This window comes from Phragmites australis, chromosome 8 (assembly GCF_958298935.1).
Source record: "Phragmites australis chromosome 8, lpPhrAust1.1, whole genome shotgun sequence".
Lineage (NCBI taxonomy): Eukaryota > Viridiplantae > Streptophyta > Magnoliopsida > Poales > Poaceae > Phragmites > Phragmites australis.
The window spans coordinates 32,950,606-33,020,576 of NC_084928.1; the positions used below are offsets into that span (position 1 = coordinate 32,950,606).

At 44.1% G+C, this 69,971-nt stretch overlaps 6 protein-coding genes and 2 pseudogenes across 7 annotated transcripts in view; 4 read left to right on the top strand and 4 right to left on the bottom strand.

Annotated features, from left to right (window-relative positions):
- The first annotated feature begins 14,136 nt into the window (after positions 1-14,136).
- Positions 14,137-17,272, top strand: LOC133927135 (transmembrane 9 superfamily member 8-like). The gene is made up of 7 exons (XM_062373443.1): positions 14,137-14,400; positions 14,518-14,682; positions 14,884-14,993; positions 15,083-15,191; positions 15,279-15,391; positions 15,513-15,666; positions 15,832-17,272. The coding sequence occupies exons 1-7, from the start codon at positions 14,284-14,286 to the stop codon at positions 16,987-16,989; spliced, it is 1,926 nt and encodes a 641-aa protein (XP_062229427.1). The 5' UTR covers positions 14,137-14,283; the 3' UTR covers positions 16,990-17,272.
- A 4,887-nt stretch (positions 17,273-22,159) lies between these two features.
- On the bottom strand, positions 22,160-23,321 carry LOC133927136 (chaperone protein dnaJ 8, chloroplastic-like). Its single transcript, XM_062373444.1, has 3 exons — positions 22,931-23,321; positions 22,656-22,730; positions 22,160-22,543 (listed from the first exon to the last, which is right to left on the bottom strand). The coding sequence occupies exons 1-3, from the start codon at positions 23,156-23,158 to the stop codon at positions 22,409-22,411; spliced, it is 438 nt and encodes a 145-aa protein (XP_062229428.1). The 5' UTR covers positions 23,159-23,321; the 3' UTR covers positions 22,160-22,408.
- A 1,830-nt stretch (positions 23,322-25,151) lies between these two features.
- On the bottom strand, positions 25,152-32,444 carry LOC133927759 (uncharacterized; annotated as a pseudogene).
- A 1,650-nt stretch (positions 32,445-34,094) lies between these two features.
- LOC133927138 (uncharacterized) lies at positions 34,095-34,729 on the top strand. The gene is made up of 2 exons (XM_062373447.1): positions 34,095-34,329; positions 34,441-34,729. The coding sequence occupies exons 1-2, from the start codon at positions 34,210-34,212 to the stop codon at positions 34,570-34,572; spliced, it is 252 nt and encodes an 83-aa protein (XP_062229431.1). The 5' UTR covers positions 34,095-34,209; the 3' UTR covers positions 34,573-34,729.
- Positions 34,730-35,978: 1,249 nt separating this feature from the next.
- LOC133927139 (uncharacterized) lies at positions 35,979-38,716 on the bottom strand (annotated as a pseudogene).
- A 143-nt stretch (positions 38,717-38,859) lies between these two features.
- LOC133927137 (probable protein phosphatase 2C 58) lies at positions 38,860-43,416 on the bottom strand. 2 transcript variants are annotated; one of them, XM_062373445.1, is made up of 12 exons: positions 43,149-43,415; positions 42,305-42,435; positions 41,376-41,439; positions 41,165-41,273; positions 40,903-41,056; positions 40,313-40,438; positions 40,099-40,222; positions 39,940-40,016; positions 39,770-39,822; positions 39,546-39,600; positions 39,274-39,458; positions 38,860-39,183 (listed from the first exon to the last, which is right to left on the bottom strand). In XM_062373445.1, the coding sequence occupies exons 2-12, from the start codon at positions 42,419-42,421 to the stop codon at positions 39,159-39,161; spliced, it is 1,089 nt and encodes a 362-aa protein (XP_062229429.1). In that variant the 5' UTR covers positions 42,422-42,435; positions 43,149-43,415; the 3' UTR covers positions 38,860-39,158. The 2 variants fall into 2 exon arrangements, with proteins under 2 accessions (XP_062229429.1, XP_062229430.1); XM_062373446.1 differs by lacking the exon at positions 38,860-39,183 and having other exon boundaries at positions 39,314-39,458; positions 39,546-39,625; positions 43,149-43,416.
- A 4,433-nt stretch (positions 43,417-47,849) lies between these two features.
- On the top strand, positions 47,850-48,675 carry LOC133925972 (hydrophobic protein LTI6A-like). Its single transcript, XM_062371707.1, has 2 exons — positions 47,850-48,171; positions 48,282-48,675. Exons 1-2 carry the CDS (start codon positions 48,079-48,081, stop codon positions 48,417-48,419), a joined length of 231 nt encoding a protein of 76 aa, XP_062227691.1. The 5' UTR covers positions 47,850-48,078; the 3' UTR covers positions 48,420-48,675.
- A 12,067-nt stretch (positions 48,676-60,742) lies between these two features.
- LOC133927141 (DNA-directed RNA polymerase 3, chloroplastic-like) overlaps positions 60,743-69,971 on the top strand; it is a 13,041-nt gene continuing 3,812 nt past the window's right edge. The window contains exons 1-12 of the mRNA XM_062373448.1: positions 60,743-61,619; positions 64,031-64,237; positions 64,321-64,454; positions 64,602-64,668; positions 64,901-64,959; positions 65,116-65,233; positions 65,538-65,651; positions 65,784-65,915; positions 66,018-66,434; positions 66,838-66,888; positions 67,604-67,674; positions 69,943-69,971. The exon at positions 69,943-69,971 is cut by the window's right edge and continues 56 nt beyond it. Coding sequence (XP_062229432.1) covers positions 60,906-61,619; positions 64,031-64,237; positions 64,321-64,454; positions 64,602-64,668; positions 64,901-64,959; positions 65,116-65,233; positions 65,538-65,651; positions 65,784-65,915; positions 66,018-66,434; positions 66,838-66,888; positions 67,604-67,674; positions 69,943-69,971 — 2,113 coding nt within the window. The 5' untranslated portion in view covers positions 60,743-60,905. The remainder of the gene's footprint in view (positions 61,620-64,030; positions 64,238-64,320; positions 64,455-64,601; positions 64,669-64,900; positions 64,960-65,115; positions 65,234-65,537; positions 65,652-65,783; positions 65,916-66,017; positions 66,435-66,837; positions 66,889-67,603; positions 67,675-69,942) is intronic.

Here is a 69,971-nt window from a genome sequence, read left to right on the forward strand (position 1 = left end):
CTCTACCATCAAGGTAAGTCCATTTTAGACAGTGTATGTTTCTATTGATTTACTATATTTGCCTACTTCTAAAAGACTTAATTTGGATGCTAAGAAGCATCCTGAATTTATTTTTAAGTTGCATGAAACAACTAAAGAGAATTTAGAGCGCATGACTAAAAAGTATATGATTACTGGAAGTAAAGGTAGTAAAGAAGTAAAATTTGAACTAGGTTATTTAGTTTATTTGCATTTGAGAAATGATAGATTTCCAGAATCAAGAAAATCAAAGTTGATACTTAGTGCTGATGACCCATTTAAAATAATTGAAAAAAATAAATAACAATGTATATAAATTAGACCCACTTGCCAATTTTAGGGTTAGTCCCACGTTTAACATTTCAGGTTTGAGGCTATACTTGGGATAAAAAGATGAGCTCGAGTCGAGGACGACTCCAATTCAAGAGGAGGAGGATGATGAGGACATGGTTCCTTCGGATACAAGAAACATAGCCAATAATCCTTAAATCATACAAGGGTCAATTACAAGAGCACGTGCACGACAATTAAACCACTAGGTGAACTCGTTACTCGATGTTCATGCCTTTTTGAACGAATTACTACTAAATTCTTATGATGCTTTATTGCTTAGGAATATGGGAGAGGCATCACAAGCTCACCCGGACATTATCACTCGAGTGCCAAATCTACTCAAACTTCAAGTCGAGCTCAAGTCGGACTCCAAATTCGGTTCGAAGTCTCAGGACAACACATCAGTAAAACGGGTATAACTCTCACATGCGGAGTCCAATTAAAGCATTCTTTGACTTGCGAGAAAGCTTATGACGAGCCCTTTCTAATAGATCTAGACTCAACCAAATATTTCTTATAATTTAGTAAAAGTTGAAGGAATAAGGTGCTACATCATCGTTTTGGACCTTCTCGGGTCATGTAATTGTGTCGGGGTCGGAGTCCAAATTGTGTATGCATCTTTCCATGGTTGTACAACCCTAGGTTGACTTTCTCATGTCCTCCTATAAATATACAATAGTCATTGTAGTTTAGGCTCGGGTTTTGCTTAGATTATTCTATTTTAGAAAATTTCACCGTATATCAGCTTATAGAACCCCAAACTCGAGCACTTCGTTGGTAATCAACAATATTCAGATTGCATCTACCTGTTCTTGCTTATGTTTTCAATTCACTTACAGGAAAAAGCCTCGTTGGCGAGGTCAATCACGTCTTAGCACAGTTGATAACCATGGAGTAGTGGTGTAGTGGTTGTGAGGGTTATTGATCTGTTCTATTCAGAGCCTTTGGATCTCCAACATCGAAACTCCACCAAATTGACTTATCATATTACCTTCGGAAGATCAGGCCAACCAACATCAATCCTCATCTCCTAGACTGGCCAGCGAGCAGCCTTCGTTGCATGCTTGAGTTCAAGATAATCAACAACATCATCGAGTACGAAGTCGTCCTCTTGGGGCTCCGCAAGGCTCGAACCTTAGGAGCTGCCAAACTCGTCGTAAAAAATGATTCCTAGGTTGTTAGCGGTCATATTGATAAGAGCTTCCAGGCCTGACATCCGGACCTGTTAAACTACCTCAAAGCCATCCGCAGAGCCGAATGGTCCTTCCAAGGCATCTCAGTACAAAGCATACCACACACGGACAACCACGAGGCAGATGCCTTGGCCAAGGCTGCCACTGGAAGTGGAGTCCTCCCCTTGGGGGCCTTCTTCGAGGTCCTCCACAAGTCAGCAACCCGTACCTCCGATGACATTACCACTGCCATCCTACCTATTGGACTCTGAGACTGGAGGGCCTCCCTCCTTTCTTTCCTGATGGGAATAGAGGAGCCTGACGATCCCGTCGAGCTCTGCTGTATTCAACAGCTCGCTAGGGGCTACCTCTTGATCGACGGATCCCTTTACAAGGCTAGAGTCTGCACCCCCTCCTCTGTTGTGTAACCAAGGAGTAGGGGGCCGATCTCCTAGGGGAGATTCACGAGGGGCTCTGTGCTAGCCACGTCGCACCTCGTGCCCTTGTAGGCAATGCACTCCTCCAGGGGCTATACTGGCCCACAATCAACCATCGAGAAGAACCAAAAGACTTAAAAAATTAAATTCGGCTCTAAAAACTCTCCTAACTCAAGAAATATGACAAATCAAAGTATCTGAGGAATCAAGAACTCGAGAAACATCACGCTTGAAGCGCACTTACACGTTCTCATCCAGCAACTGAGATACAGAAAGTAAATTGCATCCCAGATGCTCTATCAAAGCCACATCCTTGAGAGTAAAACTCTCACTCACTCTTACCATATCTTTGACCTTCTCTCTACCTTTCATGTCATCCCTGAATGTGATGTACTCATATCGCTTCGTCGGTGTGAGCGTGGAGAAACATGATGCATCTCTGGTCATATGGCGTGAATAACCGCACTCGATGAGCCACTTATTCTTCAGGCCTCCGCCTGCCACCTACATATGATAAGAATAATAGGTGGATGACTTAATACTGAGGTTAGACAAAAACCTCTTGGGATCCAGTACTGGGTCATCAGCCCTGAATCAGTAAAATCAAGTGCATGAAAATTAACACTAGTGCGCTAAGGGCGAGTGCTACAATAGGACAAACGTGTTCTGCCAAAGCGTTGCAGCTCAAAGCCTCTTACATGTGAACCAAAATCATATAAATCATGGTAAAATCCATGTCGGGCACCGCCTCTAGAGAAGAACTGAAGAGCGTCTAAAACTCATGGGTGAGAATGAGAAAAAGGCTCATGTACACCAACAGAGGGGTAGTACATGTTCAGAGTGCTCCACTCCCACTAACACCGCCCATCCCTCCTACGGTGAAGGCAAAACACAACAAGGTGACTCTCTCTTTGGCAGTAGGTGCAGTGGTAGCATGTCTTGAGAACTCGATTGTCGGTCACTCTAGGTTCACTCAAGGGGCCCTCATCTTAGGCTATGGAGCTCCCTTGGGTTGTGGTATAGATTTCTTCTTTGTGAGTTGTAGAATAGGTTTCTTGATGGGTTGTGATGTGGTATTGATTTGGGCCTTTTCGGCTTCTAGGGTAATAGGTGAGGTGAAAATAGTCTTACTATCTCATTGTAAGCCACTCTTTCAAAACTCAACCACAAAGCTAAACTCACCTTATCTGCGCACATTTTGGTCTTGGCCAAAATCATATTTATTTTGCCTTTGCCTTCTGAGCATTTCTCCACTAGAGAAAGGAGATACTCATTCTCAGCCATAAGCTTTTGAACTTGCTCTCTGACCTAGCTGAGTTTGTCCTTAAAGACGATACAGGTAGAACAGTTTGACTGTATATCCTAGGAACACTCAATACTCTCCAATCTAGATTCTAGCTTCTTGATGCGCTTGTATGTAACCTCAACATCCTTTTCAAGAAAAGGGCAATTCCTGCATGCACCCAAGAGAGTAGACCCAGACTCCTTCTCAAGGAGTTTCTTTTCAGTAGTCTCAAACCAACTGGCGACTTGAGCATGCAGAGTCTGAAGCTCAGTAAGCTCACTCATTACGACAAGGCAACTATCACACTTCTCATCCTTCGCCCTAGACCTAAGCAATTCAAGCTCAGAAGAAGAACATTCTAGCCTAGACTTGAGCTCCTTTACTTCTTGAACCGCTCTATTAAGCAATCTATCCTGACTAACAAGAGCGTCATTCAAGGTATCAAATTGAATAGAAAGCTGGTCATAGGAAGGTGATACCTCAAAAGAATCGAGCTCGGGGTCGCTGTCAACGTCGGATATGAAGCAAAGACCAGTGAAGTTCTTGTTCTTCCTCTTATTCTTCACAGGCGGCTCCTCCTTCTCTGAGCTTTCCTCCTCGCTTGAGGAGGTGTCGATGTCGTTGAGTGCCATCACAAAAGATCGATATGTCATCCTGGCTACCTTCTTGGCCATCTTGCTATGGTTCTTGAAGAAGAGCTTCTTATTCTCCTTGTGCTTGTCATGGTCATGGCCGCGATTCTCCTTCTTCTTGAGCCTTGGATAGTCTGCCTTGAAATGAGTAGTGTCGCCACACTCAAAACAAGCACGAGAACCATCTCTCCTTCAATCTCTTCTGTTGTTGTAGAAACGGGTGAACTTCTTCACGATCAAAGCCAAATCTTCATCATCTAATGTGTCCACTTACTCATCTATGATAGCAACCAAAGAAGACAAAGAAAATTTACTAGGTGATGGGTTAGCACAAGAAAAACCAACTCCAGCCTAACTACCACCACTAGGTCCTAAGACAATGGATTTCATAGGCCTATTCTAGCCGCATTGATTATCTTGGTGGATTTGAGCTTGCTAAAGAGTTCATCACAAGTCAATATGTCATAACTGAATGACTCTTCAATGTTCGAGATCTTCACTTCCCATATGCTACGGTCAAGAGTATAAAGAAGCTTGATCACCCTCTCATGATCATAGTAGGGAAAAACATAGGTGGATCTAAGGTTGCTAACAATTCCATCAAACCTAGCAAACATAGCATCTAAAGATTCTCCGGGTCCTTGCACAAACATTTGATATTCTTTATTGTATGTGCTCTTACGCCATGCCTTAATTTGGTTAGTGCCCTCATGAAAGACAATAAGAGTGGTCCAAATCTTTCGGACAGTGCGGATGTGCTGAACTCTGCCGAACTCATTTCAACTCAAGCTAGTGAACAATATATTTCTAGCCATGTTGTTGGCCTCATATTAATTTGGACCTGAGAGGTACGAGCAGCAGGCATCTTATAGTTGGAGCCTATAACCTCCCATATTAAACTTCCTTGGTTTATAAGATAAGCCTCTATGTGCACCTTCCAATAAGAAAAGTCACGACCTTCAAAGAACGGGATCTTCCTATATCTCTCCATTGTCGTTTATGGATCACAAAGCTGGTTAAAGTCAACAAATAATCAAACCAGCTTTGATACCAATTGTAGGACCGAAAATAGAGACTAGAGGGGGTGATTAGATGCCTCACAAATTTCTTTGAAGGCCTTTCCCTATTTTGGTCACCTAACGCATCTCAAAACCAAGAGCGAAAGCAAAAACCAAAGAGAGACAAGTAGCTATGAAAATTTTCAAGGAAAGACATGGCTCGCATGAATGTATATGAATCCTAGGATTCATTGAAACTCATCCCACGGGTTATCACCACAAAATACAGCAACTAGAAGGAAGAAACATTTGAACCAATGAAAAGATCATCGGAAGAAGAAATTCTCCAAGTTAATAATCTAGAGACAAGGGAATTCAAGACCGTTTTTTAATGTGAATTTTATGCCTATAGTAACAAGAAGAACAAATTCCAAAGGTGGGAAAATCTCAGCTCAACAACCAAAAGTAAAATCACAACCTAAAAGGAAAAACTCGTAACAAGCAAGGGAGCCAATAAAACGAAACTAGAAGGAGATGAACATAATCATCGAAAGAAACATAAACTTCATTTCTTGCAAAGGTCATCGCTCTCTTCGACAGATTACAAGATATTTTTCTCATAAAAAACTCTTACCTATGACAAAGGCTAAGGTCTGCTCTCTCCTTTCCTCTAAAAACCCTAGCATACAAACTCAAATAACTGGTTCACCTCTCTCCTACAACCCAACCCCTCTACTTATAGGCCTAGAGAGGTTGCTTAGCACTTAAGCTTCCTTGTCCCTAAAATACCCCTCTCTTCTAATAGCCTTCTACCTACCATCGGGGTATTTTGATCTATTTTTTTCTCCATCTATTGAATGGCTGTGGTGCCTTAACGACTTAGTTTTTCCTCGACAAGGGCTTCATGACAATGCCACGTGCACTCCATCCCTCCACAGTTTTGAGGCCAAACCGCGAAACCATATTGCACACTTCTCAAAGCATGACTCACAGCCCCCGTGCTTCCACCTTAAGAAATCAATCGCATGTCGACGCATGTACTCCATCTTGCGATCTTAACCGCCATCAAGTCTCTCCCGCTCTCGAACCCTCGGGCCGCCTTGTCACTTGCATCGGCATCCCCTTCGCTTGACTTTATTAACATGTTGTCTCCATCCATCTTCTCATGCTTTGCTCGCTCTCCATGTGTACATCTTAAGATTACCCTTGACTCCGTCTAGCCTCCTCAATCAACTGACACCAAGCACCCTTCTTGGCCCCTATCATCCTGCCGTCGCCCGCTAAAATGCATCCATCATCTTCTTAACACAAGACAAGTAAACACATGTCTCCAAATCCATCCCTAGTAAGAAGAAATCAAAATCTCAAAGCACACCCACAAAAAATCATGAACACCGAATGATCTGACTTTGACACCTCTGAGCGTTGGACCATCCGGTGTGTGCAATGTCCTCAACCTAGTTGTAAGCAACCTCTCTGGACAAATTAGTCCAGCGTGCACATTATCTCATCGCCGAACCATCCGACATGTGTATCTTCCACCAGACAACCATTTTGCATCCTCTTTGGAAAATTTAGTCCGACGTTCACTTCATAGCATTTCTAGACCATCCAGCGCATACATCTTGATTGGACTAGCTTTGCAGCCTCTCTAGAAGAAATAGTTCGACGTGTATTGCTGACCACAGTCAGACCATCCAGCGTGTACTTCAACTTTTGCTTCTGAGTTGAAATGCTCCAATGTTAAGTCCTCCTGAGCACCGGATAATCCGGCATGTACAAATTTCCCAGCGCCGGACCATCCGACATATGCAATTTTCCTAGACTCGGAGACAAAAATGCCAACTATATTTTTTTTGCAACTTTTGTTAGTCATGATCATCATTGCAGTACATGTATGCGCTTATGCAATACCACAAATCAACAAACCAAAATAATCAACCTTGTCAATTACTCATCACATATAAACCAAGGTATATTTCAACTTGGTTTCTCAAGGAAGCCTCCGAGTGTGAAGCAAGACCTCCCGCAGAAGGGCCCGAGTGAGGAGTGCCTCAAGCACTTGACGTCACGCGATTTTCTAAAAAACGTAAGGTCACGAGTCAGCCATGCTTCACCCATACCCCTGGCGGAAGCCGTCCAAGTCTGCGCGGATCTCTGCTAGTGGCGCCTCAGGTCGAATCTCCTTGGTCACAAAGTCCGGGGGCGGCTGCTCCATGACTTCAAAATGGCCGCACCCCACACGATACAATAACGCCGAGGCCACATAGACGCTAGATTTCGCAAAGGCCTCGGCTGCGTTGGCCGTCACCCCTGCTGCGAACCAAAGCCAATAGAGTGTCTGGGACAGTATCTCTGAGCCAGAGGGCAAGGGTGGGCCCTTTTCCCCGTGACCAGCTAGGGCCTTCTCAACGGCTGGGCTGCCTCCATCGCACGCTCGGCCAGCCTCTAGCGCTATGTACACAAGACTTCCTCAGCTGCCAAGGGTGTCCCACGCTCTTACTCGGCTACGGCTACCACAATTTGGAGATCCCGAGCTTCGCCTTCTACAGCGACACGACTGATGATGACCTGGGTGATAGACTCCTACGTTGTCTAACGGGCTTCGACGTCCTTCTGAGCCGCAACCTTCGCCACACGGCGGGCTTCGGCAGCCTCTGTGAGCTTCCAGCGCAGCGTCTCCTCCTATAGACGCCCCTCTACAGCCTCCACACTCTTCTCGGCCGCCTCCAGGGCTCGTCGAAGCCCAATTGTTTCCTCACGAGCCATCTATTGGGCCGCCGTGAAAGCCCGACACTGTGAATGGCCCAGCGCCCTCGCTAAAAATAGTTGCTACAAAACAAGACAAAGGAGAGATGAGGTTAGCTGCCCCAAGGTCGAAACCAAGAAGACTTCATCCAACAATAAACCTGCCAAGCCGCCGCCTCTAGACGCGTCGTCACCTCATTTGGGAGCCTCAGAGCCATAGATAGCTCGGTCTCCCAACTCCTAAGGAGAGATGATGTAGAAGCAATTGCACTCAATGCCTCCAGGTCTAGGGCCTCGAAGCTCAGACCCTGCTCTAAGAGGGTTGAGGCAGCCGCCCCTAGGGTCTGGCTCCCCCAGCTCCAGCTACAAGGGTCAGGTCACGACCAACAAGGGTACTCCGAGGCGATAAAGTCGCCACCTCTTGAGTGGCATCCTCTGGTGCCTCCGGAGGAGTTAGACGGTTGTCCAAGGGAGCCAGCACATTCGGGTTAGAGGCCAAAAACGGGTCCGCTCCAACTACTCCTGCAAACAGAAAACACTCCTAAGTCAGGATCCTTAGGAGCAAGCATGGTGGGGTAGAGAACAAAAAGACGCCTCATCCCTACCAGTAGGCGCAATGAAAGGGTCATGATGTCCTCGTCATTAGAAGGGTCAACAATCTCCCACACTGCATAGTCGTCAAGGGAGGCCTCCTAAAACCCTCCACTTTGGCCATGGCAAGCCGGGTCTGGAAGGGTCGAGCCCTTCCCACGATCATTTCCCCCGGGCTGGGCCTCATCTCCGGTTGCACCACCGGTGGTCCCAACACTCTCAGCTAGTCTCCGGCGCTTTATTCCATCTGACTCTATCTCAGAAGATTAGGCCACCGAGCTGGCACACGAGGTTATGGGGGCATCTGAGGTTCGTGTTTCGAGTGGGATCGTGGGAATCAAGGAGATTGCGGTGCTAGGGGCCTCGCGCCCTCATTTCCCTATGGCCCAAGGCTCCGCTGGGTCCGGCCATGTCGAAACCGCCAATCTAAGGCGGGAATAGATGCGGTTGTGCCGCTCCGAGCTCCCAACCAGCTCTAGACACTAGTCTCGCTCCATGATGGAAGGCTGGCCCAGGAATTTCTCCACCATCTCGACCGCTTGGTCCAACGTAAGGCAACTCTCTGAAAGAAAAGGACGTTTCACCTCTGCGGATTCAAAGCTAGACAACGGAGAGGACTCACCCGAACTAATGATGGGCCCGAAGTACTCATTCGGCTCACCCTCCTTACCTGGCTCGAAGGAGTGGTCCCAGCCTACCTGAAGAGGCTGAACGTGAGATCAAGCATGCTCATCCTTCGGGCCACCCTCCGGAGGAGCGCCACCCTCGAGACAAGATGTGCCTCGGAGGCGTGCACCACCGGAGTCTTGACGTAACAGATATCCTAGTTGGTGGAGCGAATGGGGGACTCAAAGCCTACATCGTAGTAAAACCACCCCTTCAGCCACCCAGTATACCACCTGTCATTGATGGCCTTCGTCAGGAACACGTCCTATTATTCCTGTTGGAGCTAGAAGTTCACGCTACCAAAGCGAGGACCTTCGTCTCCCCATCCTCCATCTGGATCTTTGGCTAGCATCTTGCTTCATTGATAGCGACGAAGAGCTCCGCTCGTCCCTCATAACCCTTCGCCCACATGACCCATTCAAAGATGGCCAAGCAGGTGATCGCATTGGTGAAAAGCTAGGGGAGCTCCACCTAAAAGTGGCGAAGCACCCCCTCGAGGAGCGACACAACTGGAAAACCACAGTTTCATGGCCCTGCAGTGTCAGGATCTCATCTTCCCCTGGGATGCGAGCAATAGATCTGGAGGGGATTTTCCCCTCCTCGACCATTTGGCCGAGCTCGGCCTCGGTGACTATTGATGGTGCTGAGGTAGGCGGGCGCAAGCACAAGAATAAGGGCGACAAAGAGCTAGTATACCGGTTAAGGATGTCATTCGGCCAAGACCCCTGCTTTATTGACCTGACGAGTGATGTGGGCTCCCCCGATCTTCCTAAGGTAATACGATAAGCCAATTTGGTGGAGTTTCGATGTTGATGATCCAAACACTCCAACCAGAACAGATCGAGAACCCTCGCAACAACTACACCACTACTATGTGGTTATCAATCGTGTCAAGACGCGGTTGATCTCGCCAAGAAAGCTTTTCCTACAAGCAAATAAAAAACACAAGCAACAACAAGTAGATGTAATCTGAATATTACTGATTATTAATGAAGTGCTCAAGTTTGGGGTTCTACGAACCGATAAACAGCGAAACTATTTAAAACAGAATAATCTAAGTAAAACTCAAGTCTAAACTATGATGGGTACTGTGTATATATAGGGAGGGGCGTGAGGAAGTAGACCTAGGATTATGCAGCCATGGAGAGAGACGTACATAACCTGGACTCTGACCCCGACACAATTACATGACCTGAGAAGGTCCAAATGATGATGCAGCACCTTATTCATTTGACTTTAACTAAACTATAAGGAATATTTGTTCGAGACCAGATCCATTGGAAATGGCTCATCATAAGTTTTCCAGGAAGTCCAACAATGCCTCAAATGGACTTATATGCGATATTTATGTCCATTTTACTGACATGATGTCCTAGACTCGAGTAGACTTTTGGAGTTCAACTATGACTCGACATTGACTCTGAGTAGACTTGGAACTCAAGTGATGACGTCCAACTAAGGTTGTGGTGTGTCTAGATAAGATTATGATGCTTCTCCCAAGTTTCTAAGCAACAAAATAATATAAAAACTTAGTAGTATGCTATTCTTTACGAAGAAAATATGAACAATGAAGAACAAATTCAGCTTGTGTGTATCCGAGGGAGCCATGCCCTTATCAGCGAGGCTTGATGCCCCCTTTGGGGCGTGTGCGCACACCCCTGTCCCATCCATTCCCCCACAGACATGGGGAATTTGAACCGCTCTCCACGACCCTCCAATGCTAGGGACCTACGTGTCCCACTATTGCCTAGCAAGGTATAACTGTACCACTAAACACATGCTGTATTAAATGTTGTCCTGTGCAGATGATGTTAAAATATTGGGAGATCTGTCTATGGGATACCGTATTTGTGTACCTTTGTCCTAGGGACACCGCCAAAGTCGATTTTGGCTGTCGGACATGGTGGAAATGTGGCATGGTCTCTAGGACACCGTGTCAAATAAAATATTCATTTTTAGCTAATGAAGAGAGAGAATAGTTTGAAAATAACACAAATGCACTTGATCTCTCTTGTCAGCATCTCACCTCTCTCTGCCCTCATTTCGTTGATGTCGTAGCACTACTATTCTTAGAGCCGCTTGGGCCAACAGAGTATCTTCTGTGCTTCTGAATAGTCCCGGAGGCGAGGTGGCCAACGAGGTACCGAACGGCGTTGTTCTGCGTGAAAAGGTCCTAGCACATGGAACTCCAGTCTGCGAGGGTTGCGATGGCCTCGGTGATTGTGGCCTGACCGAGGCCTGCACGCGCATGGGTGGCTCCTTGAGGCTGGCGGCGAAGGCAGAGCACACCCCGGCCTAGATGAGCTTGTCCATGCTCTCAGCGTCGCATCCCGGCAAAACTAGAGCGCGCGCTGCGGCCTCCTACCCATTGTTTGTGCCCTCCTTGAGCAGCTTGAGCAGCGGCGACACACCGTCCTCCTTAATGATGAACTTGGTGAAGTGTTGGCTGTACTGGGCCAACAGGCGAGGTTTGCCTCCGAGTCTACCCGTGCCATGGGGGAGCCCGTGTGCAGCTGCGCGATGTGGTCCTAGATGAAGAAGAGGATGGGCTCCTTCTACGCGATGTTGGGGAGTCCCAGGAGCGCGCTGTCCTCGTGGTATCCATCCTCGCCTTCTCCATCGTGGTGGTGCTACGAGGAGATGCGGAGTAGCCAGGCGACGTCCTCGAGAGCGGTGTCTAGAGCGACGATGGTGCGTGGGAACCCGGTGGCGAGGCTGAGGATGAAGAGGCTCTGGAGCCGCGAGTGACCACACGAGAACCGTGTCACGTGGGCCGACGCCTTGGATAGGGCCTGCATCGCCCAGGCCATGATGCGTGCGGCCTGGCGGTCGTAGAGGTCTGGCGCCCGCGCCGCCTACCTTAGTAGGGCGGTGAGCTCGTCGGTGCGGACCTTGAGGTCGGCGCACTCGGCGCGGAAGCTCCATGCGGTGGTGCACTGCTTAGCGACCAAGTCGACCATCTGGGAAGAGGCTGACAGGTGGGATCTGCTTGGTAATGAAACAACGAGGAGAGAGGCAACAAGTTCTTTTCACTCAACCTGTGATTATTTTATTCGATGTGGTGTCCCGGAGATTAAGTCACATTTTCACCATGTCCGATAGCCAAAATCAATTTTGGTAGTGTCCTTGAGACAAAGCCACATAAATATGGTCTCATATACAAATTTTTCTAAAATATTTGGTCCAGCCGCTCAGCCGATCCTTCAAAAAGACTCAACGCAACTGGAGGACCGAAGGGCTACCCGGCAGCAGAGCCAAGGACCGCCAGAGGCCCTGCTCTGAAAGAACCGCGGGACTGACCGCTCCGCTGACCATCCACATGAGGGGCTGCTGTTGAGGGGTCGCCATCAGGGACCCCTGACACGCCTAGGCTCCGCCTACCTAGATCCAAAGGTCACTTAGTTTTGGAGCCCCTCTGGAGACCGGCTTTGAACTCTCTATGAAGCCCCAAGCCTTCGGAGGGTTAGGAACCCTCGGAGGGCACTAACTCCCAGAGATTTTGGTGAGACGGTTGAACCTCCAAAATTATCAGTAGGAAGGGGGTCTATCGGCCACCATCCGCTTACCACGAAGTGATCGGTATGTCATGTCGGTCTAATCGACGGTCAGTTTGACAGTGTAGGGCATGCGCCGCAATCGGCGACCGGCCGTGCATGCCAGCCACCTGTCGCCACTGTAGTATCACAGTTAGATGATGTCATCATAGTAAGTAAAGAACTACATGTGCCTGAGCAATGTTTTACCAGGTTAGGCATAGGTCTCGATTATATAGCAACAACTTGTATCTTAGCCTCTCTCATAGGGTATGCATATAAGACACTATAAATACAGACCGTGGATACACGGTGAAAGAGATTCTTAGCCTAGAAAATCACTCGTGGTATTTCGTTTCTCTCCGCTTTTTCTCCAAACTTAAATCATTTCTATGGATTAGCTCTTACTATATTTTATTCGTAAAAGACATATATTCCTTCACCAACACCAGCCTAACCTGTTTCTGGCTTTGGGCAAACCTAGAAATGACGTATGTAATTCTCACCCTTAATTTCAATGAAATAAAACGGGCCGGGTATGCAGTTTGTGCTGACTCCTTGCATCGATCATTGTCGAAACCCACATCGTGACAATGACGGTCCACTACCAATTCTAAGATGACTCGGCAACCCTGCCAAACTGCCATAGATTTCCCTGATACGAGAGGTGATACACAGCTAGCATGCAACAACCAACAAGCCGGCAGTCAGTCAAAAGACCATCATCCAGAACCAAGAGTCCGAAACATAAAGACATCTCTAATAAATAGAGATAGTACTGACCCTCAGATAAAAGAATATATTTTAAAAAATTTATACAGCTCTTACGGTTTATAATTTCTTATACTCATAAAAAATATTAAGATATAACTTTATTCGTACTATAAATACTAATTTTGATATTAAAAATTAATAATGTCTCTAACTATTGAAGATGCATTAAAGAGTAACTTGACGATGGTTGCGAGTATCTCAGGGACACCAAAACTCAGTTCGAAAGAGACAAAAATGTAGTGCGCCATGCATAGACAACTGCACTCTTCCGTGTTGGCACGTGCACACCTGTTCTTGGAGGGACGCAGAAACATCGACACGTTCGCATCTCCACTGACGCTCTAATACCGCACCGTCTCTGTTCAGTCCTGACACATCATCAGCACAAAATCTGATCAATATATCATGCACAGCTAATTGAGAACATATGGTGATCTCACAGTACCAACTGTTTTATGTTTTGTACCAAATTAGGCAGTTGCATACGCAGGCAAAATATCAAAGTTTCGTTGCTGTGTTTGGTTGTTTCCACGGCAAAGTGACACTCTGAACTCTCACTAGCACGCAACTAGCACGGTGTACGCAACGTAACCAGCCTGGCCTGTGTACCGTGCACCCTAAACTACCGTAATTACTGCTAACACGAGCCTGCATATGTAAAATACAACTTCACGTGTCCTGCACACATACGATCTATCTTAATCATCTATTTCATTAATTTAATATTCGTCTATTTATTTATTATCTTATTTATTATATAATCTTTTTCATCCATTTCTACGGTATCGATAAACCACGTGTCCACAGATAAATGGAAATTTCTTAACCTTGCATCCGCATGGAGATTGGTGCGTCCCGGTGGGCCCCGCATCTACCTGATCCTCGGCAATCCGCGATTCGGTGGGCCACACGGCGGCTACTATACGAGAGGCGAGACACGCACCGCCGAACCACGCAGGCTGCAGTGTTCCGGGCCCACCTGCCAGCCTCCCTCCTCGCAAGCCTCCGGACACCCGTCAAATCCAAGCAAAGGCCATCACCCCGGCCGGCGACGACTTCCTCCTCCCTCCCTGCGCGCTCCGATCCCCCGCCACCCATGGCAACGACCCACCCGGTCAGGGTTCTCCTTCTCCTTATCGTCGTCGTCCTCGCCGGCGCCGGCGCCGCCCGTGGGTTCTACCTCCCCGGCGTCGCCCCCGCCGACTTCCGCAAGGTCCCCGCCTTTGCCTTTCTCTCTCTGTTTCGCGTTTCTATCTTGGTCGGGTCGGTTGCTTGATCTTGGCGAATCCTCACGCACTTGGGCTGTGTGGATTGCGGTGGTTGACTGCAGAAGGACCTGCTCTCCGTGAAGGTGAACCAGCTGAGCTCCATCAAGACGCAGCTGCCCTACTCCTACTACTCCCTCCCCTTCTGCAGACCGGACACCATAGCCGACAGCGCCGAGAACCTCGGCGAGGTCCTCCTCGGCGACCGCATCGAGAACTCGCTCTACGTGGTAAGCGCCGTATGCCCGTATAGTATTAATACTTGTCTATTCTATTGTAACACTGTTCTCTGTTCACCTCCTGTTTATGTTAGTACTTAGTACAACAGCGCCTAGCTCTTGTCCTGAGATAGTCCGAGTAAAAGATCACTGGTGTATGTACTGTAATCAACTAGGTTCTATTGTGAAATTTCAATTGTCATTGCAATGCAGTTTGAGATGATGGAGCCTAAGCTGTGCCAGATCGTGTGCAAGATTGTTATAAGCCAAGATGAAGCGAAGGATTTGAAGGAAAAAATTGACGATGAGTACCGCATAAACATGTGAGATGCTGCTTGCACAGGCATAGATCAATGATCCAGACATTTCAGATGATTGGAATGGGAGAGTGAACCTTGCTTTTGGCTTGCAGGATTCTTGACAACCTTCCTTTGGTTGTCCCACTCACGCGATTGGATCAAGAGGCGCCCACGGTCTATCAACACGGCATGCATGTCGGCGTCAAGGGCCAGTATTCCGGGGTGGGTTGATGACCTGCTTACTAGCTAGATAGACCGATGTATTCACCTTATGTCAAATGTGTTCTTATTTGAAAGTCCTTGATGCAGAGCAAGGATGAGAAGCATTTCATCCACAACCACTTCACATTTCTGGTGAAGTTTCACAAGGATGTAAACACAGATCTTGCTAGGATTGTGGCCTTCGAAGTTAAGCCATACAGGTTTAATATTCACAAATTCATCCCTCAAGTTGGAGTTACTTTAAGGATTTCTTTTGTGATGCTTGCAGTCATTTTAGATTTATTTTATTCTCATAACATATGCTTATTATATCTGCTGCAGTGTTAAGCATGAATATGATGGTGATTGGAAGGGGAATGGAACACACCTTAAAACCTGTGATCCACACTCAAGACGTCTAGTTGTAGACTCTAATTCACCTCAAGAAGTCGAGGCCAACAAAGAGATCATTTTCACTTATGATGTTAACTTTGAGGTAATTTCAGTTTGTAACTATTCTGCATCTCAAATTGTTTGACTACAACCACAACAGTGGCAGAGTTCAAGCACCCTCTGTAAACTTTCAGATAGATGGTCTGATTTTCGTTCACAAAGCATAAAATTTTCTGAGCTCATTTTGTTCATATGCTATGCCATGCAGGAAAGTAATATCAAGTGGGCATCACGCTGGGACACCTACCTTCTGATGACAGACGACCAAATCCACTGGTTTTCCATTGTCAATTCTCTGATGATAGTCCTTTTCCTCTCTGGGATGGTTGCCATGATCATGCTCCGGACGCTGTACCGTGACATCTCCAAGTACAACCAGCTAGAGAACCAGGAGGATGCCCAGGAGGAGACAGGGTGGAAGCTTGTTCATGGAGATGTATTCAGGCCTCCGGTCAATGCCGACCTGTTGTGTGTGTATGTCGGCACAGGCGTCCAGTTCTTTGGGATGCTGCTCGTCACCTTGCTGTTCGCCATCCTTGGACTCCTCTCACCATCGAACCGGGGAGGGCTCATGACAGCCATGCTCCTCCTCTGGGTCTTCATGGGCCTGTTTGCAGGGTACTCCTCCTCGCGCCTTTACAAAATGTTCAAGGGCTCGGAATGGAAGAACGTCGCCATCAAGACGGCCTTGATGTTTCCTGGCATAGTGTTTGTGATATTCTTTGTCCTGAACACGCTCATCTGGGGTGAGAAATCCTCCGGTGCTGTGCCATTCACCACCATGTTTGCACTGGTGCTCCTCTGGTTTGGAATATCTGTGCCGCTGGTCTTCGTTGGCAGCTACCTTGGGTTCAAGAAGCCCACCGTGGAGGACCCGGTGAGGACGAACAAGATACCACGGCTGATACCGGAGCAGCCATGGTACTTGAACCCAGTCGTCTCGGTACTGATTGGAGGCCTCCTGCCCTTCGGTGCGGTGTTCATCGAGCTCTTCTTCATCCTGACATCAATCTGGCTGCAACAGTTCTACTACATTTTCGGGTTCCTGTTCCTTGTCTTCATCATCCTGATCCTGACCTGTGCCGAGATCACCATTGTGCTGTGCTACTTCCAGCTCTGTGGCGAGGACTACCAGTGGTGGTGGAGGTCCTACCTGACGTCTGGCTCGTCAGCGCTGTACCTCTTCCTATACGCCACATTCTATTTCTTCACCAAGCTGGAAATCACGAAGGCAGTCTCTGGCGTGCTCTACTTCGGCTACATGTTCATCGCCTCGTACGCCTTCTTTGTGCTCACCGGCACCATCGGCTTCTACGCCTGCTTCTGGTTCACCAGGCTCATTTACTCTTCCGTCAAGATCGACTAGAAATCTAGAGACTAGAGATGCATCACTGCTTTGTCGGTTTGGGAGAACAGAGATCAAAAGAGAATAGTAGGAAAGGAAGCATCAGAACTTAGCATGGAGATTTACACCGGGTGAAATGTAGGCTGCTTATTCATGTGTTTTAGGGTATTTGCAGTTTGATTCAGTTACACTAAATGAGTGTACTTTGATGTCAGTAATTCGGAGCAGCTGTGTATCCATACAAAACTGGTTTTAGATGGTATTCCTTCCGGTCATAAATACTTGTCGCTTTTGAATTTTTACAGTTTTTAGTACAATTTTGACTATTATTTTTTATTAGAATATAGTTATAATATCTAATAAAAATATAAAATTATAAAATTATTTTTTAAGATAAATTTATACATATGATTTTTATATTTTTAAACTAATTATTCTATAAACTATTAACTCTTATCAAAACGATGAGTATTTATGACCGGAGGAGTTTTAATGGATTTATCAAAACGATAAGTATTTATGACCGGAGGGAGTTTAATATAATTAAACGATTTAACATTTTAACCATATCTTTTGTGTCTGAAGTGCTGAATAACCTCATCATCCCTTTTTAGCCTCTTGTTCCAAATCTGCTATCGTTTTGTTTTGAGACTGAGTTGTAGCTGCTTGAACTGGAAATATTTCAACATATATGCTATTAGGTTAGTACAAGAACTCAACTCTATCGTGCTATAGTTGAGGATGTACTTATACTACCCTAATAAGTCAATTCTAGGCAAGACCTTGAATCACATGGATTGTTGATTTCCTGCTTTGTATCCATGTCGATTGGAGATTATTTCAACCTGAAAGGCTAAGAAAAATTTTGCTGAAATGCAGTCGTCATCTTGCATCTTTTTTGCTTTGCCTCACGGACGGATGTTGAAGAAGGGGGGGGGGGGGGGGCTGTCCCCGTCCGTAAGCAGGGCAATGGAGGTGGAACAGAGAAGGGCGGGCCAGGTGTCCTCTGTTCCACCATGGACAAGTAGAGAGTGCAGCACGCAAGCAGGTCCTCTGCTCACCTCCCATGGCTTCTCGTCATCGTCGACTTCTTGTCCATGGTGCCGTCGCGGACTCGCGGTGAGGGTGGTTCCAGTTGAAGGCGGCTGCTTGGCCGGCTGTTGCGCCGTGCCAGAGGAACCGACGCTCGTGGGGCCGACGGTGCAGCGTCTTCGTGGTGGGTGAGTGTTGTTGACGAATGGTTTCTTGGATTATACGGCGATGGGGTTGGCGGCGGTCGCCGGTGGCAGCGCGGCCTCGACGGCCGACGGCCATGTCTATTTTGCAAGAAGCCCCTGGATTTGGATCACGATCCGATATTTTTTTAAACACCTCTAATCTGGATCCTGATTATTATTTATCGTGATCCGGTACTTTAAAAAAGCCCTCTTATTTGATCACGACCAGTAATGGTGATCCGATATTTTGTAAAAAGAGTCTTATTTGGACATTAATGGTGATCTGCTATGTACATGTCATTTTGGCATGCCAGAGGAGCTACACATGTACATGTATATGCTGCATACATAATGAAAATATAAAAGTATAAAAGACAAAAAAGAGAGAAAGAGAAGAAGAAAAACAGCGTGGGCTTTTTTTCTATCTTGGCCCAAGTGTTTAGCCCCCTCTCCTTTCTCTGCGGCGGCCCAGGAGGGTGCTTCTTTGTTGGGCCGACCCAGCTGGCCTCTCCTCACTTCTTCTCTTTGCATGGGCCAGCCTATCTCCCACCGCACCAACCCAGGAGGGGCTTATCTTCTAGATCCAGACACTCCTGCTCCCAACCGAGCCGCTTGGACCTGACAGGAGCACTTTTCCCATGCTATAGTTGAGAGAGGCGATTCTCCAGGAGATTGACATTTCGAAGCCAAATTGGGCCCCTTCCCTTCCTGCTCCGGCTCGCTGGCGGCGTGGAATAGAGTGAGGGTTCCCTTCTAGTTTCATAGCAGTAAGTTTAGGTAGGTTTAATAGAGTAGCTTCTTAGTTTTAGTAGGTTTCGGCGCTTGGTTGTGTCTATGGCATTATAGCGTCTGCGGTGTTCTTAGGCTCGGCAAGATATGTTATAATAGTGTTATGATGCTGTAATAGTATTATAGAGGATGAATTTTTAAAATATCTGTTAAAGATGATCTTACCACATCAAATCTATAAATGTTGTCAACATCGCGATCTAGAAGCTAAATTGTAGATTCTTATTGTGTGATCGAGACACAACAATCAGAGATGAGATGATGATGAGAAAGTTTAATTCTAAATCGACCCTCATTTGTGGCGACATTGAGTTATTGTCAATTTATGATTGTAAACAAATCTTGCATCTGTTCATGCCAAAAAAAAATACAAAGGGAAAGACACATTGACCACACATCAAAATAAGGAGACAAAATCAAATAGTGGAAAGACGAAATCGAAGGATTTTCAGGGGAACTCACGGAATGCACATTGTTGCACAGGATGCAAGAGGAGGCACTGGTATGGGCGTATGGGGATGCCCATTCCTTAACAACACTAAGAGAAAGCCGGGAAGTTCATCTTAATTTCAATTTTCGCGTCTCCTAAATTTTAGTTTCGGCCTTGGGCCCGCCCTGAGGTATCTCTGGTGCCATTTTATCCTTCTTCTAATATAATCGCACATACGGTGGCTTTCGAAAAAAAGAGAGGCGATGAATAGATCATCACAGTTTTCTGATAACCTGGTTGACCACATTTTTTGCATGTACTTCACCGTTTGCTGTCAGCTTTTAAGATTATTGACAGCAAAACCTTGGCAATTTGCAGTGATCAGCTGAATTGCTATCCATATCAACCATCGACAAAGGAAAAAGGGGTTAGGAAAGGAGGTCTTTCACATGTCCATACACCCATCCTAATTGAAGGTGGAAATATGATAGGTTAGGTAGGACAAAATGTTCCGTGTTGCATCTTGAAAGGCTAGTCCGTAACAAAAACAAATTTTCGACAGATGCATGTTTTTTATGTTCAGAAAAAGATTATTTTCTCTTAACACTACAGACAAATGCTGCCTGAGTAAACTAAAACTATACGGCGGACACATTACTGATGTCATGCAAATAAAGAGTCATGACAAATCCTAATAAAAAAAATTAGGCTCCATAAGAGAATGAGTACAACTCAGGTGGTGTTTGGTTTGACATTTTGTAGCGTATTCCAATTACAGTGTTAACCCAAACCGTCAGTTGATGTTTGGTTCAGTTACTTTGTAACTAGAAACCATAGAATCGGATGACAGTCCAATAGAAAGCTGATTATGGCCGATTTTGGGTGGGATTCGATATCTTTACTTCGCAGAGCGCCCGTTCTCTCAAACATGATCACAGTTTCCTTCTCTTCTTCCCACCACACGACGGAGCGACAGCGGCGTGGATCGACGAGCACGCGGAGGAGGCGGCGGCTGGCTTGGCGTGGGACAGCAAGCACGTCCAGGGAGGAGCAGGTGGATATGGCCGATGAGGATTAGGTGAATCTGGTCAATTGGCAAGGAGGTGGTGGATCTGACCAGCAAGCGTCGCCAACTGACGAGGTGCTTCTGACCTGCGAGCGCTCCCATCTTCCTCTAGATATTGGCGCACTCGTCCGTTAAAGCCATTTTCCCCAGGGTCTTTGTCCAAGCCGGTGGCCAGGGGTGGCTAAGGCCTTCCAATCCGGCGGTGTCCTCCTCTGTGGCTCCATCGTCGTCTCATCCTCCTCCTTAATCGAATCACAAGTACCCCAACTAAACAGTGCAATTGTATTCGATAGCCTCTGCGTTTACGTTAAATGTTCCATGAACCAAACAAACTAAGTAATCGTCCATTCCACCGTCAAATCCCCTGTGATACAATTCTTTTTGTGTTTATTTTTTTTAAATACACAGAAGAGTTGCGCATCTTTATATTAAGAAAAAATTAAGAGTATAAGTTACACAACGACCTTGAAAAGTCAGGAACTTAGGATAGTTTCGGGTGATATTACAAATCATAAACGACTAAAGGTCCTGAACCGACATCATCTAGATTACCGACCCAAAACTACTCAAATGAGCCAAGAGCAAGGAGAGCTTTTGTGTTTACGTTAATAATACATGAACCAAACACTATCTTAGTTCAAACAAGCTACCACATAACAAAGAAAGTGGCAGAAATGAACATCGACATGGACTTGCAAGGCAAGATTTAATAATTTGTGGACACATAGTGAGGCATGGACCACTAACCTAATGGTGCATGAGGACAAATGAGTATGGCAAGATTAACAAAATGCATGACGGATAACATTTCTTTTCTTAACACTAAAAAGGTTCTGAACACTAAAAGGCAGACCTAAACTTCACTTTCAAAAGGCAATTATGTTACCCAGATCCATCATTTCTCATTTCAGTAAGCGCAAAACGGTGTGTTGATTATGAAAACAATAACATTCACACGAATAATTGTTGTGCTGACAGAAATTGCCTGGGAGATCAAAGGAAGAACTCATAGTTAGTATACAAAACTGAACTAGTTCCAACTATGGTGGGTGTAAATGAACAAAAATGAGCTTTTGAAGGCAAAGTGGGAAAAAAATGAGGCTTATGGGGGGATTCAGCTGGATGCATGGGGTCAACAGAACAAATGTTTTCCTTTTGAGACTGAAATCTTATGTAAGCGATAACAGCGGTGCTATGAGAATAAGTGAACTACAATTGCCTAATTCTGTGATTATTACACTGAAACAAACAAACAGAAGACACGAATAATAGATGCCCAATGAGTTTTGACTGTACATGGAAGTTTCAGGAAAATTGGCCGTGTTCTATATCTGACTATCTTAAGTCTATCAGCTGAATCAAAATCATCATGCGATTTAATTAATCATACCGCAGCAGCATCTGACTTTATACAATGCTGCTTCATCTCAGTTCTTCACATTCAGAAGCTCTGAAGGACAAAGGGAAACTGCTAATGTCCTGTACCATTAACAGAACAGAAACTGTAGAAGTTCATAAAAATCACTTGGGCCATGTTTCGAAGAGTAGTACGATTCCTCTAAGAATTTTCAGGATTTAGTTCAAATTTGTACTAAATTCTAGGGATTTGGATCCTGAAACTCATTTCCAAACAAGTCCTCAGTAATCAGCCATGCATGAACAATCAATAAGAGACATATACTCGCGATGTGGTAATAAAACTTTTGTATATACAGAAGAATGTGTCTTTTAAGCACAAACGTCAGTACACTTTAGTCTGTCTGTACCCCTTTTCCCCACAGTAAAACAGGGGAGAAGTATACAGCGCTGCAGTATGCACATGCAAATTAACAAATTACAGTGCCGCCTTCTATCATGGCAGCAAGAATTAATCGACGCTAACTTGAATGGGGGATCAATGAGTTGTATATATCCTTGTCGATCGATCGGGTGGCTTCTTCACATGTCGAACCAATCGTCGTCGTCGTCATTGAGGTAGTACCTGTACTTGTCCAGATCTTCGTCGGTGAGGCCGTACTTCAGCCGCCAATACTCGAGCCTCTCCTCGGCCTCCCTCATGTTGCTCATCAGCATCTGCATCCAGTGTGCTCAATCAGCAACACGAAAGCAAAGAAAGGGAAAAAAAAAAAAAAAAAAAAAAGCACAGCTCAATTGTTAGCAGAAAATGCTAGGTAATTTAACTAACCTGATACGCAACGTTGATCCTCTGGAAATGCACGCCGCTGTCGCCGTCGCCCTCCTTGCAAACGTCTGGATGATACTGCACGCGTGGGGAAAAGGAAGTCAGGAAGAGGAACCAAAACATCAGGGGGTGAGAGGAAACAAAAAAAAAAAGGGAAGAATTTGCTCGGAAGCAAGCATATTTACTGGAGATTGATTACTGCTGCAGTAAATAACGGTGCTAATGGTGTGTTAGCAGTAAATAACAGTGCTAATGATGTGCTAGCAGTAAGGACGCACCGTGAGCGCGAGGCGTCGGAAGGCCTTCTTGACCTCGGCCCTGGTGGCCCCCGGCCGGAGCCTCAGCGTTCGGTAGTGCTCCTCGGCCACGCCCCCGGCCGCCTCGCCCACGCAGCTGCACCTTATCGTCGCCGCGCCGCGCCGCCGCGGCCCCCCAGTCCTCCTCCCCCACACCTCCACCGACGACGACGGCGGCGAGGGCACACGAACGCCTCCCCCAACGGCCATGCCGACGCCAAGAAAACGAGCGGCGACACCAACAACGGAACGAGTTTGCTTCCGGACTTGGCCGTCTGGTGGGGGCAGCGCGGGGGGCGCCGGGTTATATAACCGCGGAGGAGGAGGAGGCGGTTGGGCTCGGCGAGGGCGAGCTCTCCCCACGTTTGGATCGCGGAAATTGGCCGGTCGCGCACGACGACGAACCGTTGGCTTGTTTCTCACGTCGGCCTTCCGCGCACGGTTGGGCTGGGTCCCCGCAAGCGTGGCCGCTACCGGCTGGGATCGACAGCGCGGCTGCACGCCTGTTCCTATCCGTTTCCCGCGGCGGGCGTAGAGTTTTTTTTAAATAATATTATTTTATTAAAAATTGCAAAAATATAATTCAAAATGAGAAAATTATAAATATAAGTGCCAGTCGGTATTTCAATTGCCGACTAGTCTCTTATCAATAATCGGATATCCTATTGGCATTCGGTGTGCCGACAATAGATATATCGGTATACCAATTGCTGATAAATCTTGTATTCATAGATGATATTTAGATAATTTTATTTATTTTACATATAATGGGATATTGATTATCTTTATATAAGAAGTATATATATCGACGATATCTATAACTTTACAATTGAGTATTTTTTTTTATTTGAATTTATTTAGATATCCAAAAAGTAGCTAAAAATTTCAGACCTATTTTGAATTATATTTTTATAATTTTTAATAAAATAATATTATTTAAAAAAATCGCGGAGGTACGCGCACTCCTACAGTTATTTTGGGAGAAAATCGGAAGCTTCCCGCGCCGCGTGTGTCACGCGTGGTGCGCCTGCGGAGGGAGCTGTGCAAGTAGCCAACCAAATGGGACGGCCAGCCAGATACGGCCAGCGCGTGGGTCGTGGTCAGTGGAAGTTTCACGGGACGGATCGAACAGTGCGAATGTATCGTGACGCACGCAACCTCCTACGGTCGTACGTTTCCGCGGTCGCCTCGGTAGTAGAAATTTGCGATGCTTGGATTGGGCGCCTGTTTGGTTTCGGACTGGTCTGACTTGTTTGGCGCAGCTAGCAACTCTAGCTGTCTGATTTCAGAGGCCTGAGGTTGGATGTTGCTGTCTGGATCCGGTAGTTTTGTTCAGGGTTCTAACTAAACAGCCCCTGAATGAAGACATTTTGAAGGAAGGACCGGAGAAACCCGCTGCTTTGCTTCGGAAGCAGGTAAGCATTGCATCTCAATTTTCTAAAATTTATTTTCCCCCCTTTCTGATGAGCTTCGTTTTCTTTTGAGAAATTTAGGTTTATATCATCGTGTCGATTGTAGTTTCGGCTTTTATCACCGTTTTTATAATTATTCGGCTCATGTCACTAATTTCAAAACTTATTAGACTGATACCATTGGTTGGACCAAACCGATATAAACCGAACTTTCAATACAAACACGACAACTAATAGTATGAACGGAAGATTTTTTTCCGAACCTGTAATATAAACCTAATAATTTAAAAAACAGTGGCAAAAACCAAAACGACAATTAGACCAGTGGCATAAACCTAGATTTTCCTTTTCTTTTCTACCTGTTCACGTCCCATTCTAACATGGTGTTTTATCCTGTAAAATTATTTTAATTGTTCTGTGTGAAACTCCTAGGCAACAGTACCAGTCGGACGTTTCGTATATCCAACGACCTGGCAATGTTGTGCCGGTTAAACCACGGTAAGCCGCAGACTCTACGGGCAGGAGCTCAGGAACAACCACGTGATCGAATGCTCCTCCTGGCCAGCGTCGATTCGGAACCCATCCTTTTCTGAATTGTTGTCGATTGATGCTGTCCGTAGAATTTGTATGTGAAGATTTTTCTTTGCGATTGCGCTGCTAGTTTGACACTAGCCCTGAAAAATCACAATTGTGCAAGACACTGTACACAAAGAATGAATACAGGTAGATTTTTCTGAGGACGCATTTGACATTCCCCTTTCAAAAATTACATACACAAACCTGCCGCTGGATGAACTTGTGCTAACAATAGCGAAACGAAATTACCGAACGAAAATGCATGGGAGTACGGTCAAGTTACATTCAAGTCGACCAGATTCGGCTGGCTCGACGCTTGTTATACTCACGTTTCTCTTATTTTTTTATATGAATGTCTAATTGGTAGTTTGGAACGTGCAAAATGCACAACGACGTCATGCTCCTATGTTTAGCCTTCCAGCTTCATCCTTTCTGCACGCTGAGCTTGGCTGCATCAAGACAACCCAATCTCACCGCGCAGTCGACGCTGCTATCCAGAATCTCCTCCATCCCGTACTTGTACCTGAAACCCAGCTCCCCCAACTTGTTCCCGTCAGGTTGCACTCTCGCCACCGGCTCCGTCCTGACGCCGATCCAATCGATCACAACAGCAACGAAAATCATCTTGTCAGATCTCGCATGTGTATCTTGTTCATTTCTTGAAGCAATCTTAATTCGCGTTGTTGTCATGCACGTAATGGTGTCTGTTCTTTACTCTTTGAGGATGTCGAGGTGAGGGAACTTCTTGGCGTAGTGGTCGACGACGTCGTGGGTGGTCGGGTACGCGGCGGCGCAGAGGAACCGGCCGGCGATGGACGGGCGCTCCATGCAGAAGACGAGCGCGTCGCAGACGTCGTCCACGTGCACCAGCGGCACCGAGCCCAGCAGGCGCTGCAGCAGGCGCGGAAACCCGAAGTAGAGCTCGTTCCGGGACACCGGCGACACGGCGTTCTCCAGCGTCTCCGGGGCGCGGCCGAGGACCGTGTCGCCCGCGACGAGGCCCAGTGGCAAGGTGACCACCTCGTACGCCGGGCTCTCGCCGTCATTATAGCTCAGCAGCTCCCTCTCCGACCGCAGCTTCGACATTATGTACTTCTGAGAATGATCGTCAAGTTGGTCGTTAATGAAATCCATCGAACTTGCTGTAGTGAAGAGTTGCAGAAATCGGCTAGAAAATTTTTGGATCTTGATCTGGTATGTACTACACCTTCCGTCTCAAAATAGATAACATTTTAGAGTTAAATACAAGTATTAAGATTAAAGATAAAATAATAATCTGACCCATTATTAATATCATTCATTGTATAGGAAATAAAGCTTGCATTGAAAAAGAAGTTATTTAATAGAGAGGTAAGATTAGAAAACTTGAATTAAAGTTATCTTAAAATCGTAGAACGTCGTATAGTTTGAATATTGTAGAAATGCTAAATCGTCATCTATTATAGATTGAATATTATAAAAGATACTAAAACGTCATCTATTATAAATTAAACATTGTAGAAGATACTCAAATATCATCTATTATATATTGAACATTGTAGAAAATACTAAAACACTATCTATTATAGAGACGGATTTAGTACTTACATCGAAGTGTGCGCTACGGAGAGGGTAGTCAACGTCGAGCGAAGTCCAACAAGATTCGTTGATGAAATCCTTGTACCCGGCGCCGGAGTCCTCCTTCAGCGGCGAAGCGGTTGATATGGAGGCGGTGTGGATCACGCGCTTGACCGTCTTGGATTCCGTGCACTGCCGGAGGATCACTCGCACCGCGTCCACTGCAGCGTCGGCCGTGTTCTTGTACTGCCAATGATAAGGGAACAAGACAGATACAGTCAATTATCGACAAAATAACCGTGGAAATGTATTTGTGCTTACAGTTCTTCGGTTTCCTCAATGGAACAAGTATAGTTTACTCTTTGGAAAAAGCAAATTCTTTTCCAAGTAGAGTGTGCTCGATCAAGTCTCATGACTGCAGCTAGTGATTCGCCTGATCTAATAGTAGTGACTGATGACGACTTCTACAACAACAAATTAAGCGCGATGGTTAACTTCACCTTGGAGCTTGCGGATTCCAGCCCGAAGGGCGTGGCGACAAGGAAGACGAACTGGCACCCAGAGATCGCCGGCGCAAAGGTGGCGGCGTCGAAGAGGTCGGCCTCGAACAATCGCAGCCGCTCCGCCGTGCCGGGGACCAGCCGCCGCAGCAGCCCCGCCTTCTCCTCGTATCCTGCGGCCAGCAATCGAATCCGAACTCAGCGTTCCAATCCCAACCACCGAACCACAAAATACTGATCGGCGATCAGCCTGCGCTCCTTTCGCTTCTGGCCAATTTCCCGACGCGAATCGAAGTGAGCCACCGTGAAACGAGCGCCCGCACCGGTGTTCCGAAGAGTGGCATGGACGGTGTAGCCCCTCTCGAGGAGCTTCTTAACGAGCCACGAGCCGATGAAGCCGGCGCCTCCGGTCACGCACACCCGCACCCCGCTGTTGCCGCTGCTCTTCCCCTCCTCCGCCATGGTTGCCTCCAGTTAATGCTGAAGGGTGTATGGATGGATGGATAGGCTTGCTGAGAAGAGAGAAGATATCCGCCTAGTTTGGGGGGGGGGGGGGGGGGGAAATCTAAGCTACGGTATCGTAGAAGTCTCCTCCTGCGTCGCCTGAATGGGTGCCATATGTACCTAACATAAAATCTACTCAAATTTAATTATATATATAAGTAAGGAGGATATAGAATAATTTTTCATTTACATAAGATCTACCGCTTTAAAATATACATTAAAAGTCTTTAGTACCGATGTATAGAATTTTTATTCTAGTTTTTGAGCATTTGATACATGATCGGGAGATAAAGATTTGACCTTTTCTTATGACTTTTGAGTCACTATGTTTACGTGGTTGGTGGGGGACAAAGAGGCTTCCTGTATATGGTAGATGGTCTAAGATTGTCGACCTACGACACACTTCTGCGACACTTTCTCCTCCAACTCTAGTGTCTTTCAACTTGTCACCCTTGCCCCCAACCTACTGTCATGCCACTCGCGCAGCCACAAGCACCTCATCGACGTCGCGATTGCCTGTCGCACAGCCGCCTCCCCTTTCACCACCAGGGAACCTACCTCGTTGCGTGGCTCGTTGGCCTCCTCCGTCGCCTTCTCCTTCCCGCCCTTCACTAACCTCTCCAACCAAGACACCTCGCTCCTACCGTTTCCTAATCAGCAGTCCACCACCACCCACAGCCAACTATGCCCTGATGCCGCCTCGTCACCCTGTCCACCACTCGCCACCATCGTCGAGCCAACCTGCCTCCCCAGCCTTCCCTCTAAACCCACCAGCCCTCGATTTCACCATACTCTGAAACACTATCCCAAACCCTAACTCTACAGAGTTGGTAGGGAAGTGGAGATGAGATCAAGCTCGAGACAGCGCAACTGAGAGGAAGAGGATGAGGAGGAGGAGGAGAAGGAAAAGAGTGCATCGCATTGACCATTCTCACATAGCACTAATCTCAAAGGTGACCAGGTTGAGATTTCACGGAAAACTATAGGCTGCATATGCAGCCTCTAGTCGCGTGTTGCATACCATCTCATTCCTTTGCATCGCAGGAACGCAACGCTCACACCACTGCTCCCCCAACCTCTCCCTTTCGGCCAACTTCCCTATCGGAACGAGATCACCTGACTTCACTCCACTGTGAGTCGTTAGATCTCAAATGAATGGATAGAATTTGATGCTACAGTTCTCTATGGTAAATGTACAGCATCCAACTGTTCACCTCTTACTCAGAGGATTTAGATCCCTTCACCGTAGAAGTTGCAGCAGCACATCCACCACTGCCCCAAGCGGCCTTTCCCGTGCTTCTTCCCTGTCTTGATGGCGCGCCGCTTCTTCTCCTCACGACAACGCTCATCGGATCCAACAACCCCTCCACCCCAACCACGTTCCATCGATGGGGTGCCACCATATCCTTCGGTGAAGGCACCTCTGGCAAGAAGCAAGAAGATCATAAGTGAATTTCGGAAACAATCAAACAAAATTGTGATTGAAACATTTTTTCTACATCCAGTATTTTTTCTTGTGAATGAAACAAACTTTCTTTTTGTTGGAACTTTTTTCTATGTACCTGGAACATTGTGTAGGGTGGTATCGCTCGTTGGAGAGGCTCGCCGGCGCCGGAGACGATGCCAACGAGCGATGGGATGGCAATATCCTCCCGAAACCTCATTGATTTACCATTACCAATCTTCTTACAACACAACGACAAAAATAAATCCTTAATCTCCATCAAACCTTCCAAAAATGTGAATCTCTAGGATGAGCTACAACCTTGGACAAAGGTTGACCTGAGAGATATTTCCTCTTAAGCAAATCCTGCCACATACCACCTCTCCAATTTCCATAACCACTTACTCAAAAGACTAATATTCATGCCATTTAAATCTAACACACCTAGACCACCTTGTTCTTTTGGCCTGCATACATCAGGCCAGTTAACAAGATGATACTTCTTGATCCCCTCCTCTTCCTGCCATAAAAGTCTAGCCTATAAAAGTCAATTTTATTAATCACACCCTTAGGAATCCTGTAGAAAGATAAAATATAAAGAGGGACATTTGTTAGACTTGAATTTAAAAGAACGAGTCTGCCACCAATTGTTAACAATCTACCCTGACAGCAGCTCACTTTCTTCTCCATTTTCTCCTCAGTAGGTCTCCACTGACTGTTGGCTAACCTCTTTTATCCACTGGAATACCCAGATAGACGAGGTAAATCCCCTTCTGGACAAGTAAAAATATCACAGTATACTTCACTTCTATTTTTTGCTTCTCCTAAACAGAAAACTTCACTTTTCTAAAAATCTATTTTTAACCTAGATAGCTGCTCAAAAAGACATACAATGACTTATAATTTTTTTGCAATTTCCACATCATCTTCAAACATAAGAAAAATATCATCAACATATTGTAGTATAGCCATCAATCAGATGTGGTAGCAAGCCTTTTATCAAACCTGCTTGTTGAACCCTATCCACCAGCGGGACAACCCATCATCCGCTATATCAAAAGCAAAGGTGATAAAGGTCTGCCTAAGCCCCTTGTAAGACCTAGAATAAGTACCAATCTGATCATTAACCTTTACTGCAACTCTCCCTCCAGTTACCACCTCCATTACCCAGTCACAACATTCATTCCCAAAACCTTTCATCAGTAGCGTTTGGTACAGAAAAAGCCATCCAATCTTATCATACATGTTTTCAAAATCTAACTTAAAAAAAAATCGAACTCTACTTCCTCGCTACCTCATGAATCCTTTCATGAAGCACCAACACGCCTTCCATAATATATCTGCCTTTAAGAAAGGCGGTTTGAGTCCTATCTATTACAGCCTGAACAACCATAGCTAACCTGAAAGTAAGAACTTTTGTAAGAATTCCTTGCAAAAAAAAAAAAAGAACTTTTGTAAGAATTTTGTAACTGACATTCAAAAGACATCTCTGCCTGAACTTCTGAATTTTATCAGCATCCCTACATTTTGGCAATAAAGTTATTATACTATAATTTAGTCTATCAATAGGAAGTGCCCCTGGATGAAAATCATCAAATAAGGCCTTCAAATCATCTTTTGTAACATCCCAAAACTGTTGGTAAAATTCAATGGGCATACCATCAGGGCCACAAGCCTTATTATGCTCCATTGAAAAATTTGCTTCCTTAATTTCGTCAAAACTAAATTCACTAGTTAATATCTCTCTTTCCTCACTAGAAATTTGAGAACAAGGAACTCCTTCTAATAACACATCATGAAAATGAAACAGGAAAAATCCAAATTACACGTATGCATAAATTCGACACATATAAAATGCAGAACGCAAAGCTGCTGCATTTACTGACAAATGACAGTGCTAGATTTGTTGTCACTCTTGCACTCTGAGCTTGGATGGATCCAGGAAACCAAATCTGACTGCGCAGTCGATGCTGCCATCCAGTATCTCCTGCATGCTATACTTGTATCTGAACCCAAGCTCGCCCAACTTGTCGCTGTGAGCTTGCACGCTCGGCAACACCTCCGTCCTGACACCAATGCAGTCGAAATGTTTAAGCAAATCATCTTGCCAGAATAATTTTCATGTCAAGAACAGTTCATGAAAGCCCATCTTCTTGATATGATGCTAGTACCAATGACTCACTCTTTGAGGAGGTCGAGGTGAGGGTACTTGTTGGCGAAGTGATCCACAATGTCGGTGACAGTCGGGTAGGCGGCGGCGCAGAGGAACCTGCCGGACATGGACGGCCGCTCCATGCAGAAGACGAGCGCGTCGCAGACGTCGTCGACGTGCACCAGTGGCACCGAGCCCATCAGTCGCTGCAGCATTCTCAGGGCCCCGAAGCGGCGCTCGTCCCGGGTCACAGGCGACGCGGCGCACTCCAGGGCCCCCGTGGTGCGGCCCTTGAGCGTGTCGCCGGCGACGACGGAGCAGGGCAGCGTGACCACCTCAAACGCCGGGTTCTCGCCGGCGTTGTAGGTCAGGAGCTCCTTCTCCGAGAGCAGCTTCGACAGGATGTACTCCTGCAGTTGTTGCCGCACGCAAAATAAAATCGTGTCGTCAACTCGTCCTGAATTGCAACTACTGAAATCAATTTTTGAACAGGATTCAGAAGCTCACATGGAACTGCCGGCTCCGGAGAGGGTAGTCGACGTTGAGTGGCGTCCAGCAAGATTCGTCGATGGCATCTTTGAACCCGGTGGAGTCCTCCTTAAGCGGCGAGCACGTCGCCATGGTGCCGGTGTGGATCACGCGCTTCACCGTCTTGGAATCCGCGCATTGCCGGAGGATCACCCGCGCCGCGTCCAGAGACGCCTCCGCCGTGCTCTTGTACTGCGCGTGCCGATCAAGTGCAAAAGAACTCGATGAGATCTGCGGCCAGCCAAGAGAACAGTGATTAATTTTGGTGCGGTGATCTCACCTTGGTGCTGGTGGCGTCGTGCTGAAACGGCGTGGCGACGAGGAAGACGAACTGGCACCCCGCGATAGCCGGCCCGAACGTGGCGGCGTCGTAGAGGTCGGCCTCGAACAGTACCAGACGCCCCGACTCAGCCGCGCCGGGGACAAGCCGCCGCAGCAGCCCCACCTTCTCCTCGTCGCCTGCAATCACCGACCAATGCATTACCGTAACAGGCAAAGCACAGTACTTCGCTGGTTGATTTCGACGCAAGAATCGATCAACCTGAGCTCAGTTTTTAGCTTCCAAATCAACTAACACAAGAACATAGTAGTCAGTCAATCTGCGCGCGTGCGATACCGATGTTCCGCAGGGTGGCGTGCACGGTGTAGCCTCTCTCTAGGAGCTTCTTGACGAGCCAGGAGCCGATGAACCCGGCACCTCCGGTGACGCACACCCGCACTCTATTACCTCCCTTCCTTCCCTCTTCCATTGCAGTCCAGCTGGTAGCTGCCCGATGGAGAAGAGGATGGACCTGGCCACTTGCCAAGAAGATAAGCAATACTGCTCGAGTCGTCAAGGCACATTTATCCATCACTGATCATTTGCACGCTACAGACAAATAATTGATTTGACGTTTATTAGGCACAAATGATCGATTGAACGGTGAGAGTGTGAACAGTGTGGAAAGTGGCGAGACGACGGGTGTTGAGCGCCGGCTAAAAATAATCTTTTTTTAGATGGCCTCCTTATAGTTGAGTTTTTTTATTTTTATATTTTCTAACTTAAAAAATTAAATAAATAGTTCCGGACGAAAAAATTAAATAAAGAGCTGGAGCCCTATGAGAGGGCGATAAAGATGTTATGGTGATAAGTACAGGCCTTACCGCACTCTGAGAGGGTTGCACATGTATTATGAAATATAAAAAAAATAAGATTTTTGGAGCAACAGAAGACTACTATTTTGAATAGAAGAGATAGGAAGAGAAAATTGAGCGCTGAGTTGCAACTAACCGCCATCCGAGAGTGCGGTAAGGCCTGTGCTTACTATCGTGGCATTCTTATCACCCTCTGAAAGAGCTGCAGTCTTTTGAGAGGATGGTAGACGTCTATTTCTATAAAAAAAAATTATCTGGAAACTATTTATTTAATTTTTTAAGTTAGAAAATATATATATATAAAAAACTCGCTTATAGTCTGTCACGACTCGACCCAAACTGATAAGCCCAGCACGTCTTCGGCCCAGCCCAAGTCAAGTGACCCAAGATTCAGGCCCTTTGAGCTTTAGGCTAGCGGCAAAGCTGGAACCGAAATAATATATATATACTTTTTTTTAAGTAGTATATATTTTTATATACGTATCTTATAACATAGTGAATATCTTATATGATAAATGTTATGTATATGAAGCATATGAGGCTATAAGATCATCCAAATAGTATGTATATTTTTTTAGATGGTTTATATTTTTTTAGTATATTATATTTTATGTACAAATATAAAGATATTATCAAAATCTATTAAAATTGATAGATTTCTTTTCAATTTTTTCATGTAATTCACATTGGAGTATTTTAGAATGAGTATATAAGTATATTTATAGTGATAAAGGAGTATATTCAATTTATTTATGTGAAAACTAGTCTGCCACCACTCACAAGAGTACCAAACATGCTTTATATATATATATATATATATATATATATATATATATGTGTGTGTGTGTGTGTTTGTGTTACTCTCGAAAGTATGTAATCTCAAATACGTATCTCATAATATGGGGAGTATCTCATATGGTAAATAGTATGTATATGGAGCATCTGGGTATATAAAATCATCTAAGTAATATGTACACTTTTTAATGGTTTATATATATTTTTATATATATTATATTTTATGTATAAATATAAAAGTATTATCAAAATTTATTAAAATTAGTAGATTTTTTTTCTATGTTTTTTTTCATGTAGTTCACATCGAAATATCTTAATGCGTATATAAGTAGTGTATACTTCCGATGAGATCGACGTGTACCGTCCTCTGACTTCTCAAAGCCTCCGCGCCGACACGTGGAACGCGAGGCCGACACGTGGGGGGCACGGCAAGCGTCAGCATCGGCCGCAGTCCGCTGCTTGCTTTGCTTTCCTCGACCTGTCGCCTGCCTGCACGAGCAAGCGAGAGACGGACACGTCACCGCATGCCCCCTCTGTTAGCTGCTACATCTAGAGACCGCTGCCTGTACGCTTCCCTCCTCACCAGTCACCGCTCACGAGGAAGGAGGAGAGGAACCTCGAGACGCTTCGTACCAACCGAGAGCGTTCGCGTCGGAGATATGGAGGACGGCGGGAGGAAGCAGGAGACGGCGGCGTCCAGGGCGCAGAGGGAGGCCGCAGCGGCCGGCGTCTCCGTGCAAGAGTGGCTGCAGCACGTCAAGGCCACCTTCCTCGGCCTGGTAGTTTGCTAACTCGTCTCGCTCTCATGGCTCTATATATATCTTCGTGCTGATGATGCCGTGATGGGAACTGATCTGCCGCCTCGTGCGGGTGTTGGTTGTGTTTTCCAGGTGCGGAAGGTGACGGCGAGGACCGAGCAGGAGGCGGCGGAGGCGGACATGGGGGCGGCCAAGGCGCAGGTGGAGGCCACCGACGAGGCGGAGGCCAAGAAGAAGCAGCTCGCACGAGGATCAGCCGTGTAGTTTAACCAGCTTTCTTTCTTGCTTGATGTTGTAGCCCGTGGCATCTGAAACAGTGATGCATCCTTCGTTTCAGGTCGAAAGTTAATACATCATGTAGTCATGTACTCGTGTATATATGGTCATATATTCTGGACTAGGCAGCCTATTGCAAGTGAAACTGCGTGTTAGACATGCACTGTTGTTACGTTAAAAGAAACATACACTGTTAACTTGGATAAGCTAGGCGCCTAATCCTTTGCTTTCTCTTCTTGGATGAGGGGAGACCAGTGAGAACAAGCAATGAAAAGAACTGCATTTATGTAGAGATACTACTAGACACGGTCCAGTCAAAATAACTGGAACTGCATCCAACGTGTTGAGCAGAACTGCACTCTTATCTAAATTCTGAAACCATGAGGCTCCGAGCCCCATGCCTTCACACGCAAGAGGCGTGCTGCTGCATCAGTAGCACATCACCCTGCACCTGCGGCCATGAGGCATGAAATACATCTGCAGACTTGCAGGGGAGGGGACCCCGAACCCACCGATACATGAATGGCGAAACTTTACAGGAGTCAAATCTGAAACAAGAAAAGCAAAAACACACTTGAGAGAATCCTCCTAAGTTATCTTCAATAAATACTTAAAAATTCATCACTTATAATACTATTACAGTATCTTCTCATACTATTATAACATCATCTATTTTTTTCATCTCTAACAACTATCATATTTCATATCATTTATTATTCTCCTTCTCCGTCTAGATCTACCTGTTAATCTCTTTAAACAGTGATAAGGGAAGTCTCCAGCCTACCGTCAGTCTATTTGAACAGTGGTAAGGGGAGGAGACCTTCGTCACCGTAGCAACAGGAAACCGGCTCTGGAGCTGCCTGCACGTCCGAACCGATCCTGCTGAAGCTGCCCTAAAGGGGCCCTAAGATTACAAGGAAATATCCCATTGTAGAACACCAGTCAGGTTCCTTCCAAAGTTTTCAACGCAGGCAGAGTAGATGAGTACAAGACTACAAGTACAGGTACAGGTACAGGAAGCCCTGCTCAGCCCCGGGGAGCGGGAGCCAGCTTGGTCGTCACAGGGCATGGCTCGAAATCTGGACGCAGGTACCACAGACTACAGAGGCAATGAAGCTAGGTATATACAGCAACCGACATTTATCGTCAGAACTAAGGAAGAATGTTAGTTCCACTCTGGGATCTATGCAACAATCCCTTCTGTTAGTTTTGCAGAGAGTAACAAGTTCTAAGGAAGAATGTTCTCATGCAAAACTGCTTGGGCACTATGCTCAAGCCCTGTAACTATAACAAGCTATCTATGCCGCCATGTATGTCGGGCACCTTGAGCATCTGCCAGACATGACTACGAAACATCCATGACATCTAACTTGATTACCAATAGCCAAGCAACATACCAAGAAAACATTGTCCCTGAGAAAATTGTTAAGATCCCAACATGAAACTGAGCTTGGGCTATGTTTCAGGATAAAAATATTTGAAAGATGAACACCAATATAAGGTGTTATTCCCTTTGGCACATCAGTGTCCACATCTGCAGTTTCCTTATTAATTTCCGTTGGTATTTCAACAGAGGTATTTTCATTTACATCCCTGGACATTTCTGTACATTCTTTATTGATTTTAGCTGAACTTTCAATATAGCGCCATTTTTATTTACATTCATGACCATGGCAGTGCCTTCCTGCTTGATTTCCACAAGAATTTTAATAGAACCAGTTTCGGTTACTTCGCTGGCCATATCAGTGTCTTCCTCCTTGATTCCTACAGGAATTTCAACATGACCATTTTCATTTACTTCTTCGGCCATGTCAGTGGCTTCCTTCTTGATTTCCACAGGAATTTCTATAGGACCATTTACATTTAATTCACTGGCCATGTATGTGCCTTCCTTCTTATCTTCCTCTGGAATTTCAATAGGGTCATTTTCATTTATGTTTCTCTCGCATATAGCTCCTGAATCTTCCTTACTTTGTTGTTCATTCTCACAGCTTTTATCGACCTCCAAACTTTATTCAAATCACTGTGCTTCTTGCCCCGCAGATGGTCAGCCATGGTGATGCTGTTGTCGCACCTGACCCTGCAGCGCACGCACAACATATAGTTGCTTTTTTTAACAACATAGTGCATTACTCCATCGACTAGGATGCATATTTTCTTAGGTGCATCACCAGGGTGCCATTATTCCCGGTGATCGCCTGCAATCCACTTTTGTCATCATCGATCAACTTGATGGCTCCAGATTGAGACAGCTTTGCCTTATGTTTTTTCCCTTCAAGATGTGTATTCAGAGCAGCCTCACTAGTTGCGCTCACTTGACACATAACACAGCTCCAGTCCAAGGCTGCTTTTTGTAATTTTGTTGGTTCAGCAGTTGCAGCCATCACATCTGCCTTCCTCTTCACACCAGAAATCTTCGTCTCTGATGAAAATGTTGATCCAGTAGTTGCAGCTATCACATCTGCTATCCTCTTCACACCAGAAATCTTTTTCCCTGATGAAAGAATCTGAAGTAAACATTTTAGGGCAGCATTAGAAAAATTATGCATATGCATATGTAACAACCTTAACATAGAACGACCTGCTGCTCTGGAACAAGAGCATGTTATGGTAATTTGCATGATTGAATTATCTAGGGATACCAACTAAACGAATGCATGGCACAAAAGAATCCATGGAGAAATGCGTTGGCAATCAATGAAGGGCAGGAGGGAATGGATCAGATAAGGGGACAAGGAAATAACTGCAGATTTCAAATATAGCCACGACTAGAAATTGATCCGCAGGTAGTTCCTTACAAACCCTATCTGAGCCCTGAATCTTGATTTCCCCAGTAATTGATACCAACACCAAATGGTGGTAACAAGAAACAAGCCTGTTCACCTGTGAGGCTGTGACACCTCTGTCCTTTTTTCCTCCGACAGTAATACTCATATTTTCTAGTGAAGTTCGCTAGATCTATCTAAATCATATATTTGACTATAGAGTTCAAGTACTCCTGTGATCTAAAAGGGCATTATTCTTTCTAGATCATATATTTTACTTCATCCTGTTACCTAAACGAGCTCTGTGTTAGCCACTATCTGGACTCGAGGTTTGGTGTTCCATGGAACTAACCAGAGCAAATGAGGATTATGAGACATATATATTCTATTGCATAAATAACATGGATTTGGTCAATTACGCATGATTTGACAAGAGGTTTCAACCAAAATGAAAAGGGCAACTGATTCAGCCCTAAGAGACATGTGAAACAAACATTGTACTATCACATTTTAAGCTGAGTAGAATGTATCGACTTGTGTAATCAGAACTCTGAAATGAAAAAACAGAAATATGACAAGGAATTTCAGAACTAGCTATAGCTAGGCAGCAGCCTTTAATGCCAAATACGGAAAAGAATTTGAAGAAGTCCGATTAAATGCTCTTTCCTCCTACTTTAGCAGCATCAGACCTCGGAGCTCTCGCCGCGTTCGATCTTGCGCAGCTCAAGCTTATGCTTCGGCTTCGGCGGCGGCAGGGTCTTCCTCCTCGCCTCACCGAGGAGCAACCGTTGCCTAAATCCAGCGCCCCGGCGAGGCCCGGACCCTTTCCATGGCCCGAACGAAGCCGGAGGCCGGCCGTTCGAGTGCATGCCCACCCGTATCGGCGGAGGCATGGAGCCATGCAGTGACCATCAGTCGCGAAGAACGGGCCCGGCGGTGGCGGCACGAACGGTCCGGGCCCGAACCCGCCGTGGAGCCGAGCTCGCGGTGGACATCCTCCTCGATGAGCCGCCGCTCCACCTCCTCGCGGATGATCCGCTCGCGCCGCGCCGCCGCCTCCCACTTGAACGGCGGCGACGGCACGCCATGGAAGGGCTCGGCTGCTGCGGGAGCGGAGACTGTCAGAGGGGCTTGAGCTCTGTACTGCACAGTTACTGTATACCCGCTGACGTGTAGAACCCGAACCCTTAGCGGACGTGCAGTGATCCCGTCCGTTGGGAGTTTCCACTTTCCACAGCACTTCAGCTTAAGATTCGTACCATTTCCGCAAATTTCCTCAGGAATCATCTGCAAATTCCTGTGAGAAAGACGTTTGCGATGTCTCCATTACTCCAAAATTCCCAAAGTAGGTGCGAATCTGACAGACTGTTTGTTCACTGCAGAGTGCAGATACCCAACTAGCGCAGGACTCCCTCAAAAGGGAAATGATAAAGGAGGCATTATCATTCTGCCACGTGCCCAAGAATTTGTCAACATGTAGATGTCAAAAGGGCAGACAGAGCACAAGATATGGTGTACGACATCAACTTTGTAATAATTATTTGACTGGACAGCGTGAACTTAGTAATGTTAATTTCCAGCCAAATGTATAGTTAGGAGATGGCTGATGGCCAAAATCACAACCGTAAAAAACAGCAGGTTGGGTTATGGACAACAATGGAGCAAAGAATGGTGTTGTCGCCAATTTAACACACGGTTGATATGTACATAGCAATATCATACTCCTGTTTTAGCCAGGTCCAGCATTAGGCCGTGCTTCAAGACTCAAGAAGAGCCATTTCTTCGCTACCCGTTTATCAGACAGCAACATCACGAGCCATTCTCCTCGGCGACACTGATCAGTAAAGCTTGGGTTAACACGCACTGAAGAAAGAAAGATTGGCAACATGCAAAAGGAATAGCGATAACATAAGACGTGACTCACTGAGTCTCAGAGCAGTCTGTGTCTCCAGTTGATTGTTCTGCACCATTGGCATCCTTGTTCTGAGTAATTGGCTGCTTGAACTGCACCAGGATCATCGTCATGTTATCGCATCCCTCTCCACATAATGTTGATGGAGCCAGACATCTATCAAGCACTCTTTCACATACTGCAGAAAGGCTTCCCTCCTGCATTTTGTAATTTTTGTTTCTTTCCATGAGCATTGACAAAGACCAAGACGTCAGAAGACAAGCATTAGATAACTTGGTACTCACTGTGTTTATATGCTCACGGATGAAATCAACCAGCTGTTGGCTTGACATGCAGTCCCTGATAGTCATCAGAGTATATATGGCTGTTACAGCAATCATCAAATTGTAGACAGCAACTTCAAATAAAGTAGGAAAATAGGCCCAAATGGCTTGCAGCTTTTCGCCTGAATGAGGCGGATTAAACAAAATAATGTAACCACAAAACCTATTGATAGAGAAGAATTTACCAAATGCCATCACATGCCAAAACAAGAAAGTCATCATCATCACAAAGTTCTACCTGTAGAACAGAATAAAGTTATAAGAACTAACAAAGAGAAGGAAATGGTGACTCACAGTCTACATAGCAGGCTATGGTTAGCTGGAGGAATGTGAAGCAGCTGCAGAATTCACTTACAATGTTTATGTCGGGGTTTGCGGTCAAAATTTGCTTATCAGGGGACAAGAACTTGTTCAGTTTAAATTCCATGTCTCCTAAAAAAATTATTTGCATTTGTAAGGCATCATGTAAGGTGCCAGGTATGAACAAAAAAAAAAGCAAGTAAAAAGTGCATACCAATTGCTCTTGACAAGTTTAAAGTTCCATTTACACGTCCCATCTGGATGTAACCCCCTGCATTTTGTATCCTTTCTCTCTCCGCCTCAAGCTCTGGTTTGTGGTCTCTGGACAAATTGTATGCCTGCATTTATGTGGACAACAAGAAAAACGAGATGATCACACATAAACCTTAAGTTAAAATATAACACAAGGAATAGAAAGAATAATCGACCTGGCCATTCCTTGAGATAACACAGCGGGAATCACCAGCATTTGCCACAACGAGTTGCCTATTTCTGAGTAGTGCTACACAGGCTGTACTCCCACAGTTTGGCCCAGTAAAATCAGAGTGTGGTCCCTGATAAAAGAAATTGCTGTAAGACTGCCTGAGTAGCCAGGATGTTCAATTCTAACAAACTAACAATAAAGAAAAATGCCAAAACGACAAAGTTGCTGCCAGCACAACAGCAAAAAGAGTCATCCTAGTTCAAGAAATTGAAACACACTTCTTAGTTAGCATTGCCGAAAACACAGCCATCAGTTTTAAATGTTAAAAGATAAAATTTCCTTCTTATGCATAGGTATCTTTTTTTAGGCCTTAAACAATCAGTGTCGCATGTCTACTTAAGAAACTTGGAAGCCTACTCTTAAATATGTTTAAGTCTTGAATGATTTTTGCAAGAGAAAAACTTCAAATGACAAATCAGTAATGCAAAACTTTCAGAAAGATATCTGACGTAATAAGAAGTGCAGACTATATGTTCGCCTATATTTAAGGAAAAGCAGTAACCGATTGCGAATTCATGCCAGTTGCACAAGTACCTCCTCGAAAGCCCAATCATCATGTTCATCATTTGAATCACTTCCTTTAGGAGACCAAATCAAGCCTTCTATCATGCCAGTAAACTGGTTTATCTTATCTCCAAGTGCCTGTAGTTCCCGCCAGCCTCTTTGACCCCGCATCATCTCATCCATTCTGAAACAACACAAATCATAATTTCTGATCACACCATCTTGCTCCGAGAAATAACATGGAGTATAAGTGAAATGGCAGTCACGCTGCCAACTCAAAAGTTTGCCATACCTGAAGAAAGCTCTTTGGACAGCCGTGCCCAGGTCACCAGCTGCATAGGCTTCACTATTGAGAACTTCTCTGTGTAGATATTTTGCACAGAATTTGGCAACCACTTTTCCTGAGACAAGAAGGCAATATGAGGGGGGTAAACATCCCATTTTGGTATGATGTGGAAAAGATTGTAGACATTTAAAAGGCATTGTTTTTTGCATCTAGTTACCTCCATGTCCATCAAAAACACCAAAGAATGATGTGTCATTGTCAAGATCTAGCAAAGCCGAGTGCTGGAAAAGTGCACACAGGCTTAGAGGTTGCACAATAGACTGAACAAACACAATCATAACTAATTTGAAATTGATGAGATTCCATCCACTCAAAATATGTCAATAAAGCATGTCACTTTTTTTAGGATTAGACGATTGGTCACTGATTGTATTAGAAATATGCTAAAATACTAAATCATAGCATCTCCTTTAATGATACTGAACAAGACATATCATGCATATTCATATTTTGTTTTGTCAGTTGGTCCCAGGCTTCAAGTTTCAAGCATAGGCTATCTTTCAGTTTAATGCCAAACAGATCTATGAATTATGAAGCATTATAAATCCAGCATCTGGAGAATATGGTGAGGACCGTGAGGCCAACAAAGGAACAATAGATTGTTATTTATCATGGTTATCTCAACATCAGGCCTGGATAGCAAGGAGAGAAACTAAAACTCACCATTCAACTCATGAATTCTCTATGTTTCTAAGTTCAGCAAAAAAGAGTTTTCAAGGGCAATTAACAAGCGGAAATTAGGAGAACATTCACTCCTTTTAGGTCCAAAATTCAGCACAGATATAAGACATCACTTCTCTCACGTGCATAGCTCCGCTAACCATAGCAGTTAATAACCAAATAATTCTTCCGCTATGGCGCTATCTATTTAATAACATGTGCCTGCCCCAGCTCCCCCCACTAACTTCAAAGACAGCATTACTATTGAAGGAAAAAAACCGCATTCATGATTCAGCATGTGAATATTATGGATTTCACTGTTTCACTTTTCAGAACATTCTGCAAGTTTCCATAAGTAAATGGAACCATGGGGCAACAGCACGGAAGGTCACATCGAGCAATGATAATTGATAGATAGAAACTCACAGCATCTTCCATAGTTGCACGCCACCCTTGCATAGACGAAAGTCCAAATTTAAGTTTATCATTTCCCCCATCTTCGGATAGCTTTTCAGTCTTAGGAGTGCTAAGGTAAACCCCCATTCTCACAAATGTACCTGGCAACAGAATATGTCAGATAGAAAAAGATCCACTGTTCACTAACAAGCTTATGGGCATTAACAGAAGTAAACCATACGAGAAATTAATCACGCTGCAACAAGTTGACAACAGACCATAAATGCAAGTTCAGAAACCTCAGCATCAAAGGGAAGGTCACAAAGTAAAGAACTAAATTCAGAAAGAGATTGCCTACTCAGGCATGCATATATATAGTAGTTCCGCTGTATCCTCCTTAACCTCGGATAGACATTTGTGATACATATACAGCGATGCAATTTGGCGTTCCTTTTTCATGTACTAGCTACCAAGTCAATAGAGAGCAATTAAAGTAAATATGGATGAGATAGCATTGGCCTACGAGGCTATAAGCATACAATTGTACAGCAGAACCAGCCAGGGCAGGCTTAACGCGGGGATGGGGGTTCAGTTGAACCCTCAAATTTTTTTGAAGTAAACTACACCCGCACCTTGGGTACGACCTACGGTGTCAACTGAGACCGATGTTGCTCGCTAAAGAAGATGAAGAACTTAATTGAACCACAGGTAGATGGATTCGATTAGTAGCATGCCACAGCTACCAAATCTGCGACTTAACTGGATGGAGATAGTTATTTGGATTTGTTTGCTCGCAATCACAGCAAAGGAACAAGGTCCCCCAGAGCAAGACGTACTCGTCGACAACCCATCCAAGCAAGCTAGGGTTACTTACCAACGAGAGAGGAAATCCGAGTCCGGATGGACCCCAAGTCGTTACTCCACGAGAGAAGACTTCGGTTTGGTGCGGTGTGGTGTGGGGTGGTGTGTTCCGCCGCCGGCGGTGAGGCCCGACGAATTTCGAGGAAGAAGCAGCAGCGGGCTCGAGACTCGGGGAAATGGGACGGGGAGAATTTTGGGCAGAGAGGAAGAGACCGGGGGAGGAAGAGGGAAGCGAATTATACATGATCCGGTCCTTCCAACGACCTTCGCTTTCGTGAGAATACATGTCCACTTTTTCTTATAGACTCAAAGAAATCGAAGAAGGTAATCTTTGTCTTATCTAAAAACACATATCTCCTTTCTTTCTCTCGTCTACTGCACCAGTTATTAAATTAGAGAAAACGGCATGGATAAAAGTTTTATAGGGTCTTTCTTTAAAAGATCTATAAAATTTTATTTCAAGGAAAATGAAGAAATGTGTAAAAAGGGAAATTTTTCGTGCAGTGACTCATTTTATGATAAGGTGGATTCTTACAATTCTCTCGTATTTAATATTGGACTCAGGTCTGTTTGGTTAGCATTAAACTTTACATCAACTAAACTTAAATAAAGTGTAGTTGCTAAAAAATTGTGATGAACAAAATAACCGCAACACTTGTGACAAAGTTTGATAAGAAAATGAATCTATAACCTATAGAATAAATAGTTAAGAAAAATTGATAAGCTAAAATTATAAAGCTCAATTAAACACGTATCTAAGAATATATGGCACACAGATATGTGACGTGGTAAGGTATGTATAGCAATCACACATGCCATCATTCAGTCGTGAGGTGCATGACATGGCTGGACTACTACGGAAAGAGACAATTAGTCTGACGGAAACGAGCAAAAGAAACCCATTTCTGACGGAGAAAATCGACCGCGAAAACGATTGCCGGATTCAGCTCGATTATCCGAAGCGAAGAACTGGTAGTTTCTCTGACACAGGAAAGGCAGGGAAGGAGTCTGTCACTGTCTATTTTGGTATTTTCTACTCGGATGGTTGCTCTTCTTTGCATCCATTCCATTGCAACTAGGAGCAGAAATGCACAAACAGCTAGGGGAAAAATAAAAAAGGGGGGGGAACAATAGCACATGAAACGGTTAATTTCGTTAACTCGTCAATAGAAATGGGGTATCCCGCGTTTGAAAAATAGCACATGAAACTGCACACTTGCTTAAAAGGTCTGATCAAAAAATGAATTAGTTACACATGATTGAGTGTCACGGCTAAACTGTAACGCTATTTTCAGGCGCTAAATTACGGCTGGGCCGGTTAGGTGAGTGCCCGGTTTTGGTGAGGAGGATCGTTCCGATGAATCGCATCCGGCAGGCTGGCTGCTTTGCTGGTGGATCTATTGAATTTTGAAAGATAAATACAGTCACTTGATTTGTAAGAGTAATTATATGCCAGATGCATGAAGTAGCCATAGCTTGAATTTAGAAGGTGCTGCACAATTCAAATCCAACCTTGACATCTAAAAAAGTGTAGAGTCAATTGGAAGGACCCTACAACAGCTAATGAATCGGATCTTGTTTTTTTGTTGCTAAACAAGCCAGAGGACGGCGTGCACACGTACCCGGCGTTGGATTGTTAGTTTTTCCTCTCATGGCAATCCTAACTGCCTAACTGAGTCATTAGGGGATAATGGTCTCACATAGTGCCATGATCGGTGGCTGAATCGGTTACTATTAGTTTCGGTCCTGTTCACCTAGCGTCGTCTATACAGAAGGGGAGAACCGATAGCCTATACACGCACATAAGCTAAGGCTTGTGTAACCCTCAAAATTCCTGATCAATCAGTGGCGCTCGTGGTGATCGAAGGCCGCTAACCACTGCAGGGCAACCTCACCGGCGATCTCCTTCGACTCGGGCACAACAGTGACAACAAGAACATATCCCTGTTGCTTCTCTTCACTGACCGGTCAAGACCGATCTAATGGCTTCGCCTAACCAAGGTTAATAACTTCCGCTGCTCAAGCTTATATGTGCTTAGTGTTTTAGGTTGATAATTAGTGACCGATTGATTATGCAATTAGAAGGCTATCATGGATGACAGCCATCCAGTGGTCATCTTGAAGCCCTCCATGCTGCACGGCATCACCGGCATCCAGATTCCAGACAGAATCCTCCAGTGCATGCCGGACACTTCACTTACCACACACAGGTCACTGAACATCAAATCAAAGAATCATCAACAGCTATGCAGAATTCGTACTACATGCTGCGTCGAGTGTCCTGCGCCTTTGAACTTCGCGGATTGTGCACCGTCGCCTCCAAAATCATCTCACCCGACTGCGCAACGAAAACAAACAAATCACTGACCCGTAGCAATGTTCATCCATAAGCAAGAAGCGAAAAAGCGGGCATGAGGGCAGCGTCAAAAGGGCACAACATCGTCGCTCCACCCCCTCTCCTCCCTTCTTCCGCCGCCGCTGGCACAGGCGAGGGCGCCGGAGCACGCCTCTGATTACAGCAGCCGGTGGCGAAGCGGATGAGGCCAATCGGGGAGCGGCAGGCAGCGGCTGCAGTCGTGAGAGGCATGGAGGTCCATACGGCCCGTCAGAACAAGGCCCATACTGCCAACATTCAGCGCCAGGCCTGTTCTTCCAGGTTCCAGCCCAAGAACCGTATGATTTGTTTTTTGTTTGATGAAAAGCGGCCATTGCCCGCCCCGTCCCATTAGTATTTTTTATTTCGATTCGTGTGGTCTAAATATTCTGGTTTGAATATCATTTATTAATTTAACTAAGTTTGGATTAATTTATAAATCTTTGTGTTTTAAATATAACGTATTTAGACTAACTTTTTTATACGAAGTGAAAACAAAAATATAAGAAAAATGCTACGAGTATGTAGGTCCATACCCGTATGACACAGGTGGAGTGAGCTATAAGGAAAAAAAGTAATTTTCCTTTAGTATTTTTTTATTCCGGTGCCATGTGGGAGTACTGTGTTATCGTCGCCTTGACGAAGTCGTACAACCGGTTCACAATTTTCACATGGCCCCATGGATGCACGAGCATGCAACTCCAGATCTGCATCCGGAAGCTTTTACAAAGATTTTAAATTATCATGCTTGATTGGTGGCCTATAGTTAAAATGTGAAAAATCTGACGATCCAAGTTAAGCTCGATGTATTTTGTCGTGCCCGAATCTCTATGCAGATCTCAAAACCATAATGTATGTGAGATTGTCATACATTCTGTCATGGGCGCGGTTAGTTGAAGACGTCAAGAAACAACATACAATATGGCGATAAACAATGGCTGCGCTACAAGGGCTGTCTACATCTAATTATCCATTTGCTTACGAGAAAGTCAGGTGAATGGATAATAGCGAATTGAGCCTAACTGAGTTGGTTAGAATTTTTTTAAGTAGTGGCTATCTTGATTTGAGTTCTAGATTTAACATAGATGCACACGTGAGTGCGTTCAGTGCTTAGAACATGTGTCTGTGTTATGTGAAATTATATATTTAATCTTTTTTTTAAATGAATCGGGTGAGCTGTCGATTATATTAATAAAGGAGAAGAAATCCAGATTGAATAGTACAACAACCCTAAAGAGATTGAGCAACGTAAAGCAACAGCAACAACTAAGATAAGAGAACTAGCAACCACTGATGCAAGAGAGCTAGCAACAGCAAAAGCAACTAAAATAACTGAGTCTAATCTTATTTAGATGTATGATAGAACACACCTATGTTACTATATATACGTATATACGTCTGATCTGTATTAAAAAAAAGGTGAATGGATAATAAACTCGCATCTCTAGACCAGAGAAGCTGGAATATTCTGAAGCGAAAATTCGCAAGGCTGTGCAGGCTAGCATTGCATGGCTCCACTTCGGCCAGAGACACCAAAGAACCTACCCAATTATGTAGTGCCCGTTAACCGTTTAGCCTTTTTGCCAGGTTATAAAATGGTTGACTTCAAGTCCAAGGCTTATGCCCGTGAAGAGGGGCTGGACTGCTGGAGGACTGGAGGGGACAACCCAAGGCTTATAGTCACCGTGAATTTGATATTGATCTTCCACAGCCTCATGATCCATTGGAGCGTAATATGAAAAGAATGGTATGAAACAAGTGATCTCAAATGAATTTCATAAGAATTTGTAGGAATCAAGAAAAGTTTATGTTCAAAATGAATTCTGATAGAAACATGATCAAATGTATCTTGATAGGTATGAGCGTCGTGAGAGTATGACTTTACTCTCACTAGCATCTAAATCCTAATACCCATATATATACACGCTACTAATTTCAACAAGCACGTGATAGGTAAGACATATTTAGACCATGTACAATATGAATGTTTGGTCATACGTTCATGGATGGTCGATGTTTTTTCTGCCACGATAGAGGTTCACATGCGTGCTTGCCATAGCGTCACTGCTTGCTTAAGTAGTCGATGCCTCACGCCATTTCAGTGTGGAAATTGACAGTTTGAGCCTAGATAATCGGAGATTAGCATGAAAAATTAGTTGATCCTATTGTAGCTTAAGGCTCATTATTTTCTCTTTTTAAGCGTCTATTTAAGCGTCATGTGCAATGCCCTTATGTGTCTCTATAAACATAGAGTGCGGGTGTGTTTTGTTGTAATGAAAAGAAAAAAGAACGGCCTGATCTGATCCCGACCCGTTACCACGCCCAACTGGCAACGTCCCGGAGCAGTGGCTGACCTGGCCGCATGTGTGCTCTGTGGCGGCACGCTAACGACTACCATCGGCATATTCTTCCGGCAGCCAGAGTCCGATTCCGCATTTTTCCCCTCGCCCCCCTCGCACAAAGGAGACCGCTGCCCACCTCCAAATCTGGCACGCTAGCCTCGCTTCCGGCCTTCTGACTTCGGAGGCCTAAGCTAAGAGGCACGCGCGCGCGGGGCCGAACGGGCAGGATGAGCTCCGGCGGCTGCTCGACGTGCCTCGAGGTCATCTTCTCCGTCGTCCTCCCGCCGCTCGGCGTCTTCTTCCGCTACGGCTGCTGCAGCGTAAGCGCCTCACCGCCAAACCTTGCATGCCAGCATGTGAGGTGGTAGAAACAGCTCACCGCTGCTTAATTATTCTCCCGCTCCTCATCTGCTGCTGTTTTCGCATTCAGCCGGAGTTCTTCGTCTCCCTGCTGTTGACGGTACTGGGCTACGTCCCGGGCATCATCTACTCCCTCTGGGTCATCCTCCGGACGCCGCCGGAGCCGCCGGGCATCGACGGGGAACGGCCGTACGACATGCTCGCCTGACGAGCTTGTTCAGCTCTCGGTCGCCATCGCCGCCTCCACAACCGGGAGCACGTAGGCCTATACAACACACCGCTGTAGTTTGCTCATTTTCTGTACTTAGCCGCGATTTGCGACGCGCTGTAGGTAGCAGGTGGTGGTTCAGGACATTCCTGACTGTATTTTTTAACAGAGAATTCCTTATTTGTTATTGTAAGATAATGTGATTATATATTTATCACTCTACGAAATAAACTTTTTTATTTGCTACTGTTTCTAATTTTCATTCTTTACTTATCAGAATCATCTATTTTACCTATAAAAAAGATGCATTTGCTATTAGGGAGGACAACAATATTGGACAGAGCCACCGACATCTAATCAAAGTTAGAACTCTTTAAAGATCGAATCATAGAATATGATGTACTAGAGAGTTGTAAAAAATTTCTTTATGCTTCAATAGATTTTTTGAACGCTAGATTTGGATGAATCAATCAGAAGATATGAATTTATGAAGTCGTGTTGTTTGCCGATTATTAGGGAGCTACATGGTTACATTTATGATTATGATTAGGTGTAGCAAATGTCAGAATTAATTTTTTGGTGAATACTAAAGTTATAGAAAATTTTGTGTAGATACTTTTAATATGCGTATGTTGTGTTTTTGTTGTAGAAAAATAGATATGAAAATAACAAGTGACTTAACTACAGTAGATACTTCCTCTCTAATGATAAATGTGTCTTTTTTATGGATAAAAATGATGATAGTGGTAAGGAAGAAATGAAAATTAGAAGTAGTGACAAATAAGAAAGTTTATTTCGTAGAGTGACAGATAAGAAATCACCTTCTTCCGATAACAAATAAGAAATTCTCTTATTCTTCTTTGTTCGTCCTCTGTGATTGTTTGGGTTGGTGGCATGGTGTGCACAGAAGGGAAATTTCCACTTATCCATGTGGATATATGGCTTAACAACACCGTTCATTTGTATTGAGATTTATGTTGGAGGGGTATGTGAAAAAATAATAAGGTAAATAAGAGAATTAATGAATGCATAAATATCATATGGATGAAATGGATAGCCAAGATAGACCTGCATGCGTAAGGGTATGCAGAGTTGCATTTCCCTGCTGTGCTAATTCTTGGTGGTATGAATATGTTGTTGGCAAGGGAGCTGGTAATTCGTTTGTGGATATATGCAGATGCATCAGTTGCTAATTGGCAACTGATAAGATTTATGGATATACTCGTGTACAAATCTGGATTAATAAAAGCAGTTGGAACTTGGAAATGGAAGGTGCGAGATTACGAAGTTACGAAGTCAGATGCTTATTTCTGAGTCCGAACTGTAGTTTCTTAGCTTTCGTTCAAGAATTGAACTGGTGAGTTTTACGAGTTCAGACTTCCAGAGTTATGGCACGCACGGTTGCAAGACATTTGAACGTGTAAATTGTAAACTCTGGACGATTTAGAAACCACCGTATATCTCTGAAAGGTTAATAGTGCAATCAATTGGCTTGCTGATGGACTAAATGTACCTGTCAGTAGAGTTGGATATTTTCTGCGTATAAATTGCATCAGAGAATGCCAATAGACTATGACAGTTGGATTGTCAAATACAGCAACAAAAATATACTGAGCAGTCAAGCTTCGTTCTGCACTAGGACAAAGCAGAAAAAGAACAAGGGCTCAGCACAACAGAACAGAATAGGCAAGTCGTGCTTTTTATGTGCGCCACGAGGACAATTCTCCGGTTATTTTCTTCACATTCCATCTGCATCGGCTTAAGAGTAGAGCAGACTTAGAGGATCAGACCTATTCGGCCACACACACACATCAACATCATTATCATCCAAATTTTTAGATTCGCACTCAAGCATATAAATATTAGGACGATCAACTCTTATTTTGTCATTTGATCTCCAAAAATTTCTTGACTTTTTAACCCGGCTCTCTTGTGCCAGAGCTTTTTAAAACTTGACTAACATCTTGAAAATCATAACCCTCTAGTTTCTCCTTAAGATGTGATAATAAGCCCGAATAAGTCAATTCGGTTCTTTGTATCCCTAAACCTTCTAATATAATCAGCAACAGGTTCATTGTATTTTTGATTAACCAATGTCAAATATAAATCTCAATTCAGTGTCAATACTATAAAAATATTAATGAAACTTTTCTTCTAATTGAGACCACACATGTACAGAATTAGAAGCAAGAGATGTAAACTATGTAAAAATATTCCCAAATAATGACAAAGCAAATAATTCAATTTTCAGGACATCATTGGAACTGGCTTCACCCAATTGCGCAAGAAATTGACCCACATGCTCCCTAGTTGTTATATTATCTTCCCCGATGAATTTCACAAAATCAGGAACTTTGAAACTGCGAGGGTATAGAATTGTATCATAGTGCTCAGGATATGGCTTTTGATATGTATGAGCTTTTCTTTTGACCACCATACTGAATTGTTCTCTTAGCACGATAGCTACTTGTTCTTGCATAATTTTAGCATAATCGGCCACAAGACGAGCAGGGTTAGCTATTGGTTTAAGCTGTGATGTGGGCAAATTCGGCGCATAGGAAGTAACAAGAGGTAGCGTAGCAAAACATTCCGTAGGTGTCAGCCCATAAGAGATGCCTGATCCTTGCGGTGGTGTCACACCCGGTTTTAAGGCCAAATCAGATGCATCTATATGTATGCCAGAATAGGTTTACACATACATATAGTGATGTCATCAGTGGAAAACAAACACAATGCTCATTATTACAAAGTCATTTATTACAAAATAACCACACGAGTCTAAAGAAAATTACATCACAATGGAAAATAATAACTTAGTATGGTGCCCCACTCCAAAGGCAGTCGACCGAGATTTCCGCATGCCTAGAACCCTACGTCGTCTTCGAGATATTCTTCATAGTCTTCACCTTTTGAAAATCAAGCGTGAGTATTTTCAATACTCAACAAGTGGGAGAAAGTATGACATGGAGGCTTAACCCAAGATTTCCTATCTTCTAAGGTATAATTTGCATACATTCCAATTTTGGGATTAATTTGTAAAAGCAATTTTTCAAAAGGAGAGAAATATAAAAGTTCTTATTTAACCTCCAAAGTTCAACCATTCCTTACCAACGGTAAACATCCACCAAACTAATCATGTGAGGGTTCATACCGCTCGAAATCATGAGCACGGCTGAATATTCAGTTTGGTACTTTGTAGAGGTTGTACACTTTACCCACAAGACGTGTCCTCCTTTTTGCCTGTGTTGATCAAACACTTACACACTTCCGAGGTGTGCGGCTAGGATTTTACTACAAAGCCTTTCCAACGCCTCTCTCAGCACGTGCCTATCCACTGAGGTTTCATCGTCGTACATAAGTGGAGTACACATTCCACCCCATAAGCCCCTTCTTGCGCGTTACGGTTCTTGGAAGTACACCATTCCTTCCCCACACCATCAAATGATCTATATCATGCTGAGAGGATACCGAATTACTCGGCTAGGCCCATCCCACACCAGGCTTGTGGTTGTACTGTTTTCATGGGTGGTCGCTCCACGAACTGATCCTTAATATAGTCCGAGCAAGAGCGCCATCAACCAAAATAGGAAGATAACTAATATCCGACAAATCCAACATTCTTGCCTAGAACACATCCACAGGCCAACCATCATGCTAAACTTACATAAACCCTAGATTCCTTGTTGCTAATTCTCTTAATAACATCAATTATCATATCATACTTCTTATCTCATATTTTAATTCCATAGTTCATGATTCATCACCTGCATACTACATGTTTATCTAAAAGCATGGCTAAGATGAATAAATAACATTATTGAGAGTGAAGCATCTAAGGGAAAAAAAACTACATATAAAGCTAGTGTTTGCTATTATATGTCTAATCACCACAAAACAACATGCATAGTTTGTAAACTGGATTTTGTATGAAAACTAGGCTTACAACATGGTCAAGGACACTTGCCTTCGTCAAAGTTCTGTCTTAGTTCTTAAAAAAAATCATGGAAATTCCCGAACTGCTCCTGAACCGATTCATCTACACATGCACAATCAAACATAAGAATAGTACACCAACCAACACAAAATAGATTAAAAACTTTATGGTTGGATAGAGCATAATTTTAAAAAAATTGGGTACAAGAATCACCCAAATCGGAGCTATAACGCATAAGTTATGGACGTTTGATTAACTAAAATGCTGAAAAAGAAAAGGACTATTTTCTAAAATATATATTTTTTCTACGGGAACTAATTTATGACGTCAACGATGATTGGACTGGACAAGGTGACGTGGAAATGACATGGCGCTGACTAGGCAGGCTGACGCGGCTCTCATCTAATTGAAACACGTGTGCCGATCTCGAATCCTATAGCTGAGATCTAATGCATCAAAGGGGTATGAGAGCTTCTACTCAGGGCCGCACAAAAAGGATCGGACGGACATTAGCTCACCTGGCTCGACTCCGGCCTGGGCGATGGCGACGATGAGCTACATGCAACGGCGCGACGTCGGAGAAGAGCGGTTCCGCGGCTGCAATGCACGGAAGTCGATGATGAGCGGTGGAAAATGATCAGAGGGTGATGAGAAGACGTTTTTAAGAGAGTCTGGGTGTCGGGAAGCTTCACTGTGGCACAACGATGATGGGGATCTTAGGTGGATGCTCAGTGTCAGCGTGGGAGCTCTTGGGTGGCCAAAATGGAGGGAAAAAAGAGGTGATGGGTGTGGTAAAGTGAAAGGAAGCTTGGCTAGGGGTGTATCGAGCCTTTTATAGCATAATGGAGGAAATCGAATGGCCAACCGAGCTAAAATCGCCAGCATTCTTAAAGCTCCAACGAAATGCTCGGTTGGGGGGGGGGGTAATTCATGCAAAACGGTCGGATCATGAGGGATTTAAGTAGGCGACTTCCTTCTGACCTTCAATCAGAGTTAACTCGCGCGGAGAAGAGTGGATTTGGCTCGGAAATGGTTGGTGAAAGAATGAGAAGGAGCAGTGGCGGGTTGATGACAATACTGACGTGCGGGCCTACGCGATCAGAGATGGAGAGCTCGATGTGGTTGGCACACACGTGATCGGGCTGGGGCGCTAAAGAGTTGGGCCGCCGCCGAGCCAAAGGCGCGCGCGCGAGGCTGGGCTAGCGCGATGGCTCAAGATTTTTTTATATTTTATTTCTTTAATATTTTCAAAATACATGGCCGTTTCAAAAAGTCGCAGGTCTAACATACCGTCGCTCGTTCAACGAGCGAGAACAAGGTCTCGCCCGTTGAACGGGTGAGATCTTGTGGGCTCTGGTGATCAGCGAATTAAATAACTAGAGAGAGGAAGATTTCACCCGTTCAGCGGGCGAGATCAAGTTCTCACCCGCTAAACGGGCAAGACCCTTCATGGCGTCTCCGCTGCACGGGCCCACCCAAAAGGTCTCGCCCGTTAAGGGGCGAGATCTTTTGGGTATTTAAACTGGCACGATCGGTCCTGGCGACGTCACACCCTCATTTTTTTCCCACTGAGCCAAGAGGAGAGGAGAGGAGAGGAGAGGAGAGTGGAGGGGAGGAGAGGAAAAATTGTGCGGCGAAGCTCTACAGGAGAAAAAAGGTACATTTTTTTATTTCTTTTACAAACCAGGTAGGATAGTCAGTAGTGTTAGTTTTTGACATAGGTTAGATGTTAGATTTAGAATTTTTTTTACAAATCTAGTAGGATAGTCACTAGATGTAGGTTAGAATGTATGTCTAGTTTTAGAATTAGGGTTTGATATAGTTTATCAATTATATCCTATTTATACGTATATTTTAGCAATTAGATGTAGTATTTAGATATATGTTAGGTACTAAATGTAGATTTTAGACATAGTGTAGTCATAATTGATGTGGTAGATGTAAGATTTAGAGGTGTTTGATGTATGACCCGAGAATATTTTGTTGCAGTATAGATTACATGTTGGGCTATGTTTGTAATAAATTTTCCATTGTAGATGTAGTTTTACATAATTATTTATTTTATGTTGCAATAATGTTAGGTTTTTATCGATGGTTGCCAGTTATGTCGGATATGTGAAAGTTTAAGATTTTTTATGAGGACAGTGAAATATTATATGGTCCGGAAGGGGTAGTATTGTTCGTATTTCAGTCAATGGACAAGGATATCTCCAAACTTATGCACAAAAGTGTCAGATACTTATATGCTTGGTTGATGCGGGGTTTCAAAATAGACCCCGAGATTCAAGACATGACTATTAGCATTGTAGGCAATCGTTACAGAGAAGGTGTGTACTGGGAGGTGTTCCCGCTCTGAGAAGATGAAGTATGGAAGAGGTACCTGCAGGATGTTGTGCACAGAGGTTGTCCTCCTATGTTGCTTGTGCAATGAAAGAATAAGGATGTACTTGGGGAGATGCAGGGTGGGAGATATGTGGAGGAGGATGGTGCTGAGGAAGAGTATGAGGAGGATGTTGATTCGGATGGTGCACATTCACCGAATTATTCGAATGAACCTACCGGTGAGGCAAACAAGGGGGAAAGAATCCTTTCTCTAATTGAATAGATGGAGCGGGATGATCGTGAGGTTAACGAATCCCCTGATTATGACATCTCAGATGATAAGGACGATGCTCCGGTTCTCGCATACTAGGACAATCTCAACTTCAACAATCTTGTGATGAATGAGGGAAATCAAGTGGCCTGGGAGTATACGCAGAATGAGGTGACTCAAGGTGCTAGGTATCCTACTAGTCAGGCCATGAAGGATGTTGTGACTCAATGAGTGACATCGCTTTGACGGTAGTTTTATGTTGTCAAGTCAAGCAATAAGGAATATGATGTCAAGTGCGCGAACGATGGTTGCCTGTGGCGGGTGCACGACTTCAAACGGAAGTGGGTTGACTATTGTGAGGTGTCGATTGTGGTCGAGCACACTTGCATGATGGATGAACTTGAGCCCAGCCACAATAACATAACCTCATCCTTTGTCGCCAATGTAATGTATGCCTAGATTATGAACAACCTGAATTACGAACCAGGGTCTATAATCAACCAAAATGAGGAGAAGTACAAGTACACTATCAGCTACAATAAGGCATGGAGGGCGAAGAGGAAGGCAATCGAGATGAGGTTCGAGACCTACGAAGCGTCGTATGAGAATCTGCCATATTTGTTGTAGACCATTGCTCGAAGGAACCCGGGGATGTATTACGACATTGATAAGTATCCATTGCTATCCAAACCTGGTAAGAACCTCATGAACATGTTCAAGCGGTTGTACGGTCAGAACCAGCAGCGAAAGTTTAATACTCTTTAGAAGATACTGGATGCACTGACTAAGAAGCAAACATAGGAGCATGCAGGGAGGCTCATGAGGGGGCCGTAGGATGAACCAATACCTCTTGAGTCCGTGCTAAAGGACAATGAAGCTGGTATCACGCTGGACGTCCTGTGTGGCCGATTGTCCACTAGACCACCTCACGTACTCAGCTAACTAGGTGAGAGCGAGGAGGCGTAGGGTCCCGAGGATGGATGCGACCAGGTGCCTTGTTCCTAAAAGGGGACGTAACTTGTAGGTAGCTATATCATTGCTACTTTCATGGTGTTATGCAATTATCTTTCTTCAAACTACTATGTTATTGTTACTGTCATAATATATTTCTTTAAACTACTCGTACAACGACCATTTCATAACAGTGGCATAAAAACACATGTCGACCGAACGTATGATGGCATATACGACATCACTTGTGGTGTAACGACGCTTCACCTTACATGTCTTAGGGAATGGAAAATAGTACACATCAAACACGAAATTAAATCCTCTGCCTACCGCAGGATCACATTGATATTATTACTCCCAGTTGTTCCTCCGATCCGCCATGAGAGGCGGGACATAGCTTCTTCTGACGTTTCTCGCTCTCTCTTGGCGCAATTGTTCCTGTAGTTCTTTGATGACGACGTGAAGGTGATAAATATATTCTTGAATGTATGGTTCTATGCACAGGTCAACCCAGTACTGGAACCCACAATCATCTGTCTAGAAAAAATTATAGATGAGATAAGTAAATGGTGTTGCGAAAATAGAAAAGAAGGCGAGTATTATTTTTCGTCCTCTGGATTGTGGACAACAAAAGAATCAACATCCTACGTCACCGAAATGCTCATAAACTTGGACTACAACATCATCTTCATGTCAACATGGTGGCCAAAACGAGCAAGGAAGAACGTTGTGGTTTCCGTATAAATCTCTAACATAGACGTCTAAATGAGGGTGTGGAGGTGGTGGATCGATAGGCCCATCGAGAGGATGAGGATACACCATTCTCTCTATTCAATTCGAGACTAGGAGATGTGTGAGTAGAGAATCGATTGGGTTGTGTTTGTATATAAGACGTCCCGACGATAGTGGATAAATGTAGCAACACATGTTCTTTCTTTACATTGTTTTACAAAATAGATACAATTAGATGTATACTCAACTTTCTCTAAATATCATTTATTATTGAGTAAAAAGATATCACCGTCAAAGGCTCCAAACAAGAACATGATGCTTTAGACATGAAGTGACCACACGCCTCAACTTATAGTATAAAATGACAACACATTGCTGCAACACAACATCTCTATCATGACTCACAGTTTAGACACGAAGTGACCACATAACTCATCTTTAACCATGAAATGACTATACCTCTATCATGACTCAGATTTTACACACGAAGCGACCACATGAAAAAGCTTTAAGAATCCTATCTTATAGCTTGGATATATCCTAACAACACGCAGTAAAATGATGAGAAAACACTCGCCCGTGACCTTATCTCTTTTTCTATAGTACCATGCATCTCTCTCTCTCTCTCTGTCGATGGACACTTTCGACATCCGCACAAAAGGAATCCCTAAGACCTACCCTGGTATCGCAATAACTCTCCCTCCAACACACTCAATAGTTCTCGGTAGTATACCCCCCTTATGTATATAAGGGTAACACACTCCAACACACTCAAGTATGAATGGTACGTGAACGAAGAACAATATGCGAACGTTAACTACAGTTACGATGAGGCTAAGGCATTGAGACCTGTGGATATTAAATGGCCAAAAATGAGGACGAATGAGCTCAATGAAGAGTGGTGGGATAAGTACCTTACTACATGAGGTAATATGCAGGTTCATCCACAATGCGTGTGCAGCGTACCAGCTGTGTCGGGGCCTGTGGCACACGGAATGGCACAGGGTACTGTGCAGTAAGACCTATCCCATGGATGCAACTTCCAAGATATCCGCTGGGAATATCTGGATGAGAAGTCTCCATCTTTTTCACCTACCCAGAATATATTTTCTTGCACCCGGTAATCTATCTTTCTATAAGGCATGCTTCGTTTAGCGATGGAGTACTACGTGCCATTGTAACGTATCATAGAATGTGTACGAGTTGGTGCATATTGCCTTATGTATTGTATCCACAGATAGACAATGTATGCTTACGATGACCCTTATTTGTGATGTACTTACTTTCTTCAATGAAATGACTGGATTTTATCATTATACCAATACATTTTTTCTAAACCCAATGTTTTCATAGGATTCACTTCCTTTTATACAGAGGCAATAATAACTCCTTGCTAAACTTTTACAGAATGAAATGACCACACTAAGTAACAACTTTCACGGGAAATATCTGTCAAGCATTAATACCACAACTTTTTCAGCTTTCACAGCGAATCCTATACTCCAACCCCCATGCAAGCCCATACACCCAGTCCATCCACTAGCCCCTAGTCACTATAAATAACCTATCCTCATCCATTGATATACCACTCATTCCTCAGCTCTCTCAACTACAATGTCTTCCTCAGCTCCACCAAATCCACCCAAAAAATATTAGGGGATTTTCATCCCCCAGGGGCTCGAATTGCTGATGTGCTTCTGTGGCGACTCTTGTAGGCTTTGCGAGTCTCAATACATCTCGTACACATATGGCCTACGCTTCTTCATATGTGCTAACTACCAGTATAACAAGTCTCGACATGGACTATACGAGTACTCACTGGTATAGCGACATAGATCACTCATGTGGCACTTTTCATATGATTTCATGTACTGTCTTACTAATCTCTCATCTTCTTTCATCTGTCCAATCTCCTCCACCTATTTGTGACTTCATGGAATGACTCTATATGAAGCAAAATGAGCACCAGAAGCGGTGTATCGACACGAGCATGAGGTGGATGAGGGAAACGTATGAACACCGGGAGTACGAGAAACAACAGAAGGTACTACGACTAAAGCGGTAGGAGGAGCAGCTCATGAGAAAGACAGCGAAGAAGCATGCTGCGGCTGAAGCACACGGATCAGAGAGGGAAAGGAAGCGTGAGATGGCCCGTCGCGCTAAGGTGCAAGGCACCGAAGCCCTGCGAAAGGGTAAATATCCTAGGTACACTTAGTAGAGAACATCTATTGTAATTCGGTATTTTTTTATTCCGTAAGGCATGTTAGGGATTAGCAATGGCATGCTATTGGGTTAGTATTTAAGCATACCGTACATGCCAATATTTGTTGTCATCATCTCTTTATGGTTAGGGTTCTTTCGCGCAGCGACGATAAATCTCATGTCCCATGTAATATTTGTCATCGTACGTAACTCCTGTACCGGGTTCTATGCTAATAGTGCTTCACAACCACAATTGTTCGAAAATATAGATTTTGTATCCTCCAAATGTTACTTCATAAAAAAATTACTTATTTTACATCAAATAAATGAACAAATGTCGACAAATTTACATCGAACCAAAATTTTCAAAACAATAACTACTGTCCACAAGTATTTGCATAACTAATATTTCTCGCTGAATGAATACGCACTATTTTTCAAATTGCTGTATAAAAAAAAGTTAAATTGAAAAAATAAATTCTATATATGCACATATCCCCCGTTCAATGGACGAGTGCAACATGTTGCCCGTTGAACAAGCGACATAAAGGTCTCGCTTGTTCAGCGGACGAGATCTTCTTCTATTCGGTTATTTAATTCGCTAAATGCCGATACCCACAAGATCTCGTATGTTTAAAGGGCGAGACATTGTTCTCTCCCGTTGAATGAACGACGATAGATTAAACCTGCGATTTAATAGTCGCATATTCTTGAAAATAATAAAGAAATAAAAAAAATATAAAAAAAATCACGGCTCGAAGGAGAGCGGGAGGGAGAAGAAAGGCCGGTGGGCTCAATCGGTGGGGCTCGGCCCGAGGAGAAGGCTTTGGCCCAGGGAAGAAAAAGAGAAACAAGTAGAGAGAGGGAATGGTCAGCCTCGGCCCAGGCACGGGAAAAACAAAGCAGGCTAGCTCTCGGCTAACTGGGCTGAACCAAGAGAAAAGGAAAAGAAGAAAAAAAGAAAGAGAAAGAAGGTCAGGAAGATAGAAAAAGGGATTGAAAATTTGGGAATTATGTTTTATTGCTTCGCTTTTATTTCTGAAATTCCTTTTTCCACACAATTAAAACAGAGAAAGAGAAAGCTTCTAATGCACCTACATAAACAGTACGAATGCAACAGATCAAGATATAACCTAAGTTCTTCATTTGGTTTACGAAATTATTATTTTATTTCTATGCTAATTATGATGCTATTAACGAATTTGTGGGCAAAATTTTAGTAATTGACAGAGCTAAAAATTAGGTGTTACAGATGGTGTAGGTGGAGCACTATATGCCACGATTTGGTAATAAGTGTTAGCATATTGGGATAATTTTTGGCTATATAAACTTAAGCCAAAGCTGAAGCATGGTGCTTTTGTGCTTAATATATGGTGTTTGATACGGATTTTGTGTCACATCAGTTTTAATAGTATGAGAAATGATATGATTAGGTGTAACACTTTTCATATAATTTCGACTATCATAAGAGTTATTCGAGTAAGCATAAGAAACACTAGGTAATATATTAACGACAACAGAAAGAATCGAAGTATTAACATTACTAACAATAGGTTATTTTAAATATTGTTCCTCGTGTATTTGCAAAACTAAAGATCGAATTCTCTCAATTAACATATCCTCAACCATCTTTTAGATACTACTAGACATAGTCACATCGATAGATTGATAAATCATATAGGTAATGTCCTCTTGAGAGAGAGAGAGGAGGGATTGAGTATTTACATTGTTACTATGAGTGTTAATCGACGGACGGTGAAAAATCTTCTCTCTTAAACTCGATTAGATCTAATAATATTAGTCTTATTAACTTGAAAATGGCAAAATAGTATTATTTGTCAATATGTGGCTCTGTGGCCCGGCCGGGCGCCAGCCACGTTGACACGAATACCCCTCGTCCGATACGAGCCCGCGAAGAGCTTCCGATATTTCCCGTCCCCCTTATCACCTCCGCCTCGCTCGTCTCCTCCGGCTCTCCAAGGTTCTGCCGAGGTTTCTCTCTTCCTCCCCTCCCCATTCTCCCACCCCCAATCCAATCCGAGCCTCGCCATTGGAAGCGAAACGCTAGCCGCGCATGCCGCTCCTCCTCTACCCCTTCTCCGCCTGCGTGCCCCCGCCGCGGGCGCTCCTCCGCCGCCTCTCGCCGCCGCCGCCCATGGCCGCCGTCGCGCCTCCGCCTCCCGCCGTCGCGCTCCTCCCCCGCGTGTCCGCGCTCGACCTCCCGCCGCTCCCGCCCCCCGCCACCGACGACTTCCACTGGCTCGACCTCTTCGCGTTCCTCAACTCCCCCGCCGACTCCTACCAGATCCCGCCGCAGGACCTGGATGAGCTGGAGTCGGCGGCGGGGCTTGAATTGGAGCTGGAGCTGGCGAAGGAGGCTGAGATGGAGAGGGAGAGGGAGCGGGCGAGGAAGGCGCAGCACCGGCGGCTGCGGCAGCGGCAGGTGAAGGCGGAGACGGAGGCGTGGGCGAGGGCCGCAGAGGAGTACCGCGAGATTGAGCGGGAGATGCTCGACCGCAGGCTCGCGCCCGCGCTGCCATACGTCAAGTCTCTCTTCGTCGGCTGGTTCGAGCCGCTGCGGGACGCCATCGCCAAGGACCAGGACGTGCAGCGCTGCAAGCGGGTCAAGCACGTCTACGCCAAGTACCTGCTCCTGCTGCCCGCCGACAAGGTGGCCGTCATCGTCATGCACAAGATGATGGGCCTGCTCATGTCCAGCAAGGATGGCAGAGGCAGCGTCCGCGTGGTCCAGGCTGCGCACTGCATCGGCGAGGCTGTCGAGCGCGAGGTAAGTCGCTTACTTACTGCTATGCTTAGGATGCTAGGAGCAATGCCAGATCATTTTGTAATACCCGCGGCCACCAGCGACGATCGCCGTGATGTGAGCTAGAGAACCATCTCAGAACGGGAAGAAAACTTGAGGGAGAAGAACTTGGAGTAATTTGTTTCTATTTCTTTCTCATTTTTTTTACCGATTACATGGCTGGGTTATAAATCCCCCATAGCCATCACACTGCCCTCATCCACTCACACGACGCCAGCTTCTCCATTCAAATTGAATCCGCCCCAGCGCTCTGACGCTTCAACGCTCATCCTCATTTCCCGCCGTCCTGACACCTCCCCCCTCTCCAGACGTTGCTTGTCCCCAAGCAATGGCATGCGGAAAACGCTGATGAACAACATAGAAATCCTCCCATGTAGCAGAATCGACTGGCAGCAAGGACCATTTGATCAATACCTGCGGAACTGCAGTATTGCCCTTCTTCACCAATCTGCGCTCCAAAATTTCCTCAGTCTCCACTTCCTTGGTGTCCAGCTCCACCACATGTGGCAATTCAGAGTACACTAGAGAGAAGTCAGGTGTAAATGGCTTAAGCTGCGATACATGGAAGACAGGATGCACCGCCGCCCCCTTTGGTAACTCCAGCCGATACGCCGCTGCTCCAATCTTCTGCAACATCTTGTAGGGCCCAAAATACTTAAATGCCAGTTTTGGAAATGGTCGATGCATGATAGATGATTGAGCATATGGCTGGAGTTTGAGTAATACTTGCTCACCCACTTGAAATACATGATCTGAGCAATGGCGGTCAGCTTGGATCTTCATACGATTCTGAGCATTCGTCAGATGTTCCTTCAATGCTTGCTGGTGTGCTGCCCTTTCTTGTATAAAGTCAGCTACTGATACCTGATCTGTAGAAGGAGGATCATGTACTGCTCCACTGCTTGGATCATATCCATAGAGAGCTCTGAATGGAGAACAACCCAGTGAAGAATGGAAGGAGGAGTTGTACCAAAATTCAGCCAAAGGCAGCCAAGATTTCCACTTCTTTGGAGAGTATTCACTGCACAACATAGATACATATCCAAACATTGGTTCACCCTTTCCGTTTGACTGTCCGTTTGCGGGTGAAAAGTAGTACTTGTCAGTAACTTAATGTCCAAAAGCATGAATAACTCACGCCAACATAGATACATATCCAAACATACCTGACATTGCTTGATGAAGCTATCTACATCTTGCTTAAGTGTCTCTTCTACCAGAACATCTTTTTAATTCTGTGACAGGTTGCTCGAGTTCCTGAATGCACTCCCACAACACTAGAATGCATAGAAGCAATTAATTTGGTCTCGAGAGCAGAATTATCTCCAATCCAAATTTGGTTGTCATGCCTAATGATTCCTTGGTGTAGAGAATAACCATGTTCACCAGGATTAGATATAGCCAACTGTGCAAACAATGCTTGAGCTTTTGGATCAGTAACATATGAGTTGACAACTTCCTGAATCCAAACAGGAATTGCTTCAGAAACAACATGTAAGGTTAGTAGCTGCCCCACTCGAGATAATGCATCAGCAGCAGTATTCTCTGATCCTTTTTTGTATACAATTTTGAATTGAAGCCCCATCAGTCTAGTCATTGCTTTCTTCTGCATACAAGACTGGAGGTGCTGCTCATCCAAATAACATAAGCTGCAATGATCAGTTTTAATAAGAAATTCCTTCCTTTGCAAATAAGACCTCCAACATTCAACTGCCATAATGAGTGCTAAGAACTCTTTTTCATATATAGAAAGGTGTTTATGTATTGGCCCCAAAGCTTTACTCAAAAAGGCTATTGGTTTCCCCTTCTGCATAATCCCACGTCCAACATCGGAGGCACATGCATCAGTTTCCACCTCAAACCTTTCATTGAAATCAGGCAATAAGAGCACATGTGTACTGGTCATAGCATGTTTCAGTTGAGAAAATGCTGATTGAGCTTCTTCACTCCACTGAAAACTTATCTTCTTCAGTAGATTGGTCAAGGGTTTGGCAATAATCCCATAATTCTTCACAAATTTCCTGTAATAGCCAGTGAGGCCTAAGAAACCCGTCAACTCAGTAACATTAGTAGGTGACGACGTGTGTGATAGCTGAAGCGTATTATGTCTGTACATGACAAAGCTTTTAGAGAGTTGAAAGTTTGAAACTATAAAAGTGTGATTTGGAATTTCTCTCATTGTAGAGTCGATTATTCATCTTGTGCATTAGAGTTGAGCTTCCTTATATGTGGTAAAGTACTGAAGTTAGATTACATCATTAGGAAGTAATTGTATGCTATTTTTAATTCCTTAATTTCCCATTTATCCTAATTCCTATCAACATTTTCCCTAGTGGAAATTATTTGCCTGTCCACTGAAAGCTGTTTTTTTACAGTTCAAAGTCCAGGCATTCTTTCAGAAAAGTAGGAAGAAAGGTAAGAGCAAAGATCAAGGTGAAAATGATCAAGCATTGCAGAAGGAGCAAGCCATATCCCGGAAACGTATGAAGAGTTTGGTTAAAAGGCGGAAGTTGAGTGAAGCGCAGAAGCTGGTTCAGCAAGAGATTGAATTAGAGGAATGGGGCACAGAAGCCCAAGTGAAGGTTTGTGTTCCACACAGTACCACCAGAAAGAAGAAGCCTTTTCTCTTATTTTCTGAAACTTAATCCTCATTCCATGTCTGCAGTTGGGAACTCGTCTGATTGAATTATTACTGGATTCAGCATTTGTGCAATCACCAGCCGATCAATCACCAGATAGCTCTCCTGATTTTCGACCTGCATTTAAGCATGTACTACGGAAACCTATAGTGGAAAATGGGTAGGGCTGCCCATTTTTCTCTAGAATTTTGCTGTATGTTGTGTGGTTGTACAGGCATACCTGGTTCTATCATCATTGTTTCCTTGCTTAGGCATGCATGTGTAGATGTATGCAGATCTTTTTGTGACATTTCTCTTCAACCTGCAGGAAGCTAAAGAAGAAACATTGGGTGATAGAGTGCGACCCTCTTGTGCATGAGGGTTTTGAAAGCACTGTAAGTTTATTTTGCATCACCAGATCAGTTTTTTCGGTTTGAAATAGATGTTTTACCATGACAAAGAAAATATTTAATGTCAAATTTCTTTTTACCTTCCTTTTCCGTGGCTTTTCTCAAGTCAATAATGGAGATGCCAAATAGCAACTTTCTTTTTTTTTTCTGTTTGACAAATGTTTTGTTTGTGTCAAGGAAATTTTCATGGTTATTTGGATATTTGAATTTCTTGCAGGCTAGACATGTGGACATACCCTATCTTCCTATGCTGGTACCTCCTAAAAAATGGAAGGGGTATGTTAATGATTCATGCATTGGCTTTTCCATTTAGTTTATTATGGTAGTTAGTTCATAAAGATAACATAGAAGCTATTCACGATTGGTTTGAGTTCTAAAACTCACTGCATCTTATCTGGTGATTTGAATGTTGTCAATAATATTTTGTTTCAGTTACGATAAGGGTGGCCACCTTTTTCTGCCCTCGTACATTATGCGGACACATGGTGTGAAGGACCAAAAGGGTGCTATTAAGAGCGTACCTAGGAAGCAGCTGCGAAGAGTATTTGAGGTTTGTTGGTCACCTATTGCCACACGTGCATTTATATTTCATCATTTCTTAATATTGTTGTCCTTGGAATAAATACTTCATGTGAGTTCTCTTTTGCTCTAGTGAATATTAGCTTGATGAGAGCAGGTGGTAGACTATGAAAATCTTAGTTATCACAATCAAATCCTATTCTTTATGTTCAAAAGCTAAAATCGTTTTCCTAGGGCCATACATACACATCATGCTTGCTTGATTTCTAATGAACGATTGAAGTGTGTTATATCATACTTATATCAATTAGCACTAAGTATCAGCATGCTGACAGGCATTAGATATCCTTGGGAGTACTAAATGGAGGGTGAATAGAAGAGTTCATGATGTTGTTGAGACTATTTGGAGTCGGGGTGGAGGCATTGCAGGATTGGTTGATAAGGGAAATGTGAGTGACTGCATTTGATTTGACGCCTGTGAATCTTGTCATTTATGCGTATTATGTTTTTTATCAGTCTGTTTATATGCTCGGCCACTTTCCCTTTTTGAACACTGTATCCGTTTATGCTTATTCTTGTAGATTACTCTACCTGACCGACCGGAGTCAGAGGATCCAGTTGAAATCCAGAAATGGAAGTGGAGTTTAAAGAAGGCAAAGAAAACCAATCGCGAACTGCACGCTGAACGATGTGATACTGAACTTAAACTCTCGGTATGCAATATAAGCATGACTCGTCATACTTCAAAGATACTGCAGTCCAATTCATATGTTATGGCATTGCCGGAACTATACTTATCCCATTTCTGTAAACAGGTTGCTCGCAAAATGAGAGAGGAGGATGGATTTTATTACCCGCATAATCTAGATTTTCGTGGTCGTGCATACCCTATGCATCCACATCTGAGTCACCTAGGTTCAGATCTATGCCGAGGTCTTCTAGAGTATGCTGAAGGGCGTCCACTTGGAAAGTCCGGTTTAAGCTGGTTGAAGATACATTTGGCTAACAAATATGGTGGAGGCATTGAAAAACTTTCTCACAAGGGCAAGCTAGCATTTGTGGAGAACCAATTACCTGATATATTTGATTCAGCAGCAAATCCTGTTGATGGGAACTGCTGGTGGATGAATTCTGAGGATCCTTTTCAATGTTTAGCTGCATGCATGGACCTTTCTGATGCCTTGAACAGTTCATCACCTTACTGTGCTGTCTCTCACCTGCCTATTCATCAGGTATTGATTTGTGGTGTATGTCCTTGGACTAGTCTATCATTATATAAATTTCCATGGCTTCATTGAGAATGAGGTACACTTGTGAGGATTTTGATATTACTTAATCACTTCTGATGATCTACTTCTGATGTGGATAAATATAAGGATAATATCCTAGTTTGTTGATCGCAGTTACTGTCATATGCCCACCAAGGCCATCACTGTCGTGCTTTGTACTATAGAGAAATACTTGCTTTGTAGCATTGGCATATGATGTTCTCATGCTTTTTGTTGAAAGTTCAGTTGACCAAGTCAGAGCGCACTAATTCTACTAAAGGGCCATTCGATGTTGATATGAGAATTTCTGCTAGGCAACATTTGTTATGACATTGCTAATTGTTGGCTACCATTGTTTTGTTATCAGGATGGTTCATGCAATGGTTTACAACACTATGCCGCTCTTGGAAGGGACTATGTAAGTTTTGTTCCTGTTGTACTTTCTGAGATTAATTCAACCTTATCCTTCTTACGCATCGTATGATATGTAAGAGTAGAAATATCACTTTGTGCTTATCTATAGTCATATAGTCAGTGTTATGGTTGATTACTTTTGCATTTTGTTCTGGCAACTACAGGAGTAAATACGACTAACTTCAGATTTTACTGTAGTTTTTGTTATTTCTTAGTTATAAATTATTGCATTGCATTAGAAACTTCTGTTATCTTTAAGGAGAACGCAACAGATAACATAATTTCTGCATTGGTCAAGTGAGAACATTAAGTTTCTGGAGATTCTGATCATCCTCTGGGTTGATAAGATATTAACTGCCTTGATCCTTTTGATTTTCTAGAAACAGCCTTGAAGTATGTAGAACCATTTCCTCAGTGTGATCATTAACATTTCTGGTCATCCTCTGGGTCGATAAGATATTAACTGCCTTGGTCCTTCTGATTTTCTAGAAACAGCCTTGAAGTATGTCGAACCATTTCCTCCGTGTGATCATTAATATTTCTTAATTTTTATTGTCTGCAACTAATCAGTAAACAAAGTTTTCCACATTGTGCCTTTGAAATCTCTCAGCTAACAGAACTGCCCTCATTTGCATGTCGTTTCATGAAACCACAGAATGCAAAACCAGATGTAAACTTTGGATAGTTTGCTATTTATACTGATGAGTTTTCTGCTGTAGATGGGTGCGGCTGCTGTCAACCTGGTTCCTGGAGATAAACCTGCAGATATCTACTCAGAAATAGCTGCTAGGTTGGTTTCTTCTTGCTAATTCTCTTATTTTCCCTACCACATCTATTATGTGCACTACAGTACAGGGCTCTTCCTAGTTACTTTCATGTAGCTATGGTTCCTGATGTGCTTTAAATAATTAAATAAATGTGTACATACACGGATAAACCAACATGATTTACGTGCTCCATAGTTCATGTGGTTCAAAACTTTTAGCTTGCAACATGTTTGTTCTTATCTCAGTATTGTACCGAATGTATTTAAGTTGGTACCTTTCATCTATATATTTTTTTTCATCTTGAATTATTTGGAAAATATAGATCACTTTTACATGGTGAGAATTTTCACATTCCAAAATTCACATGAAATTACCTTTTAAAGATCCGATCATGAAATATCCTCCATTAAAACATAAGTTCTGGCAAACTGTGTATGAAGAAAAGGAATCTGTACAACAACAACAACAACAAAGCCTTTCAGTCCCAAACAAGTTGGGATAGGCTAGAGATGAAACCCATAAGATCTTGCAAGTCTAGTCATGGCTCTGGCACGTGGATAGCTAACTTCTACGCACCCCTGTCCATGGCTAGTTCTTTGGTGATATTCCAGTCTTTCAGATCCCTCTTTACAGACTCCTCCCATGTCAAGTTTGGTCTACCTCGACCTCTCTTGACATTATCCGCACGCTTTATTCTTCTGCTATGTACAGGCGCTTCTGAGGGTCTGCGTTGTATATGCCCAAATCATCTCAGACGATGTTGGACAAGCTTCTCTTCAATTGGTGCTACACCAACTCTATCACGTATGTCATCATTCCGAACCCGATCCTTTCTTGTGTGGCCACACATCCATCTCAGCATGCGCATCTCCGCTACACTCAACCGTTGGACATGTCGCCTTTTAGTTGGCCAACATTCTGCGTCATACAACATCGTAGGTCTAATTGCCGTCCTATAGAACCTGCCTTTTAGCTTCTGTGGTACTCTCTTGTCGCAGAGGACGCCGGAAGCTTGGCGCCACTTCATCCATCCGGCTTTGATTCGATGGCTCACATCTTCATCGATTTCACCATCCTTCTGCAGCATCGACCCCAAATATCGAAAGGTATCCTTCTGAGGTATCACCTGCCCGTCAAGGCAAACCTCATCCTCCTCGTGCCTAGTAGTACTAAAATCGCACCTCATGTACTCAGTTTTAGTTCTACTAAGCCTAAAACCTTTCGACTCCAAGGTCTGTCTCCACAGCTCCAACTTTCCATTTACCCCCGTCCGACTATCGTCGACTAGCACCACATCATCTACAAAGAGCATACACCATGGGATATCACCTTGTATATCCCTTGTGACCTCATCCATCACCAAAGCAAAAAGATAAGGGCTTAAAGCTGACCCTTGGTGCAGTCCTATTCTAATTGGAAAATCATTGGTGTCACCAACGCTTGTCCGAACACTTGTCACAACATTATCGTACATATCCTTGATAAGGGTAATATACTTTGTTGGGACTTTGTGCTTCTCCAAGGCCCACCACATAACATTCCGCGGTATCTTATCGTAGGCCTTCTCTAAGTCAATGAACACCATATGCAAGTCCTTCTTTTGCTCCCTGTATCTCTCCATAAGTTGTCTTACCAAGAAGATAGCTTCCATGGTCGACCTCCCAGGCATGAAACCAAACTGATTTTTGGTCACGCTTGTCATTCTTCGTAAGCGGTGTTCAATGACTCTCTCCCATAGCTTCATCATATGGCTCATCAGCTTAATCCCACGGTAATTAGTACAACTTTGAATATCCCCCTTATTCTTGAAGATTGGTACTAATATACTCCGCCTCCATTCTTCGGGCATCTTGTTTGCCCAAAAAATGAGGTTGAAAAGCTTAGTTAGCCATACAATTGCTATGTCTCCAAGGAATCTCCACACCTCAATAGGGATACCATCAGGGCCTATTGCCTTGCCTCCTTTCATAAGAAAAGGAATCTGTGAATCTACATTTTTGGTTCCTCAAAATTGAACTAGCTGGATGCTCATTCATTTTCTAGTTCAGCATACCTTTTTGAGTTTAATTTCTGCTACACGTACCAAGCAATTATTTTCTGTACTTGGTAAATTGTCATAATAGAATGTGGCCGAGTAATACAATTTGTCAAATATGTACCTTCTGTGTCATTGGATGATCAACTCAGTAGTTATAGATCATTAATTTCAGAAATATATTATCCTAGTTTTATGTATACTTCTGACTCTTGAGGGTATAAATTAATAATGTTTTGTGTCAATTTGACTGAAGAGTACTGGATGTCGTACTTGAAGACGCAA

What these genes read in the sequence shown, in the direction of transcription:
- LOC133927135 (XM_062373443.1), top strand. Translation starts at nt 14,284, where the DNA reads ATGGCAACGACCCACCCGGTCAGGGTTCTCCTTCTCCTTATCGTCGTC. An exon ending in TCAAGGGCCAGTATTCCGGG is followed by an intron (nt 15,192 to 15,278) that starts GTGGGTTGATGA and finishes TCCTTGATGCAG; the next exon opens with AGCAAGGATGAGAAGCATTT. An exon ending in CTTATGATGTTAACTTTGAG is followed by an intron (nt 15,667 to 15,831) that starts GTAATTTCAGTT and finishes TATGCCATGCAG; the next exon opens with GAAAGTAATATCAAGTGGGC.
- LOC133927136 (XM_062373444.1), bottom strand. Translation starts at nt 23,158, where the DNA reads ATGGCCGTTGGGGGAGGCGTTCGTGTGCCCTCGCCGCCGTCGTCGTCG. An exon ending in TCCGACGCCTCGCGCTCACG is followed by an intron (nt 22,731 to 22,930) that starts GTGCGTCCTTAC and finishes CCACGCGTGCAG; the next exon opens with TATCATCCAGACGTTTGCAA. An exon ending in GGATCAACGTTGCGTATCAG is followed by an intron (nt 22,544 to 22,655) that starts GTTAGTTAAATT and finishes CACTGGATGCAG; the next exon opens with ATGCTGATGAGCAACATGAG.
- LOC133927138 (XM_062373447.1), top strand. Translation starts at nt 34,210, where the DNA reads ATGGAGGACGGCGGGAGGAAGCAGGAGACGGCGGCGTCCAGGGCGCAG. An exon ending in AGGCCACCTTCCTCGGCCTG is followed by an intron (nt 34,330 to 34,440) that starts GTAGTTTGCTAA and finishes TGTGTTTTCCAG; the next exon opens with GTGCGGAAGGTGACGGCGAG.
- LOC133927137 (XM_062373445.1), bottom strand. Translation starts at nt 42,421, where the DNA reads ATGGGGGTTTACCTTAGCACTCCTAAGACTGAAAAGCTATCCGAAGAT. An exon ending in TCCGTGAGCATATAAACACA is followed by an intron (nt 39,459 to 39,545) that starts GTGAGTACCAAG and finishes TACAAAATGCAG; the next exon opens with GAGGGAAGCCTTTCTGCAGT. An exon ending in ACAGACTGCTCTGAGACTCA is followed by an intron (nt 39,184 to 39,273) that starts GTGAGTCACGTC and finishes TTTACTGATCAG; the next exon opens with TGTCGCCGAGGAGAATGGCT.
- LOC133925972 (XM_062371707.1), top strand. Translation starts at nt 48,079, where the DNA reads ATGAGCTCCGGCGGCTGCTCGACGTGCCTCGAGGTCATCTTCTCCGTC. An exon ending in TCCGCTACGGCTGCTGCAGC is followed by an intron (nt 48,172 to 48,281) that starts GTAAGCGCCTCA and finishes TTTCGCATTCAG; the next exon opens with CCGGAGTTCTTCGTCTCCCT.